At 37.8% G+C, this 72,089-nt stretch overlaps 1 protein-coding gene and 1 long non-coding RNA gene across 2 annotated transcripts; both read left to right on the top strand.

Moving 5' to 3' along the window:
• The first annotated feature begins 47,586 nt into the window (after positions 1–47,586).
• LOC126623408 (glycine-rich RNA-binding protein) lies at positions 47,587–48,722 on the top strand. The gene is made up of 2 exons (XM_050292294.1): positions 47,587–47,785; positions 48,077–48,722. Exons 1-2 carry the CDS (start codon positions 47,672–47,674, stop codon positions 48,479–48,481), a joined length of 519 nt encoding a protein of 172 aa, XP_050148251.1. The 5' UTR covers positions 47,587–47,671; the 3' UTR covers positions 48,482–48,722.
• Positions 48,723–60,172: 11,450 nt separating this feature from the next.
• Positions 60,173–62,397, top strand: LOC126623873 (uncharacterized). The gene is made up of 4 exons (XR_007623918.1): positions 60,173–60,368; positions 60,545–60,682; positions 61,269–61,327; positions 62,216–62,397. It is a non-coding gene; the product is annotated as an uncharacterized LOC126623873 (long non-coding RNA).
• Positions 62,398–72,089: the final 9,692 nt, after the last annotated feature.

Genomic DNA, 72,089 nt, shown 5'->3' with positions numbered 1-72,089 from the left:
ATGGTCCCACAATTGGGTTTTTCCTTACCCGCTGTTCCATCTCTTACCCAATATTGACAAACAAAACATTAATTGGGACTTTAAAGTTAATGAATTTATTGATAATTATTGTTGGGATAGGAGAAAGCTTTCGCAAGTGGTTAGTAATGAAATTGAGAGGAAAATTTGCAATATTACAATTCCCTTGCAGGATTCCAAAGATGTGCTAGTTTGGGGTCCAAATACAAATGGTAAGTTCTCTGTTAAATCAGCTACTTGGATCCAGAAAGGGACATTGACTCATCTACAAAGCATAAGTTAATTAATAAGATGTGGAAACTTAATATTCCTAAAGTTAAGATGTTTGCATGGTTGTTCATTCATGATAGACTTCAAACTAGAAAAAGATTAAGTCATATTGTAATTAATAGTGATAAGATATGTCTTTTTTGTAATTCCGTAGACGAGGACCAAATGCATTTATTTTAATTGTGGCATCACTAAATTGATTTGGGACCTTTGTTCAATTAATCCAGGCAATTTCACCAATGCTAACTTCGACTCAGGAGTAGACTAGCGAAATTCTTTAAAGCATGTTGATAAGGAAGTTCCTAGTGATTTGAGCTTGTGTTTGCTCCTTTGTTGGCAAATTTGGAATGACCATAATAATATGGTGTTCAGAAATATTTTGCCCATCCCAGCAAGATCTAAGTTATTGGCTATATCTATGGGTGAGCGATATCTTAAAGCCAATGGTGAAGGTTTGAGAAGAAATACTGATGACACTTCCACAATTGTTAAATGGCATCCGCCGGATAAGAGTTTTGTTAAGTTGAATTTTGACGGTTCTATGGCTAGGGACAAGGTGGCGGTGGGATTTGTCTTAAGGAATCATAATGGGCAGATTATTGGAGGTGGAGCTTTAAATCTAGATGGTGCCACTATTTCTGAAGTTGAGGCTAGGGCTCTCAAAGAGGGTTTTCTTTTTGCTCAGAGGAAGGGCTATAAAAAGATTATGGTTGAAGGTGACTCTAAGTTGGCCATTCAGTATTAAATATATTTCCATGCCACCAATTTTATTTTTAATTTAACAATTATAATTTGCAGTTACCTATATTTATAAAATTTTAAATAAAACACATAATTTGTGAGATTTAAAATATTAAAGATAAATTAGATACTTTAAAATCATCACCATCTTTAATACCAGCCTCAGAACCCAGAACCTGCAGAAGAAGGCAGGTGAAAAACTTAAAAAGTCAATACAAGATTGAGACAACCGTCCCGAAATAAATCTTTCGATGGTGTGAATTACCTAAAATACCCGTAGACATTTGTGGTGTTGTGTGGTTTAAGTTATGTGTGGACCAATTATTTTCCTTCCTAAGTTTTTGGACCCAACTAGAACTAAAATTTTTCCTAGTTTTGGTTGGTAACAAGCTAGACCACACACTTACACACATACCCAATCCTGTTGACCCTCTCTCTCTTTCCTCCCTCTCGGTTTTTCTCCATTTTCCGTATAATACGTACGGACAAACCTCAAACCAAGGAATTTCATCACTGATCGAGGTTTTTAAAGTCACCTTCGTGTTCCTTGTGAGCTTAGGAACACATCTATACCGTTTTTAGAACGCGAAGACCTCATTTTCCCGAGAACCCAAGAACCCAGTTCGGGGGTACTGTTCATGCACTCATGATTTCAAAGTTTTTAGGAGATTTTAAACTGATAGGAAGCTTTAGGACGTCTTCATGAAGCTCGAAGAAGAAAAATGAAGAGTTTTAGACGTCGGGAAGTTGTGTTTGACAAGTTTCAAGTTTTACCAAAATATCGAGGTTCCTCCAGTGAAATCCCATGGATTTCAAGGCTTGAAAGTGGTAAGGTTTTGTTCTTCTAGTCCTATGCTTCATTTTGGTACAAATTTCATGAGTTTTGGTGGAAAAATGAGCAAGATATTGAAGTTTTAAACTTTCCCAGTTTCCGGCGATCGCAACTGTGACCGGCGCCGGATTCCAGCGAACCAAGGAAGAAGGAGGAGGATATTCCATCAAAGTTGACGGAATATTCTGACACCGTCAAGTAACTTTAACAACATATTCTGATTTTTAATGGAATATTCCCTAACACCGTTAGGGAATCCGTTTGGTGTGCCCTGCACGTGAGCCAGCATCTAGCCATGCCTTGGCCAGCGCGTGACGGCGCATGGGGTCATGAAATTTTTTTCTAAAAATATGGGGATGTTCCTGAGGTTGAGTAGATCATGGTGGTATATTCAAATACCCCATTTGAGCAATGTATGAGAAGTTATTTCCTAGTTTTGTATATGTGCTTTAAATAACGTTTATTCAGTTATTTCACATATAGGTGAGACCGATCCTGAGGACGAGCGCCATCAATCGAGGATTGGGGGCTACGACCCTTTGACACATCAGTAAGTGGGCTTTTGGTTTTCCGTACATACCTATATACTTAAGATTTTCCCAAAAAATGAATTTAAATGATTATACATTTTGAAATGCCATGCAAAGTATCTACCTATTTTATTTATGCATTAGTAGTTGCATATATTTATGATTGGTGCTGCGAACACACAGGTAAGTGTCAGGTAAGTTCATAAATTAAAGATTTAAGGTTACTTCAGTTATGTGAGATTTGATGCGATGTATTGAGAGCTCATAAACCTGCACCCCGTTAGGGCATAATCCTTCACGTGATGTTCACCTCCCACACCATATGCTCACCTTGGATCCAAGTTAGGTGCATAGGCTTGTCGTATTGACCACTTTAAGTGGTTCCGACTCGTAGGTGACCCGCGATTATTCGCACAGCTTTCACGTGATCGTAGCACTAAAGCATATTTATTTTACACCTAGTCTTGTCATCCAGACCACTGTAGGTAGTTCCGACTCGTGTGCAGGATTTGATTTGATATGATTGAGATTGGTTATGAGCTATATACTCAGCCGTGCAAATTGAGTTTGAGGGATTTGACTGATGCGATATTTGACATTGACATATTTTGCCTAGATTACTTATGACATTGCATTGAGATACTTTGGCATGGTATACTTTTATGGATTTTCATCTTAAGTATGATTTCTAATACAACTTATTATTATTATTATTATGATTTTTTGGGAAATTATACAGGTTTAACGGCGAGGGGTTAGAACTTTTGAGAAATGAAATGATTTTGAAAAGATTTGTTTTTGCCCACTCACACTTTCCATTTTGCGCCCCTCTAGGTTTTAGGTTGTAGTGCTTTGGTGGATCACAAGGATTTCGACGGTGGTTCTGACAGAACATCATAAATGTAGAATCACCCTTGAGTGTTGTATAATTAGTACTTGTCCTGCTTGACTGTACTTAGGCTATTTATGCTCTGATTGTGTATTTCACACTTCATCTTGCACTTACACCTTATCTTATCTAGTACTCTAGTTAATTTGGTTTTTGTTTATTCGTAATTCATTATATCTCTATTGCTTCCGTACTGTGTGAATGACTACGTCACCCTCACATGACTGCCAGCATGCCTTGATTTAGGTCGGGGTGTGTCAGTTTGGTATTAAAGTTTACTCAATTAAAGCAAGGGAAGATGATAACAAATGAGTATTATAGGAGATTCACTGATCTGTCTCGCTATCATCCGAAGGTTGCTGCTAATCCGGTTGAAATGCTCCGTCGCTTCAGGTTGGGTACAAAGAAGAAATCGTGTTCTATAGCGACCTCAAATCCCTGTGCTTTTTTAGGATTGAGGACTTAGAGAATATGCCGAGTGAGAGTGAAGATGAAGAAGAAAAGAATGGGAATCAAAGGCGAGATGATAAAGGTAAAGGTCAGTCTTCTCAAGGACCTCGCAAGATTCAGAGCTTTAAGAGAAATGAAACTGGCTCCAGTTCTTCTAGCGAAGGTTTTAGTGCCACTGGTCAGATGAGAGGTGGTAGATTTTCAGGAGGTCCTAAATTCCAAAGGCAGGGAGATGCTGGAAGAAGAAGTGCTCCTTTGTGCCGTAGATTTAATAATAGGCATTTTGGGGAGTGTAGAAGAGGCAGCGATGGATGTTTTACTTGTGGGTAGATGGGACATAGAGCTATAAATTGTCCCCAGAGTCAGCAAAGGCCCCAGCAGCCTTTTATGCCACCACCAGCGCCGATCCAGCAAGTTCCAGGGTCTGGTATTTATGGTCAGTTGGGTCGAGGTGGTGCTTACCATTATCAGGGTGATGCCGCTCCTTATGCTTCAGGGCAATATCAGTATTCGCAGGATCCTTATTACCAGAATAGGTATTCTCAGTATCCTGGAGGGTATACGCCGTATCCTTCCATACCAGCTGGTGGATCTTAGTGGTATCAGGGAGGACAGCCCCAACAAGTAGAGATTGCTTATAGTAGTGCAGGATCTTCAAGGCAATCTGGTCAGCCAAGCCATGGACGAGGTGTGCAGGGGCGAGGTAATCAAGCTAATAGAGGTCGTAAGGGACGACAGCAAGCCCAGGGACGTATTAATAATATCTTTCTGCAAGATGCTTAGAATCATCCGGATTTGATCATGGGTACGTTAAACATTCTTGGTCACGTTGCTAGAGTTTTAATTGATTGTGGTGCTACGCATTCTATTATTTCTCATACATATGCGCAAGTGACACAACCTCATCCTACACCTTTAGGGTATGACTTAGAGTTTGCTATGCCTAGAGGGGGGGAGATGTTATGTTGATTGTGTATATCTAGGATGTCCAGTGGTGGTAGAGGATGTGGTTATGCCAGCTAATCTTATCCTATTAGATATTGTTGATTTTGATGTGATTTTAGGCACATATTGGTTGCTACGGGAAAACAGTTGCTTTCCATCATCCTGGATTACCTGAAGTCAATTTTGTGGGTAAACGTAGTGGGGTGAGGCATGGCGTTATTTCTGTTGTAAGGGCGAAAATGTTGTTATCGAATGGTTTCTAGGCATATTTACCTCATGTAGTGCTGAATGATGTTGCTTCTAGTAGTGTGGACGATGTTCAGGTGGTCAGGCATTTTCCCAATGTATTCCCTGATGATTTACCTGGATTACCGCCAAACCGAGATGTGGAGTTCACTATTGATTTGCTTCTAGGTACGGATCTTGAATCTTTGACTCCGTATAGAATAGCTTCTGCTGAATTGAGGGAATTGAAAGTCCAATTACAGGAATTAGTCAATAAAGGTTTTATTCAGCCTAGTACTTCACCATAGGGAGCTCCAGTTTTGTTTGTAAGGAAGAAAGACGGGACTTTAAGGCTATGTATTGATTATAGGCAATTAAATCGAGTAACAATTAAAAATCATTATCCATTGCCGCGTATAGATGATTTGTTTGATCAGCTTCAAGGTGCCTATGTGTTTTCTAAGATTGATTTGAGGTCTGGTTATTACCAATTGAAGATTAGTAATGAGGATGTCCCTAAGACTGCTTTCAGGACTCGTTATGGTCATTATGAGTTTCTTGTGATGCCATTCGGATTAACGAATGCACCAGCAGCTTTCTTGGATTTGATTAATCGAGTATTCCAGCCATATATAGACAGGTTTGTCATTGTTTTTATTGATGACATTTTGGTATACTCTAAGTCTAAAGCAGAGAATGTTCGACATCTTACTTTGGTTTGAATAAATTAAGGGAACATCAGTTGTATGCTAAGTTTAGCAAATGTCAATTTAGGCTGGATCAAGTAGCATTTTTGGGACATGTCATTTCTGCTCAAGGTATTCAAGTGGATTCTCAAAAAGTGGCAGTTGTGGAGAATTGGGAGCAACCTTGAACCGTCACTGAGGTACGGAGTTTTCTTGACCTAGCAGGCTATTATAGACGGTTTGTTAAGGATTTTTCAGTCATTGTTTTTCCATTAACGAGGTTGACTAGAAAAGAAGTTAAATTTGAATGGGATGATAATTGTGAGCAAAGTTTTCAGCAATTGAAGTATTATCTCACTCATGCACCTGTTTTGGCACTCCCAGATGATAGTGGTAATTTTGAGGTCTACAGTGATGCTTCCTTAAATGGCCTAGGTTGTGTGTTGATGTAACATGGTAGGGTGATTGCTTATGCTTCACGATAATTGAAACCTCATACAAGAATTACCTTACTCATGATCTGGAGTTAGCAGCTATCATCTTTGCTTTGAAGATTTGGAGACATTATCCTTATGGTGAGAAATGTAAGATCTTCACAGATCATAAGAGTCTTCAATATCTTTTTACTCAGAGGGATTTTAATCTTCAGTAGCGAAGGTGGATTAAGCTGCTTAGTGATTATGATTGCACGATTGAGTATCACCCTGGTCGTGCAAATATAGTGGCTGATGCACTTAGTAGGAAGACTCTAGTTAGACTTAATGCCATCTATGATTTTCATGTTCCTCTTCTTGCGAATTTAAGGTCCACTGGAGTGATGTTAGGAGTGAAAGATCGAGAGAAAGCCTTACTTGCTAATTTTCAAGTCAGGCCAATTTCAATTGATCTTGTGCTTGAAGCTCAGATGGATGATGAAGAGACCCAGGAAATAATTCAAGCAAGGAATCGGGGGAAGAAGAAAGACTTCATAATTCGAGAAATTGATGAAGCACATATTTCAGCGTATGCAATGCATCCAGGAGGTAAAAAAATGTATCATACCATTTGACCATTTTATTATTGGCCGGGTATAAAAAGAGAAATTGTTGAATATGTGAATAGGTGTGTCATTTGCCAGCAAGTTAAAGCAGAAAGAAACAAACCTTTTGGATTGATGCAGCCAATTCCCGTTCCACAATGGAAATGGGAAAATATTACTATGGACTTTGTGTACAAGCTTCCTTGTACACAGAATGGTTACGATGGCATTTGGGTGATAGTTGATCGGTTTACTAAGTCAGCACATTTTATTCCTGTAAGGGAGAAATATCCTCTAAGCCGATTAGCTGAACTATTTATATCAAAGATCGTGAAGTACCATGGAGTCCCAGTTAGTATTATCACGGATCGAGATCCTAGATTTACTTCTAAATTTTGGATAGCATTTCAGGAAGCACTTGGTTCGAGATTATTTTATAGTACATCATATCATCCTCAAACAGATGGACAGTCAGAGAAGACCATTCAGACGTTGGAAGATATGTTGAGATTTTCAGTATCTTCAGTATCACCATAGAAAGGTGTTGTACAGTTTGGAAAGAAAGGCAAGCTAAGTCCTAGGTACATTGGACCATATATGATCACCAAGCAAGTCGGTGAGGTTGCTTACAAGCTTAAGTTGTTTCCTGAGTTGTCCAAAGTGCATAATGTTTTTCATGTCATCCCTTTCGATTTTTCTCCATTTTCCGTACAATACGTACGGACAAACCTCAAACTAAGCAATTTCTTCGCGGATCGAGGTTTTTGAAGTCACCTTCGTGTTCCTTGTGAGCTCAGGAACACATCTATATCGTTTTTAGAACGCGAATACCTCATTTTCTCGAGAACTCGAGAACCCAGTTTTGGGGTACTGTTCATGCACTCATGATTTCGAAGTTTTTAGGAGATTTTAAGCTACTAGGAAGCTTTAGGACGTCTTCATGAAGCTCAGAGAAGAAAAAACAAAGTGTTTTGGACGTCGGGAAATTGAGTTTGACATGTTTCAAGTTTGGCCTGAAAATCGAAGTTCCTCCGCGAAATCCCACGGATTTCAAGGCATGAAAGTGGTAAGGTTTTGTTCTTCTAGTCCTAAGCTTCATTTTGGTACAAATTTCATGAGTTTTGGTTGAAAAATGAGCGAGATATTGAAGTTTTAAACTTTCCCAGTTTTCGACGATCATAGTGGTGACCGGCGCCGAACTCCGGTGAACCAAGGAAGAAGGAGAAGGATATTCCGTCAAAGTTGACGGAATATTCTGACACCTTCAGGTAACTTTAACGGCATATTCTGATTTTTAAAGAATATTCCCTAGCACCGTTAGGGAATTCGTTTGGTGTGCCAGAAACATGCCTATGTGTGAGCCGCGCATCTGGCCATGCCTTGGCTGGCGCATGAGGGTGCGTGGGGTCATGAAAATTTTTTCTAAAAATATAGGGATGTTCCTGAGGTTAAGTAGATCATGGTGGTATATTCAAATACCCCATTTGAGCAATGTATGAGAAGTTATTTCCTAGTTTTGTATATGTGCTTTAAATAACGTTTATTCAGTTATTTCGCATATAGGTGAGACCTATCCTGAGGACAAGCGCCATCAATCTAGGCTTGGGGGCTATGACCCTTCGACATATCAGTAAGTGGGCTTTGGTTTTCCATATATACCTGTATACTTGAGATTTTTCCCAGAAAATGAATTTTAAATGATTATACGTTTTGAAATGCCATGCAAAGTATCTACCTATTTTATTTATGCATTAGTAGTTGCATATATTTATGATTGGTGCTGCGGACGCACATGTAAGTGCCAGGTAAGTTCATAAATTAAAGATTTAAGGTTACTTCAGTTATGTGAGATATGATGCGATGTATTAAGAGCTCATAAACCTACATCCCGGCGTTAGTGCTCCCGCCCAGAGTTAGGGCACAATCCTTCATGTGATGTTCACCTCCCGCATCATATGCTCACTTTGGATCCAAGTTAGGTGCACAGGCTTGTCGTACTGACCACTTTAGGTGGTTCCGACTCATAGGTAACCCACGATTATTCGCACAACCTTCATGTGATCGTAGCACTAGCGCATATTTATTTTACTCCTAGTCTTGTCATACAAACCACTTTAGTTGGTTCTGACTCGTGTGCAGGATTTGATTTGATATGATTGAGATTGGTTATGAGCTATATACTCAGCCGTGCAGATTGAGTTAGAGGGATTTAGCTGATGCGATATTTGACATTGACATATTTTGCCTGGATTACTTATGACATTGCATTGAGATACTTTGACATGGTATACTTCTATGGATTTTCATCTTGAGTATGATTTCTGATACAGCTTATTATTATTATTATTTTCTGGGAAATTATACAAGTTTAACGGCGAGGGGTTAGAACTTTTGAGAAATGAAATGATTTTGAAAAGCTTTGTTTTTGCTCACTCACACTTTCTATTTTGCACCCCTCCAGGTTTTACGTAGAGTGCTTTGGTGGATCACGAGGATTTCGACGATGGTTTTGACAGAACATCATAAATGTAGGATCACCCTTGGGTGTTGTATAATTAGTACTTGTCCTACTTGACTGCACTTAGGCTATTTATGCTCTGATTGTGTATTTCACACTTCATCTTGCACTTACACCTTATCTTATCTAGTACTCTAGTTGATTTGGTTTTTGTTTATTCGTAATTCCTTATATCTCTATTGCTTCCGCACAGTGCACATGGCTATGTCACCCTCACATGACGGCCAGCATGCCCTAATTTAGGTCGGGGTGTGTCAAGATCATGGTCTACCAAATTATGTACATATAAAAATAAGAAAAATAATGTATACATATATATATATATATATATAATAATAGTGCGTACATTCAACAAATCAAAGAAAAAATAATGTACTACAAAACATTGATAGAGTCTTCAAACCAAAAAACATAGATACTTCAAAAAGAAAAAAAGAACAAACCTAATAACAAACTCCACACAAATACATTCTCAAATCAACGAAAAAGAGTATACCCATATACATTCCAACAATATATTACCCATGAAAGTATGTGTAAGCTACCTATAATCCTCATGAAAGATGGATAAAAATGTACCAAAAGTGATCTACTAACAAATAGGTACATTTTACAACGAAATACAGTATACATATATTGATATGTAGGCATATGGGTACATAGAATGCAACAACCAAATCAAATTGTTCCTATATTATTATGTGCACCCATAGAAATATGTACAATGAAATTTAACCAATAAAACAAGATTGCATCCAAAGAAATAATGTATAGAGAAACTGAATTTTACCCATAGTATATAAGTAAGACAACCACATATTAAACAATAAGTATTAATATTGGTTTTGAAAAATTGATGACTGAAATGGGTGGAGGTGTTGCAAAGAGGAGTTGGAAATATGAAGAAGACAAGGACACAATAATAAATGAGATGTTTCAGAAGAAATGTAAAAAATAGAATGTAAAATTTAATAATATAATAAATTTAGAATAATAATTAATTGTCTTAAATCTCTATATATATAAAACTAGAAGGTAAAAATGGTGAAACATTCATTATACCAAAAAATACCCAGTCTTACCTTCAGTATTGACACAAGGCAGAGTAATGAAGAAGGGGCAAAATAGTAAAATAATTTGAAATGAAAAAAAAAAACAAAAGAAACCACCCCGTAGAGAAGTAGCTACCGACTACATTTTTGTTGTTCGCACTTGCTTTTGGCGATAATCGAACTTAAGGCCTGTCACTTACAAGTAAAAAAGAGTATCACTAGACCGTAGCACTAAGTGATAAATAATATAAAATGTTGAGTTGGCAAGTTAAATGGTAATGTGGACAAAATCAAAGGACTTTAATAAAGTTTCAGTCAAAGAATAAAGTTTCAGTCAACGAATAAAGTTGGGAAGGGATCCTAATTTTTCCTTTAATAAATCATAAGCACTACAAATATATGCATACTAAGTGCAAATAGGAATTGATTTGTGCCCATAATTTTGAAGTCCGAGCTTACTTACCCAATCTGTCATATATATATATATATATATTTTTTCTTTTTGTCAAACCATCTGATAAGATAACATTCATGTATGTATACAAAGTCATTAAGATACAGATGATTCATTCGAGCACACATCTGCTCTGTTTGCCTACCAAGTCACTGTATCGAAGTTGTGCATGCATTTCTAGCACCACCTTTGCTATTTAAACATACAAAATAAACTTGTTTTGCAACAATTTGGAGTGTAGTGTGTTTGTCAAGAGAAATCAACATCAATATGTAACGACAAAAGATGCATGCAAACATATGTTATTTATTTGTAGGGTTTCAGGTAGTGCTGATATGGCACCCAACCCATATTGGTCCCCTTTCTTCTCCGAGTAAAAAAACAAAATAAAGTCCCTTCTAGGAGGAAAAGGATCCTCACCGGATTTTTTTTCTGAGAATCATAATAATTTCGTAATCGTGATCGTTTATCATATATCGTGCGGTAAAAAATTATTTCAAAATTTAAAATTTAAAATTAAATATAAATGGTACCTAACAAAAACTGATCGCAGAATATACGATGAACGGTCACGATCACGGAATCCTTAAAATTCCTACAAAAAAGATCCCGCGAGGATCATTTTTAAAGAGAAAAGAATTATCCATTTCTTATTAAAAAATAATAAGATTACAAAGTGTATATATACACAAAGCTTGCTGTACACACTTGTACAAAGTAGATTCTAACAACTAACCAACTATTAACAGTTGTTGATAGGAGCATATTTATGCGATTTAGTTAGCTTGTTTTCTTACATTTTTGTAGTTAGTTTGTGTTTATTATATTGATTTAAACTATTTTCGTGTGTTTTTAGATCCAAATGACAAAGTTGGCAAGAAAGTGCATTTTGGAGCATTTTGGAGCAGTTTTGGGCACTAATTGGATAGCACATGTATGGGCCAAGGTGGATGGAAGTTTTTGGAGTTCAAAAGGCTACGAATATGATAAGGAGATGAAGAAAATAAATTCAAGATAAAGAAGATAAGGAATCAGCTCAAAAGAGGAAACATTATCCAAAACCTTATCCAACCTTATCTTATCCAAACTAACCTTATCTTATCTTATCCTTCCCTAATCTAGCTTATCCTATCTTATCTTATCCAAATCAGTTTGTGCCTTAATTCCAGCCATTTATAAGGCATAATTATGCATTTAAAATACATATTTCAGATTCTAGAAAGCTTTATCTCATCTCCCTATAAAAGTGGCACCTATTCCCTTCTAGAAGGCTTTGTGCCTTGCCTTGCAAGCCACTCATTTTCCCTCCAATCTGTGCCACACCCTTCCTTACCCAATTCCCTTTGGATTCTGATTTAATTATCCTTTTCCTTGTGGATTTGGGTTCTGCAAATCCTTTTCAGAAATTAATTGGGCTAAACCCTTCTTGGTGGATTTAAACCCTTGTGCCGCACCTTTAGGCCCTAATCCTTAATTTCTGCTAAGTTCTAACCCTAATTTGATTAACCCTAGCCCTTGCCGTGCCTATATATATGTGTTTTTCAGCTAAAATTCGTCACCACCCCCTACCATTCAGAAACATAACCTGCCGCACCATATTCACCATTCTACAATTCTTTGCTGCACTTTTGGAGAAAAAGGACCCTTGCTGTGCATTCCATTGATAAATGAGGACTTTGTGCACTGAAGGAAGATTTGTGAAAAACATGTTCATTTAAGCAACATCTATAAGCATGCAATTAACAATTAAAGGCGGAATCATGCTTGCATGCACTTAAAAACAAAACATTAACCATGAAATTCAAAGCCTAGTAGATTGGTGAACCAAGACTCAACTCAAATCAAAGTGAGTTGAGAAATTATACCTTTGTAGATTCCTCTTTGCATAAGCAAAGGCTAATCACCCAAAGAGAGGGCCTTCATTCCTTGCATCTTAGATCTATGGATTTGGATGGATGAAATGGTTCTCCAAGTTCCCAAAATTGAGAACCTCTAAGTCTCCACACCAAGGTAAGATTGATGAAGAAATGAGTGACCTTGGAGGAGAAAGATTACTAGCTAATCCCTCCAAGGGGGCCAGCCTCTTTAGAGAGAAAGGGAGAGACATGTTCTCTCCAATTTTCTCCAAAAGAAAACCCCCTAATGAATTTTGGCTATAAAGTTCTTTATATAGTCACTTCTTTAAGTGACCTAAAGAACCAAAAAACCCTAATTCATATCAAATGGCCGGCCACAAAAGGGATTTGGGCTTTTGGGCCCTTGTGAATCTTTATTCATTAAATTGTCATACAACTTAAGTCAATAGGCTTGACGTTCGAAGCCCATTGGGCCTTAAGGTCCAAAACTATCCCGAGGTCTTTAACGAACTTATTCGTTTGATTAATTAACATATTAATTAATCCTTGCCATAAATAAATAATTAAACCATTTAATCATTCTTACTTATCTCCATTGTTTCTTCAATCTCCACCTTACACGGTGTACGATCCATTAGGTTCCTTTTAGCGAGGCAGTGGGCGATTAAAACCATTTCAAATCGATTGTGAATTGAAACTTACTTTCAATTCTCCCTTTTGTGATTATACACGTTTAGGGCTTCCACAAACCATGAGTGACACCTAGCAGCATATCATGGTTACCCAAGCTAATCAGAAGAGGTGGAGAACCTATTCAGTTTAGGATTACAAATGCAATACGTTCTTTCTCTAATACAATATTCTTGACCACATTGTTTGGTTTGATAGTTTATTCATGTCTACTATCCAATGTGATTTGTGTGCTTATATGATTACCTTGAATGTGATTTGGAACGACTTCCTAAATCTCATTCATACTCTGGCCAGAGATTCTTAATCATATCATAGAGTATTCTCCCTCAAACGGTTTGAAGGTTAGAGATCCCTTGTTGCGCATTCACTTGCCTCCATGGCTAAGTGGCTTAACCCCAACGATGTCGTGGACACCAGCGAATGGGGTGACTTTGACATAATCAAAGATCAAGTACCTAACCACAAGACAACTATGATGCCTCAAGTCAAATGACTACTTTGCATTATCCCAACCATGAGTTCTCATGTGACATGAATATGAGAACTCTTCGTTGATCGTGTTTAGTGAACTCATTCTCTATTGAGCACCTACGTACTTGTCTTGATGTCACACACACCAATGACTAGAGACTAGTCACTCTCCCTGAGAGAAGACACAGCACGTACTGATCTTAACGGACTGTCAATGCCCAATTGGCAATCCTATGATCAGGAACGTTCAGGATGTGTCTACGAAAGAATGGTCTCATGAATCTAACTTCTTTAGATTGCATTCTCCCAATCACATATTCCTTGGACTTATCGTTTAAGCATATAACATTTATATAAGACGGCTTAAAACAATAATCTTTGCCCTTTATATTTAAACTACATTAGTTTAACTTGTGAAATGTCCGTAAAGTATCATCATATGATTGGTTTTAGGGCACATTTCCAACAATCTCCCACTTGCACTAGAGCCAATCAGCTTGGTCATCAGTGATGATACATCTTCTGTAGTCATTTCATAAATGGCTGAGTAGTAGGCCTAGACAATGGATATCTATATGTTATCCATAGAAGCAACCTTGAGAATAACGACGTCACCATTATACAAGATTCTCAATCATGTGGTTCAGTCTCTCATATGAGTTCGGATCTTGATGAGACCTTGATTCCCTGGCTTGAGCTATCGCCCCATTAGTGTCGTAGTGTCAATACACTAGAGACACTTTCTGGTTGGAACCGTATAGAGAGTTCATGAATGAACTTTCCCATCCAAACAACATTGTTGTAAGCTTCTATTTGGCAATATATTTTGCATTCATAATGGAACACACTAAAGTCATTACTTTAATGTTTCCATCCAAATATCTCTTTAGTCATAATAAAAAGATATCTGTTTATCTCTTCATTCATAATGAAGAAACTTCCAATGATGGATTAGATTCACAATCTAATACATTTACGCTTCGATTACGTTACTCTAATTCTTCCTCATTCTTTGAGGAATCTATCCTTTAGTATTTCTTATTTACTTAAGGACTCACTTGACAGTTGCCATGGTTCTGATCCTGGGCTTTCACTGATATCGTCTTGTATCGTTCTAGGTACAACTCATATCAATGTTTTTCATACAATATGATATACGTAAATCACCTTTCTACGTATGCATAAAGGATTCTATTTACGCATTATTTCTTTGGGAGTCAAAGAGTACGTTCTCTTTGAGAAGAGCAACTTCTTAATCTCACTAGAGTTGTCCATTTGATTGAAGTTCATCATCATATGAGAAACTTCCTATCATCTTTTGTCTATATTTAGGGCTTGATATAATCCAATTATATCCTAAAATCTATCATTATAGATTTACATCCCATATATATAGACTATGTCTCCCATGTACATTCTATCTTCATATAATGTTTTAAAGTCATAACTTTAACGAAGAAGTATTATTTTCATTTCCAAAATTAATATATCATATATATTTAAATTTTAGGAACATGATTAACTCCCACTAATCTTTTGTAAACCTAGTAAACAAAAGATTCATTTACATCTTTATGAGAAATCAAACGATTTGATCCTTTTCTCATAAGATGCTTATAGCTCCCACTAGCTTGCTAAGATTCATGATGGATGGATCTCTACAACTTACATGTCTTGTGATTTATAGTTTTAGACATATATTATCAAGACTATCTTAATAATGGTTTCGGAAACCCATATTATGTCCAAACATTGAATCACCATTTAGTTGTAGCTAGCTATCCTTGAATTAATTGAAACCAAGACTACGTCAAAGATGGTTTCTTCAAAGTCAACCATTCTTTTTATTGTAGTTACCTTAAGCTACCAATTAGCTTATGAAGGTTTCATTATTTCGGGTCAAATGGTACTTTACCATTTCCTTGAGTATATATCATATATACACTCAATGTAGTTATAAGGATTTTCATTCTTATTTCTTCGAATTAAGAGGTGCAACTCTATGACATAGTCATAAAGTTCAAACCATTCAACTGAGACGGTTTATAAATCCTTCTTGACTACCTTGGAGCTTGTGGTATAGGAACTAGGTTGTTATATTTGTTGATTATCATCTTGTCTCTCAAAGAACCCATTATTTGAGTTCTATCTCTTTTTCATTTGCTCTTAGGCAAATCACATTGTAGGATTACAATGAACTACCCAACAAAACAACATTTGTTAGTTGGTTTATAGAAGCGATATCCAAAAGTTAATTTAAGGATATCCTACAAGATTGTTATCAAACAAATATTGCTTATTAGCACACAACCCCAAATCTTAATATGCTTGAGATTTGTCTTTCTTTCCAACTACATCTTATGGAGTCATGAAAATTTTGGAAGGATCTTCTAATTTACAATCATATTGTTTTAGAAGTATATATCCTATATATGGGTAATAGATAACATCCAACGAACTAAATCTTATTCGAGTTCGTTCTTCTCCTAATGGAGAAATTCATTATCTTATGATCCTTCTTTCCTTGATATCTTTCAAGGAAACTCATCTAAAGTGTTACTTTTCCTTGGATCAAATCTAAGGAGGTAAATACTTTAGACGTCTTACTCATCAACTTACATTTCTTGAATTCTTTGAAACCTTTTGCAAAGTATTCGGACTTGTGTTTATTCAAAATAAACTATAGTCCAACCTAGAGTGATCTTCGGTGAATGTCATATAACATGAGTAGTATTATGTTGTGGACAAGTGCCACTAACATCTAAGTGAATTAACCTCAACAACTTTGTGATTCTTTCTTCTTTCCAAAAGAATAAAGATTCGAACATTTCGCCTCTATACAATTTTAACAAGAAGGTATTGGATCCGGATCTAACAATCCAAAGCATCCATCTTTCACCAACTCATAACTTATGTTTTTAGAGGTATCACAACTTAGTTGGGATTAGTCACTACCTTGCAACCTTTTGGGTTTTAAGCATCATTATATTCTAAACAGTTAACACTACCATATCATCTCTACTATAGAGACAATCAATTAGATTATTATAATCCAATCATTGATTAATAAAGAACAATGTTTTGTCAAACAAAACATTCATCCATCTCTACTATAGTGACGGAATTAAGTTCCTTAAAATTGGAATGTAAAGACAATCTTTGGTTTTTCCAATTTCTTTGGTAGTTCATATGAGGAAGTAAGTACTATCTGCTTTCGCAGATATCTATATTTCATTCACGTTCCAAATGTGAAGCACCTTTTCCTTCTCTCATATATCTTCTACTTCTTATTAGTCACACTTTTACAACGATTGTAAAACATAGTTACTAATACGGAATCAAGCATTCAAGTAGAAGAACCAACTGTTTTGAACTATTCAAGAACAATTTACAACACCTTCGAAAGGTGTGTTCTTGACACTTGCAAGACATTTCTTGCAAATACCCCTTCCAATGTCCATCCTTTCATAAAGAAAGTTTGTTCCCTTGGAGTTAATTTTATCTTCTTTATTTGACTTCTCCTTTGACTACAATAGTCATGGTCCCTAAACTCCCACTATCTCTCTTGAAACTTATTTCAATTGTGTTATACATATCAAACATTTTGGAGAGCATGTGTTTATTGTTCACTACATAGTTTACAATAAACTTAGTGAACCATTAGGATAGGGACATAAAGGTGAAGTCCTAGCCTAGTTTCCGTCTCGTTAAGTGGTTTATCACTTCAACACTCAATGATTCAAAATCATCATAAGTGCATGTTGATGGACTATTTTTGTCAAACAACCATTATGTTCTAAACATAATTACAAACTTTCAAGAGTTGTTCAAGGCAACTCTCATTTCTTCATACAACAATTTGTAAGTGAAGAATCATGGCACATTAAGTGTCCATGCCCTTGTGCTTTCTTCTAAAGTTCCTTGTTCATGTAACAAAGAAACAAGCACTAATGTTTGCATTGATTAAGGGTTGTTCAAAGCAACTCTTATTTCTTCATACAACGATTTGTAAGTGAAGAATTATGACATTAAAAGTGTTGTCCTCTTTATAATAGACTTTATCTAACATGTTCTTCCAATGATACATTATCAATAGGAAGATTGTGAGGATGAGACTACTTAGGTACATTTACAAGCCATTAAAGACAATCTATGGTTTTGTAGTACCAAGTCCGGAAACTAAAGCTTTTGGCCTTTCTTTGTCAAGTGTTGGATAGCGTTTGCAAATATATTGGTAAATAAATACATAACGAATATAAATCGATTGATTTTAAGCCATTTGATCCGGGTCTTTAAATCAAATAGCACCACCCACTATTTTTGGCAAATTTCATATCCCTCATTGGAATTCGAGAGTTTTGGAGGAAACTCTTAGTAGGGTATGGGAGACTCACTATTACCAAGCCCACCTCACAATGATATGATGTTGGCTAGCATTAATAATAATGAGAGAGTACACTTACTCATTTGCATCTCTTGCAAGTACCCATCTTATTTGGCCTCTAGAGAATGTTACCTCACAATGATATGATATTGGCTCCATTGCACTTAGTTAAGTCATTCCCACCATGCCTTGTTAGTATAGGGGTTCAAGAACAACCTCACAATGATATGATGTTGGCTATTCTCGCTGCCTACCTTCACAACATCAAGTATGCATATAGACTCCTCCTGAGTGTAAGCACGCACTTTGTACTCCCCCATGATAGGGTGAAGCCGGTGTACGAGTCACAAACAATCGGAGCCTACCACGGTGGAAGACCACGAAAGAGTGTTCAAAGCACTCTCACGCTTGTCAACTTAATAATGGTTTGGTTGAGGGTTTTAGGTTTCATCATATATAAACATACATTTTAATCTTTATTAAAACAATTTTGGTCCTATTACAACTATTGGTCCGTATGATTGTTTTTAGTTGTATATAATACTCCCACTATGCTTATAAAACGGTTTTTAAAGCAAAAGTTTATGATACTACTAACATAAACTTTGCATTCATTTGATGGACTATATAGTTGCCTTAGGGCCTTAGGATGACTATGAACCTTTGTTTAGATTCAACACGAGCCTAGTGTTGAATCTCGGTCTAGGGATGGTGATTGATTTTAGTTACGTGTTTAATCACATTAAGGCGTGTTGTCTTAGGGGCGTTGGACCCAACTACTCCAATTTCATGCATATCAAATAAAACAAGAAAATGAGTACTTTAAAGTAAAGAAGAGCTTATGCTCTTTTACAACAATTGATCAAAATAAATTACTTTAAAGTAAAGAAGAGCTTATGCCCTTTTACAACATTTGATCAAATCAAATTAGAACCAAAATCTAATCTACACATTCCTATGGTTCAAACAAATTTGAAACGGCCTTTCACATAGCTCAATTATCGTAGGCTTAGGTTCATAATCACCCTTTAATTAATTAACACTTTAACTAATTAAATTGAATGCAACATTTTCATTTGGTTTTTGTATCCATAAAATTGATTTAAATGGAGCTAAATGAAATGAAAATCCAATTCTCATTTAAAGAGACAAAACAATTTTGTTCTCTACCTAATTTGGGCCATCATGCAATAACCACAACTTTTTGGCCTATATTGCGAAAACACAAACTTTTGGGGTCACTTTGTAAAAACACAAAAGTCCACTACTTCATGTAATTACAACTAGAACCCAAAATTTAAACAATGCAAAAACTTCATTAAAGGAGCAAAACAATTTCTCCTTTAGCGTTTTTGGACCTAAACGTAAAAACGTAAACTTTTGGGCCAAAGTGCAAATACACAAAAGTATCAAAACTTTATATAATTGCATAAAAGCCCCAAAAGTACTCCCTTTGAGGGAGTGGCCAGTTTTGGAGAGGGAAAGGAGTGATGTGTGTGTTGATTTGTGAGTTTTGACATAAAGCAAGCAAGTGGTGTAAGTGGTGTATGTGAAAGGGAATTAATCCTTTCACACCCACCATTATTTCTACCACCATTGAAACAAATATCTAACACATTAAATCATTTGAAAAACATAAAACATAAACTTTATGAAATAAATCAAAACTTTGAATCAAAACACAAAACTTTTTGTTCTTGGCAAAAATGTCAAGAACAATGAAGAACACTCATGAAAAACTCAAAAAAATTCTATGAACATTTTTCACCCAAAAACATCCCAAAACCATTCAAACTTAAGGGAAATAACATATAACCAAACTAGGGTACATAGTGGTTCCAAAAGTTACTTGAAAACACTTTTAACAAGTCAAACAAGAACCCAAAAATCCACCCTTTTGATTTGGCCGAAAATTCCCAAAAACATGGCACCAAATTTTAGCTCCAATATTCATGCTCATATGAACTACATCTACAACATTTGAGATGGCAAATTTTCCAACAAAATTTACATTCAAAGAAACAAGAATAAAGCTTGTAACATATTACAACATTTAAATCAAAAACTATGAACTACAAAACCCAAAAGGATTCACCAACTACTAGACCTAGGCTCTGATACCACTTGAAGGATTATTTTGTGAAAACATGTTTATTTAAGCAACATCTATAAGCATGCAATTAACAATTAAAGGCGGAATCATGCGTGCATGCACTTAAAAACAAAACATTAACCATGAAATTCAAAGCCTAGTAGAATGGTGAACCAAGACTCAACTCAAATCAAAGTGAGTTGAGAAATTATACCTTTGTAGATTCCTCTTTGCATAAGCAAAGGCTAATCACCCAAAGAGAGGGTCTTCTCTCCAATTTTCTCCAAAAGAAAACCCCCTAATGAATTTTGGCTATAAAGTTCTTTATATAGTCACTTCTTTAAGTGACCTAAAGAACCAAAAAACCCTAATTCATATCAAATGGCCGGCCACAAAAGGGATTTGGGCTTTTGGGCCCTTGTGAATCTTTATTCATTAAATTGTCATACAACTTAAGTCAATGGGCTTGACGTTCGAAGCCCATTGGGCCTTAAGGTCCAAAACTATCCTGAGGTCTTTAACGAACTTATTCGTTTGATTAATTAACATATTAATTAATCCTTCCCATAAATAAATAATTAAACCATTTAATCATTCTTACTCATCTCCATTGTTTCTTCAATCTCCACCTTACACGGTGTACGATCCATTAGGTTCCTTTTAGCGAGGCAGTGGGCGATTAAAACCATTTCAAATCGATTGTGAATTGAAACTTACTTTCAATTCTCCCTTTTGTGATTATACACGTTTAGGGCTTCCACAAACCATGAGTGACACCTAGCAGCATATCATGGTTACCCAAGCTAATCAGAAGAGGTGGAGAACCTATTCAGTTTAGGATTACAAATGCAATACGGTCTTTCTCTAATACAATACTCTTGACCACATTGTTTGGTTTGATAGTTTATTCATGTCTACTATCCAATGTGATTCGTGTGCTTATATGATTACCTTGAATGTGATTTGGAACGACTTCCTAAATCTCATTCATACTCTGGCCAGAGATTCTTAATCATATCATAGAGTATTCTCCCTCAAACTGTTTGAAGGTTAGAGATCCCTTGTTGCGCATTCACTTGCCTCCATGGCTAAGTGGCTTAACCCCAACGATGCCGTGGACACCCGCGAATGGGGTCACTTTGACATAATCAAAGATCAAGTACCTAACCACAAGACAACTATGAAGCCTCAGGTCAAAGGACTACTTTGCATTATCCCAACCATGAGTTCTCATGTGACATGAATATGAGAACTCTTCGTTGATCGTGTTCAGTGAACTCATTCTCTATTGAGCACCTACGTACTTGTCTTGATGTCACACACACCAATGACTAGAGACTAGTCACTCTCCCTGAGAGAAGACACAACACGTACTTGAAGGATGATTTTGTGAAAACATGTTCATTTGAGCAACATCATATAGCATGCAATTAACAATTAAAGGCGGAATCATGCTTGCATGCACTCAAAAACAAAACATTACCCATGAAATTCAAAGCCTAGTAGATTGGTGAACCAAAACTCAACTCAAAACAAGGTGAGTTGAAATTATACCTTTATAGATTCCTCTTTGCATAAGCAAAGGCTAATCACCCAAAGAGAGGGCCTTCATTCCTTGCATCTAAAATCTATGGATTTGGGTGGATGAAAAGGTTTCTCCAAGTTCCCAAAATTGAGAACCTCTAAGTATCCACACCAAGGTTAGATTGGAGAAGAAAATGAGTGACCTTGGAGGAGTAGTATGGCTAGATACACCCTCCAAGGGGGCCGGCCTCCTAGAGAGAAAAGGAGAGACAAGTTCTCACCAATTTTCTCCAAAAGAAACCCTTAATGAATTTTAGGCTATAAAGTTCTTTATATAGTCACTTTTTTAAATGACTTAAGAACCAAAAACCCTAATTCAACACACATGGCCGGCCACATAAGGGATTTGGGCTTTTGGGCCTTTGTGAATCTTTATTCATTAAATTGTCATACAACTTAAGTCAATGGGCTTGACGTTCTAAGCCCATTGGGCCTTAAGGTCCAAAACTATCCCGAGGTCTTTAACGAACTTATTCGTTTGATTAATTAACATATTAATTAATCCTTGCCATAAATAATTAAACCATTTAATTATTCTTACTCATCTCCATTGTTTCTTCAATCTCCACCTTACACGGTGTACGATCCATTAGGTTCCTTTTAGCAAGGCAGTGGGCGATTAAAACTCTTTCAAATCGATTGTGAATTGAAACTTACTTTCAATTCTCCCTTTGGTGTTTATACACGTTTAGGGCTTCCACAAACCAAGAGTGACACCTAACAGCATATCATGGTTACCCAAGCTAATCAGAAGAGGTGGAGAACCTATTTAGTTTAGGATTACAAATGCAATACGGTCTTTCTCTAATACAATACTCTTGACCACATTGTTTGGTTTGATAGTTTATTCATGTCTACTATCCACTGTGATTCGTGTGCTTATATGATTACCTTGAATGTGATTTGGAACGACTTCCTAAATCTCATTCATACTCTGGCCAGAGATTCTTAATCATATCATAGAGTATTCTCCCTCAAACGGTTTGAAGGTTAGAGATCCCTTGTTGCGCATTCACTTGCCTCCATAGCTAAGTGGCTTAACCCCAACTATGCCGTGGACACCCTCCTGATGGAATGACTTGGACATAATCAAAGATCAAGGACTTAACCACAAGACAACTATGATGCCTCAGGTCAAAGGACTACTTTGCATTATCCCAACCATGAGTTCTCATGTGACATGAATATGAGAACTCTTCGTTGATCGTGTTCAGTGAACTCATTCTCTATTGAGCACCTACGTACTTGTCTTGATGTCACACACACCAATGACTCGAGACTAGTCACTCTCCCTGAGAGAAGACACAGCACGTACTGATCTTAACGGACTGTCAATGCCCAATTGGCAATCCTATGATCAGGAACGTTCAGGATGTGTCTACGAAAGAATGGTCTCATGAATCTAACTTCTTTAGATTGCATTCTCCCAATCACATATTCCTTGGACTTATCGTTTAAGCATATAACATTTATATGAGACGGCTCAAACAATAATGTTTGCCCTTTATATTTAAACTAGATTAGTTTAACATGTGAAATGTCCGTAAAGTATCATCATATGATTGGCTTTAGGGCACATTTCCAACAGTACTGATCTTAACGGACTGTCAATACCCAATTGGCAATCCTATGATCAGGAACATTCAGGATGTGTCTACGAAAGAATGGTCTCATGAATCTAACTTCTTTAGATTGCATTCTCCCAATCACATATTCCTTGGACTTATCGTTTAAGCATATAACATTTATATGAGACGGCTTAAAACAATAATCTTTGCCCTTTATATTTAAACTACATTAGTTTAACTTGTGAAATGTCCGTAAAGTATCATCATATGATTGGTTTTAAGGCACATTTCCAACATGCACATGCCACCTGCATCTTTGGGAGTTCTAAGAATTCTTTCTTCCCTTGTTTTAGTTTCAATGTTTATTTCAATTTGCTTTTCAATTGCTGTGAACATGTGTAACTAAGCTTTTCTTAGTTAGAGGTGAATTCAAAACCATGGACATATGCTTAATATGAATTGATTCCTTTCAATTATTGTTTTGTAAAACATGAATGTGATTTACTTATCTATTTGATTGATAACTTATTCTTGTGTGTTGTTTAAGGATGCATACATAGTTTGCATACATGAATCTGATGCTAAATTATAGGGGACTGTCACCTAATAGTTTGCATACATGAATCTGATGCTAAATTATAGGGGACTTTCACCTAATCGTTAGGAACTTATAATTACAAGTAGTGGAGATTGTTAGTCACAATCGTGTTAAGTAAATTCTTGGCAAGAGTATCATGCAGTTCATAGTTATAATTGCCTTGTCAATGCTTATGATTTCCATGGAACTTAATGATCTTTGAATGTATCTCTATCATGTTGTTCATATAGGGAACTTGAGAAGAATAATTTGGTTGCGATGCATTATCCATTCAATTCAATGAACTTAGGGAAATCTGAGAGTTAATTTGTGCATTCACGATTAATTTAAGTAGATTAGCAGCCCTAGTTAAGTTAGTTTTGCTAATTTGAGTGTTTTAGGTTAGTTTAGAGTCTATAGAGTCTAGTTTTGTGTTTTTAAGTCTAGTTTAGTGTTTTAGAGTTTAATTTAAGTAGATTAGCAGCCCTAGTTAATCCCCGGTTTAGAACAATCCCTACTTACTTAATACTACAATTACATATTCAATAGGGTTTAATTTGAGTGTTAGTTAAATTTCACATCAGTTGTAACTAATCTAACCAATTACACAGCAAACTAAGATGTATCTTTGACTATTTTATTCTTAATATGCCCTCTCAAACTGAATTGAGGGACCCAAAGAGAAAGTTTGCTTTTGAGAAAAAGAAATCGAGACTTTGACAAGGATTCAGTACAAACATCAGCAATTTGATCCTAAGAGCAGATAAAGTGCACAGAAAGAGCTTTGGAAATGACCTGTTCACGAATATAATGATAGTCAATTGCAACATGCTTTGTTCGTGCATGAAACACTGGATTTTTAGCTAAGGAAATTGCAGAGATGTTGCAACACCATAGTTGGGGAGGTGCTGGAAGTTTGAGACCAATATCAACTAACAGCTTACAAATCCAAGTGAGTTATGCAGCTGTGTTAGCCAAGGATCTATACTCTGCTTCTGTAGAAGATCGGGCCATTGTTGGTTACTTTTTAGCACTCCAACTGATGAGAGAATCACCCAAATAAATGTAAAAACCACCAGTACTTATCCTGTCAATAGAACACCCTGGCCAGTCAACATCAGAATAAGCATGAATACTGAGAGTTTTAGCACATTTGGGAAACCAGATACCTAAATCAAGAGAACCCTTGAGATATTGCAAGATCCTTTTAACTGCTTGAAAATGTGAGTGTCTTGGACTATGCATAAATTGACACACAAGGTTGACTGCAAATGATAGATCAAGCCGACTCCAAGTCAAGTATTGCAAGCCACCAACTAAAGCTCGATACTCAGTGGGATCAAAGAGGAAGGGAGATAAGTGATCTAATTTGGAGGTGCTTAAAGGTGTGGCAGAGGCCTTAGCACCATCCATCTTAGCTTTCTACAATAGATCAAAGATATATTTTGTTTGAGACAAAAAAATCCCTTTGGAAGACCGCTTAACTTCAAGTCCAAAGAAATAATGCAAGGGACCAAGATCCTTGATAGGAAACAAGGAACCCAGATAAGTAATAGTGGCTTGACAAGCTTGAAGAAGGCCATGTCACCAATATATTAATAACATACACCAACACAAATACCAAGACAAGATCTCTTTTAATAAACAGTGAGTGATCATTTTAAAAACCAATAAAACCGATAGAGGATAGAGCACTGTGTAGTTTGTCATACCAAGCTCTCGGAGCTTGTTTCAACCCATTTAAAGACTTTTGTAAGTGACATACATGAGTAGGTTTAGTGGGATCTTCAAAACCTGAAGGCTGCTTCATGAAAACATCTTCAAATAGAGTACTATGGAGAAAGGCATTACTAACATCAAGTTGGTTTAAAAACCAGTCAAATTGAACTGCCACGGTCAACAAAAGCCTAATGGTAACATGTTTTGCAACTGGACTAAAGGTGTCTGTGTAATCCAAACCTTCCTGTTGATGAAACCCCTTAGCCACCAACCGATCTTTATAATGATCTATTAAACTATCAGCCTTCCTTTTTATTCGAAATACCCATTTACAGCCCATAATATTTTGAGATGGATGAGAAGGAACCAATTTCCAAGTACCAGTCTGAAGAAGAGCATTGAATTCTTCTTGCATAGCTTGTCTCTACTGTGGGAATTTGGAAGCTTGCAGATAGGTAGAAGGCAAGTAATATGGAGATAGATGTGGAGGTAGATGATGTTTAATGGAAAGAAGGGCTTTGGGTGGAGGGTTGGAGATAAGAGGTTGAGGAATTGAGGGAGGGATACAAGTATCTGATGGGCAAGGAGAAGGACATTAAGAAGGCACGGGTGAAGGTATAGAAGACTTAGAAGGAAGGGAAGTGGAGGGTAGAGAATGAGAAACATGTAATTGAGGAAAAGTGAGGGTAGTAGGAATAATGGGTGGAGATAATGGTGGATAACAATGATGAGATGGTGAATATGGAACCTTAGAATGAAAGGGAAATGTAGACTCATCAACCTGAACATGTCTAGAGATGTAAACTTTCTTAAAATGCAAGTCAAGACATCTATAGCCTTTATGATTAAGACTGTAACCAATGAAAACACAAGCTTTACTTTTAAGTTCCAATTTAGATAAGGTATATGGTTTTAACCAGGGAAAACAACTGCAACTAAAGACTCTCAGTGAAGTATAATCTGGGGGCATGTGAAACAATAATTCCCAAGGTGAAGAGTGATGCACAATGGGCAATCGATTGATGAGATAAATGGCTATGGAGAAAGCCTCAACCCAATAAACATGTGGAACCAAGGAAGCAGCTAAAAAGGTTCTGGCAGTTTCAACTAAATGCCTATGTTTGCGCTCAGCACACCTATTTTGTTCGGGGGTGTGAGGGCAACTCAATTGATGATGAATACCATTATCCTTGAGATACGAGATAAACACAGAACTGAGATATTCTCCACCAGAGTCAAATCTAAGTGTAACAATTTTATTTCCCAACAAGTTTTCAACAAGAAACTTGAAATGTACAAATGTAGAAAACACTTCAGATTTACACTTGAGAGGAAAGAACCAAGTGTACTTAGTGAAATCATCAACAAAGATGATGTAATACCTATAGCCTATAACAGAAGGAACCGGGGAAGGTCCCCATACATCTGTATGCAACAATTCCAAGGGTTTACAAGTGGTACTAGTTACAGACTCAAAAGAGAGTTTATAACTCTTGCCTAGAGCACAATTGGAACAAAAAGACTTGGTTATACTAGTAGAGACAGGAATACTAGATGTTGAAGACAACTTATTAAACACTTTGACAGAGGGATGTCCCAAGCGTTGGTGACAAACATCCTGAGATGCAGTTATAGAAGCAACAAACACATTTTGATTTCCAGTAAGAGGGAGAGATGCAGTGAAAGGATAAAAACCATTCCGTACAGGACCTTTAAAAAGCATCATCTCCGAAGAAAGTGAAGCAAAAATTTTGTCCTAGCTAAGAACATATGAGAATATTTGAACACATAGGCAAACTATTAACATATTAAAGTAGGCATGCATTAAAAAACAATTCTAAAACCCATGACTTTCAAAGCCTAGTGAATGGTGAACCATGAGACTCTTCAACAACATTAAAGAGAACAAAGGATTTAGAGATTCATTACCCTTGAAGCTCATCCTTGTTTACACAAGGGATTCACCCAAGTGGAGGGCCTTCAAGTCATCTCCTAGCTCCTTGGATCTTCCTTGTGATTTTCTTCCTTTTGATGCTCCTTTGCTCCTTGAGGATGTGAGGAAATGATCTCCAAACACACCAAAGATTTGGTGTCTCTAAGTCTCCACACCAAGGATAAGGTGTGGAGATGAAATGGATGACTTAGAGAAGAAAAGATTGCTAGCTATCTCTTCCCTAAGTGGCCGGCCTCTTTTAGAGAAAAAGAGAGAAAGTGTTTCTCATCTTTGTCTCAAGAAAACCCTAATGAGGTAAAAGCTATAAAGATGCTTTTATATCATTTTCTTAGGTGAGTGGCAAACTTGCAATTAAGCAAAACTTCCCACTACCCTTGCTATGGCCGGCCATCTTAAGTGATTGGGCTATTTGCCCATATTTGTTTTAGTTGTCATACAACTTAAACATAATGAGCCTAGTGGACCAAACCCTTTTGGACCCCGAAGCCCAAAACTAACTTAAAAGCCCAATACGAACCTTTCGTAAAATTAATTAACTAATTATTTAATCTTGACCATTCTCAATTAAACCATTTAATTGCTTATCCATCTCATTTATATTTCTTCACTTTCATTCTTACTTAGTGTACGATCCATTAGGTTCCAATTAGTGAGGCAGTGGGCGATTGTTACTCTTAACGATCGATTGTGAATTGAAACAACATTTCAATTCTCCCTTTGTTGAAGACTAGTGTTTGCTAATCTTCAGGGCTTCCACAAACCATGAGTGACACCTAGCAGTATGTCATGGCTACCCAAGCTAAGTAGAAGTGGTTGGAGAACCTATCCAGTTACAATTACAATGCAATACGGTCATTCTCTAATACAATACTCTTAATCACATTGTTTGAGTGATAGTTTGTTTCATGTCTACTATCCAATGTGATACTTCTTTATATGATTCAATTGAATATGATTTGGAACATACTTCCTAAGTCATACTCGTATGCTTTGGCCAAAGACTCCCGAATCATATCTTAGAGTATTCTCCTTCCACCATGGAAGGTTAGATATCCCTTGTTGTGCATTCATATGCCTACATGACTAGATAGCTTAACCCCAACAATGCTGTGGACACTCTTGATGGAATGCCTTTGACATGATCAAAGATCAAGGACCTAACCATTAGACATCTATGATGTCTCAGGTCAAAGGACTACTTTGCATATTGCAACTAACGAGTTCTTACATGACATGTATGTTCGAACTCTCTTTTGATCATTGTTCAGTGTACTCAATTACTCTTTCGAGCACCTATGTGTTTGTCTTAGTGTCCAACACTAAATGACTTGAGACTAGTCATACTCATGCTTGAGTTGACATAACACATATTAACCTTAGCGGATTGTCAATGCCCAATTGACAATCCTATGGCTAGGAACGTTTTAGGAATGAACATAAGAGAAATGTCTCGTTAATCTAACTTACTTAAATCACTTATCTCTTAGATCAAATACATTCTTTGGATTCCCTTATTGCTTAAACACATGATACAATAAATAGTGATTAACAATAAGCTTTGCCCTTTATTAAACATATAATTGTTTAATACAATAAGTTTTCCAAAAGCTATTACATCAAATGAGTGGCTTTGTGGGCATACTTCCAACAATCTCCCACTTGCACTCAAAGCCACATTCCCATGTATCTAATACCCATCTTTTCCATATGGTGGTCAAGTTGGATTTGAGACATTGGCTTTGTCAGTGGATCTGCTACGTTATCGGCTGAGTCAACCTTGAGGATGTTGACTTTCTCCTCGGCAGCATATCTTCTAATGATATTGAAGCGCCTGTCAAAATGCTTGTTCTTTTGATGAGCCCTGGGTTCCTTGGCTTGAGCTATCGCCCCACTATTATCACAGTACAAAGTTACTGGTGATGTAATGGTTGGAACCACTCTAAGTTCAGTAATGAACTTCTTCATCCAGAATGCTTCTTTGCCGGCTTCAGCTGCAGCGACATATTCTGCCTCCGTCTTGGAATTAGCAATTACATCTTGTTTCTTTCTTTTCCAGCTAACAACCCCACCATTTAGAGTGAATACATATCCAGAGTTGGAACTTCTATCATCGACGTCAGATTGGAAATCTGCGTCTGTATAGGCTTCCACTCGCAACTTTGTTGCTCCTCCATAAACGAGGAACATGTCCTTAGTTCTTCTTAAGTACTTAAGGACTGTCTTGACAGCTGCCCAGTGTTCTGATCCTGGGTTAGATTGATATCGACTAGTAATGCTCACAGCATATGCGATATCAGGCCTTGTGCATATCATGGCATACATGAGACTTCCTATGGCGGAAGCATAAAGAATAGCACTCATCTGCTGTATCTCTTTAAGAGTCTTAGGTCTCATGGACTTAGAAAGGTGAATTCCATGTCTCACAGGAAGAAGACCTTTCTTAGATTGTTCCATCTAGAACCTACTTAGCACCTTATCTATGTATATAGATTGGGATAATCCAATTAATTTTCTGGATCTATCACGATAGAGCCTTATCCAAAGTACATAAGATGCATCTCCTAAATCTTTCATGTGGAAGGTTTTGGACAACCACACTTTTACAGAAGAAAGTACTGCAGTGTCATTCTCGAATAGTAATATGTCATCTACATATAACACTAGGAATACAACTGCATCCCCAACGACCTTTTGATAAACACAATTGTCGTCTTCGTTTTGAGAAAAACCAAACGATTTGATTTCAATATCAAAACGAATGTTCCAGCTCCTGGAGGCTTGCTTAAGTCCATAAATGGACCTCTGAAGCTTGCATACCTTAGTCCTTTCAGACTTGGACATGAAACCTTCGGGTTGAGTCATATAGATGATGTGAGAAATAAGTTAACACATAAAATTAAACCCTCTTTTTATCAATTGTAGCAAAGTATGTAAATAGGGATCGTCCTAGACCGGGGATTAGGAGGGATTGCTAAACACTTGAAAACTGACTTAGAAATGTAAAAACAAAGTTTAAAGCACTAGATTAGACTCAAAGAATGCAAAACTCACGTTAAAATACTAAAACGAACCAAAAGAATCAAAAGATTCAAAACTGCCTTAAAAACACTTTCTGGGCAGTTTTGAACACAAAGCATCAAATTGGACGAATTTGGGTTTTAACTTGTACCAAAACACTTAAAAACATAAACCAACACACTTTCCAATTAATCTAGGAATTCAAAATAATTGGGGATTTGATTTGGACGAAAATAAACTTATATGGCAGATTGTAAGAGAAACAGATTGTAATACAAAGTTATGAAGAATCAATGGATGATGGAATGGCTAAGGGGTTCTTCTCCACACATGAAATATATGCAACGTAAATCAATTTCCAGTTATCAATTCAATAAGTTATGAACCTCGACACTCCAAGTTAATTAGGTCCGCTTAAATTAACCTTCAGATTTCCCTAGGATGATTGAATTGGATGAATATGCATCGCAAACAAATTATTCCTAACAAGTTCTCTATATGAACAGCATGATAAAGACACAAGTTAGAATCATTACGTTCTTTGGAAATCATAAGCATCGATAAGGCATTTGTAACTATGAAAAGCATGATACTTTTGCCAGGAATCTACTTAACACGATCGTGACTAGCGACCTTCACTACTTGCGAATATAAATTCATAACGATTAGGTGAAACAAATTTGTATCCTAGCACCAAATTCAAACATGCAAATCAAGCGTGCACTCTCAATCAACATGCAAGAATAAGTTCTAAATCCAACGGTTAAGCAAATTGTATTCACAACTTATGCAACGATAATTGGAAGTAATCAACTTATTTCACATATATAATCATGGTTTTGAATACACCCTTAGCCAAAACAAAATTAGCCAATCATACTTAAAGCAAAACAAAGATTACATGAATTAGACATTAAAATCCAAAGAAAGAAAACACCTAGAATGCTCCAACTTGGCAGCAAGTGCATCCAAGATTCCTCCTTTCCCTTGCTTGCAGCAGATTGGGATATGGACAGGTTTTGGGTAGTTTTATGGTGTAGAATGGATGGGGAATGGTATGGAAAGGTTTAGGGTGAGTGTGGAGGAGTGTTTGATGGTTGGAGGGTGGTGGAGAACTCGGCAAAGAGGGTGGAAGAAGGTGGAGTGGCTGTTATGTTTTCTGGGCACTAGAATGGTGTTTTTGGGGTGTTTTGCTGCCTAGGGTGAGTATGGACGAATTTTCTGCATGAATGATGAATATGGAAGGTTCAACCCTTTGCCAAAGGTTGTAAACATGTATATATAGGCCCCAAAAACCCTAGAGAATCAGATTAGGCAGTGGGGAAATGCACAGCAAGGAGGGTGAATTTGTGGTGTGCAATGGTCTAAGGATGAAAATGGAGCAATGATGCAAAGTATGGAGGGTAAAATGGAGTGGTATTTCAGCTAGGGAGCATGAATGATTGTGTTCATTGCATGGAAATAAAAAGGGGAGGTGAAATGTTTCAGAAATTAGTTAAAGGTGCAGCAACATGTGTTGCACAAGGCATTGGATCCCAAATGTGGATGATGGAGCATCAATTGGTGCATGGAATGGTTGTGAAATCTGATGGGTGAAGGGAACAAAAGGTATGCAGCAATTGAGTGTGATAATTGAGTGTATTGAGGCATGAAATCAGAAATATTTTAGGGGACAAGGATGATTAAGCATGCATGGGAATCCAAAGGGAATGCTATGTGGATTGCACGGCAAGGATGTGTGTCCTTTTGTGGCTGAGTTCTTGATCCTTTGTACACTAATTCTTCACATTCTTAGCCTCTTTAAGTCTTCAATTTCGTCCAAACCTTGGTTCCAAATATGTGACATGCATTCCAAGCTCCATTTTGCTCCAAAATGCATCTTCTTGCCTACTTTGTCCTTAAAATCTGAAAACACACGAAAATGACTTTAAACATTAAAATAACTAAGGAAACATGACATAAATGCACAAGAACAAGCCAACTAAGTCGCATAAATATGCTCCTATCAATAGAGCTCTTCCTTTAGGTAGCCGTTCAGAAAGGCCGTCTTCACGTCCATTTGCCATATCTCATAATCATGGTACGCAGCTATAGCAAGCAAAATCTCAATTGACTTAATCATGGCTACATGAGAGAAGGTTTCTTCATAGTCAATCCCTTCTCGTTGCCTATAACCCTTGGCTACTAGTCTAGCCTTATAAGTCTCCACGTTCCCATCAATGCCTAGCTTCCTTTTGAAGATCCATTTGTTTCCAACAGGTACTATACCTTCTGGAGGGTCTACAAGAGTCCAGACCTGATTTTGATACATGGAATCCATCTCAGATTTCATGGCCTCTTGCCATCTCTTTGAGTCAATGTCGGACATTGCTTCAGTGTAGTCCCTAGGGTCCTCCTTTGTGTCATTGTCACCTAGAAGGTGCAATTCCCCAAAGTCATTATCTAAGCCATACCTCTTAGGTGGCTTGCTAACCCTTTCAGATCTACGTAGAGCTAGGGGTTCAGGAACAGGGTTGTCAACTTGTCGAGTGCTTGTTTGTGGTTCATCATTAATCTCATTAATTTCCATCATTTTACTTATAGTTCCTTTGAGAACAAATTCCTCCTCTAGAAACTTAGCAGTTCTGGCAACAAAGACTTTTTGGTCGTCAGGATGGTAGAACTCATATCCCATAGTTTCTCTAGGATATCCCACAAAATAGCACCTAACTGATCTCGCTTCAAGCTTCTTGACATATGCTTCACAACCCCAAATCTTAATGTGATTAAGACTTGGCTTTCTTCCATGCCATATCTCATAGGGCGTCTGTGAAACTGACTTGGAAAGTACTGTATTAAGCAAGTAAGCTGCTGTATATAGAGCGTATCCCTATAATGTTACTGGTAGATCGGCGGAACTCATCATAGAATGAACCATGTTCATCAAGGTTCGATTTCTCCTTTCAGAAACTCCATTAAGTTGTGGAGTTCCCGGTGGAGTCCACTGTGATATTATTCCACACTCTTTGAGATAATCTAGGAACTCACTACTTAGATACTCTCTATCTCGATCTGATCTTAGGATCTTTATATGTTTCCCAGTCTGCTTCTCAACTTCATTCTTGAATTCTTTGAACCTTTCAAAGGATTCTGACTTGTACTTCATAAGATACACATAGCCAAACCGAGAGTGATCATCGATGAATGTGATATAGTAGGAAAAGCCTCCTCTCGATGTAGTAGACATAGGTCCACATACGTCAGTGTGGATTAACCCTAGAATTTTAGTGGCACGCTCTCCTTTCCTAGTGAATGGAGATTTGGTCATCTTCCCTTTTAAGCAACATTCACAAGTACCCATTTGGTCATTACCTAACGGGCGGAAATATCCATCTTTCGACATCTTGCGAATCTTATCAAGGTTCACATGTCCAAGTTTAAGATGCCACATCTTTTCTTGGTTAACTTCTTCTCTAGCCCTTTTGGGTTTTGAGGTATTCTCGCTTTCAATACAGTGCATCCCACTACTTGTCTCTAGGAGAAAAAGTCCCTCTATCATATTACCATGAGAGATAATACGACCGTTCAAGTATAAAGTGCAACTCATTTTGTCAAACAATATTGAGTGCCCATCTCGTAAAAACTTAGAGATAGAAATCAAATTCTTTATACATGAAGGAAAATATAAACAATTTTTAAGTTCTGGGACTGCCCCAGAGGGTAGTTTAAGCATGTAGGTGCCTATTGCTTTTGCAGAGATCTTAGTACCATTCCCAACTCGCACAATCATCTCCCCATTGCGCAATGTCCTACTCCATGTTAGTCCCTGCAACGAATTGCAGATATGTTGACTAACGCCTGAATCAAATATCCAGGAATTGGAGCTCACTGTAAAAGCACTCTCTATGACAGAAATAGTCCTTTCTAAAGTTTGTGTCATAAGGCTCGCAATGCACACCCTGTATTTCTTCTTCCAACGTTCATCCTTTCCACAATGAAAGCATGCTCCTTTGGATTTTATTGCCTTCTTCTTATGTAACCTTTTCCTTGTGATTGCATTCTCACTCCCACTGTCCTTTTTGAAACCTTGTTCAAACTTACAGCACATGTTAATCATCTCGGTAAAAGTATGATCGAATCTATTCAATTTATAGTTTACAATAAACTTAGTGAAATCATCCGAGAGAGATGCAAGGAAAAAGTCTTGGGCCATTTTCCCATCGATGGAAGTTCCTAAACTCTCAAGATCTTGAAAGATCCTTTCCATCTTTTGTCCATGTTTATGAACCGATGTCCCCTTTGCCATTTTGGCATTCAATAGACTACAAACATTTGAGAATCGTACATTACTAGTCTCAATGTCATGCATCTTATGCAAACTTTCAACCATGGCACAAGAAGTGTCCATGTGCTTATGTAGCTTCAAAAGCTCCTTACTAAGTGAAGTGAGGATTAAGCATTTGGCTTGTTAGTCATCCTCATAGTGTCTATCATAATTTTGACACTCCTCCTTTGAAGCTAGTTTCGTAGGAGGTACATGAGGAGGGGATTGCGTAAGCACATACAATATGTCTTTCACCTTTGAGACATTCTCAATGTGGTGATACCAAGCAAGGAAACGTTGGCCCCTAAGGCCCATTTTGTCAAGTATAATGGTGGGTGTAATTTTAGGCATGTCGTTAACTACATAACGTAACAGAAATCGTATTAGATTGTTGATTTTAAAAACTACTTGATTGGGTCTTAAATCAAATAGTACCACCCACTATTTTTGGCAAATTCCACATCCCTCAATGGAATTCGAGAGTTATGTTGAACTCTTAGTGGGGTATGGGAGGCTCACCATTACCAAGCCCACCTCACGATGATACGATGTTGGTTAGCAAAAATAATGATGAGAGAATAATGCTTTAATCATTTACAACTCTTGTAATTACCCATCTAATTTGGCCTCTAGAGAATGATGCCTCACAATGATATGATGTTGGCACCATTGCACTTAGTTAAGTTATTCCCACCATCCTAGTTCGTGTAGGGGTTCAAGAATAGCCTTACAATGATATGATGTCGGCCATCCTCGTTGCCTACCTCACCACATCATGTATGTACATATGGACTCCTCCTGAATGTAAGCACATACTTTGAACTTCCCCATGATAGGGTGAAGCCGGTGTAGGAGTCACAAACGATTGGAGCCCACCATGGTGGAAGGCCTACTAAGAGATGTTCAAAGCATCTCTCGCTTATCAACTTAATATTCGTTTTGTTGAGGGAGTAGTGTTAGGCTACATCAATTTTATTTTAATCTTATTAAAAGAACTTGGGCCTATCACAACCATTGGTCCAAGTTAATATGAATTAGTAGTATATAATACTCCCACTATTTCGATGAAACAAGCGAGACTATATGGAACTATTAACGAATGCATTGCATCCTCATATGGACTATATAGTCATATTAGGTCTTAGGATGATTATGAACCATTTGATTTGATCCGACACGAGCCTTGTGTTGGACCTTGGGTCTAAGTTAGGTAGTTGTTGATTTTAGTTACGCGTTTAATCTAATTAAACCGTTATTTCCTATTGGGCGTTGGACCCAACTATTCCAATTTGCATACAAATAAACAAATAGGAATACTTGAAATAAAGAGAAGGGCTTATGCCCTTTTACAACACATTAGATGGACTTATGTCCATTTACAACAAATTTGAACTAATCAAATTACATTCAAATCTAAACTACTTAACCCAAACATTCATAATGTAAAGCGGCCAATCACATAGCTCAATTATCAAGGCCTTTGGTTCATAATCACCCTTTTCTTAATCAATCAAATTAACTAAGAAAGCAACTTAAACAATTGGTTTTCGGATTCATAGAATTGATTTAAATGGAACTAAATGAAATGAAAATCCAATTCTCATTCAAGAGACAAAACCATTTTGTTCTCATCATCTTTTGAGCCGAAAAACAATGACCACAACTATTGGGCCATAAATTTAAAACATAAACTTTTGGGGTCACTTTGTAAAAACACAAGAGTCCACAACTTCATGTAATTACAAATAGAACCCAAAAATTTCAACAATAATAAAAACTTCATTAAGGGTGCGTTTGGTACGCAGACGGGACGGGACGGTATGGAACGGGACGGGACGGGACGGGACGGGACGGAACGAAGGTGTAATTTTTGAAAAAGACATGGGGTATATTTGTCTTAAAATGGTAAAACATTGTGTTCCACAGACGTGGAACAAACCCGTTCCAGGGGGGGAGGTGGAACGCAAAAACACCCAAAATCTGTCCCGTGGAACAGCCCGTTCCACCCATTTTTGGCGCACCAAACGCGGGACGGAACGCCTCGTCCCGTTCCGTCCCATCCCGTCCCACGTACCAAACGCACCCTAAAGGAACAAAACAATTTGTCCTTTAGCATTTTTAGGCCTTAACGTAAAAACACAAACTTTTGGGTCAAAGTGCAAATACACAAAAGTATCAAAACTTTATGTAATTGCATGAAAGCCCCAAAAGTACCCCCACTAAGGGGTGGCCGGTTTTGGTAGTGAAAAAGGAGGGGGGGAAAGGTTTTTGGTGAAAATTTCAAAATTTGAAAGTGTTTTGTGCAAGTGGATAGGTAGGTGAGGAAAAGTTGATTGGGATGGGTTGTAAGAAAAATGTTTTGTCAAACAATAAAAGCATAAATCATCCATCACCAATCATCCATCATCTATCAATAATAAACCAAAACTTTATTCAAAGCAACAAACATATTGAATCAAAACACCAAAACATTTTTTTCTTGGTAAGAACATCAAGAACATTGAAGAACACACATGAAAACTCATAAGAGCTCCATGAGTGTTTTCACTCAATAAAACTCAAATTTTCACTACACAAAAGAGGGTTAACATCCTAGGGTACTTAGGGGTTCCAAAAGTCACTTTAAAACTCTTTTAACAAGACAAACATGAACCCAAAAATCCACCCTTTGGATTTGGCCGAATCTCCCCACATACATGGCACCAATTTTAGTTCCATATTCATGCTTATATGAACTACATCTACAACATTTGAGATAGTAAATTTTCAAGCAAAATTTATATTCAAAAGCAAGAACAAAGCTTGTAACATTTACAACATTTAAATCACAAACCATGAAAAACACAAAATTCCAAAAGGATTCACCATAAACTAGACCTAGGCTCTGATACCACTTGAAGGAAAACTTTTGTCCTAGCTAAGAACATGTGAGAATATTTGAACACATAGGCAAACTATTAACATATTAAAGTAGGCATGCATTCAAAAATAATTCTAAAACCCATGACTTTCAAAGCCTAGTGAATGGTGAACCATGAGACTCTTCAACAACATTAAAGAGAACGAAGGATTTAGAGATTCATTACCCTTGAAGCTCATCCTTGTTTACACAAAGGATTCACCCAAGTGGAGGGCCTTCAAGTCACCTCCTAGCTCCTTGGATCTTCCTTGTGATTTTCTTCCTTTTGATGCTCCTTTGATCCTTGAGGATGTGAGGAAAGGATCTCCAAAAACACCAAAGATTTGGTGTCTCTAAGTCTCCACACCAAGGATGAGGTGTGGAGATGAAATGGATGACTTAGAGAAGAAAAGATTGCTAGCTATCTCTTCCCTAAGTGACCGGCCTCTTTTAGAGAAAAAGAGAGAAAGTGTTTCTCATCTTTGTCTAAAAAAAAACCCTAATGAGGTAAAAGCTATAAAGATGCTTTTATATCTCTTTTCTTAGGTAAGTGGCAAACTTGCAATTAAGCAAAACTTCCCACTACCCTTGCTATGGCCGGCCATCTTAAGTGATTGGGCTATTTGCCCATATTTGTATTAGTTGTCATACAACTTAAACATAATGGGCCTAGTGGACCAAACCCTTTTGGACCTCGAAGCCCAAAACTAACTTAAAAGCCCAATACGAACCTTTCGTAAAATTAATTAACTAATTATTTAACCTTGACCATTCTCAATTAAACCATTTAATTGCTTATCCATCTCATTTATATTTCTTCACTTTCATCCTTACTCGGTGTACGATCCATTAGGTTCCAATTAGCGAGGCAGTGGGCGATTGTTACTCTTAACGATCGATTGTGAATTGAAACAACATTTCAATTCTCCCTTTGTTGAAGATTAGTGTTTGCTAATCTTCAGGGCTTCCACAAACCATGAGTGACACCTAGCAGTATGTCATGGCTACCCAAGCTAAGTAGAAGTGGTTGGAGAACCTATCCAGTTACAATTACAATGCAATACAGTCATTCTCTAATACAATACTCTTAATCACATTGTTTGAGTGATAGTTTGTTTCATGTCTACTATCCAATGTGATACTTCTTTATATGATTCAATTGAATATGATTTGGAACATACTTCCTAAGTCATATTCGTATGCTTTGGCGAAAGACTCTCGAATCATATCTTAGAGTATTCTCCTTCCACCATGGAAGGTTAAAGATCCCTTATTGTGCATTCATATGCCTACATGACTAGATATCTTGACCCCAACAATGCCGTGGACACTCTGATGGAATGCCTTTGACATGATCAAAGATCAAAGACCTAACCATTAGACATCTATGATGTCTCAAGTCAAAGGACTACTTTGCATATTGCAACTAACGAGTTCTTACATGACATGTATGTTCGAACTCTCTTTTGATTGTTGTTCAGTGTACTCGATTACTCTTTCGAACACCTATATGTTTGTCTTAGTGTCCAATACTAAATGACTTGAGACTAGTCATACTCACGCTTGAGTTGACATAACACATACTAACCTTAGCGGATTGTCAATGCCTAATTGGCAATCCTATGGCTAGGAACGTTTTAGGAATGAACATAAGAGAAAGGTCTCATTAATCTAACTTACTTAAATCACTTATCTCTTAGATCAAATACATTCCTTGGATTCCCTTATTGCTTAAACACATGATACAATAAATAGTGATTAACAATAAGCTTTGCCCTTTATTAAACATCTAATAGTTTAATACAATAAGTATTCCAAAAGCTATTACATCAAATGAGTGGCTTTGTGGGCATACTTCCAACAGAAAGATCCTTCACAGTAAAGTGAAAGGGATAAAGATGAATAGAACACCAATTATCAATTGTAAACTGATTTGCAAAGAGTAAATCTTGTTTCAAATCAGGAACATGCAATACATTATTGAGAGTAAATGTATGAGCATATGAATTTGTCATGTGAGAACTAGCACTTGAATCAAGAAACCAAGTAGGAGTAGCAGGTTGAGAAGATTTGACACTGGCGCACATAGTAGACTGAGAAGATTTGATGCCAAAATAAGGATTCATGCGCTGAGGACATTGAATGGCTTCATGATCATATTCTCGACAAAGTTGACAGTAAATTCTTCGACCAGAACGGTCGCCACGATTCTAGGTTTTGTGAATTAGTTAGGCGAGTGTAATTCTGGCGCTGATTTGTAGATCGATAATTGGAGAAATGTCGATCCATTCCACGAGATTGAGACTGCCTAGGGTTGGAAGAAGCACGATCCATGCCATGCTCTTGATGTGAGTGGACAATGTTGAAATTCTGAGCAACAAACGCCTAAGAATTAGGGTTTCACAATGGCGTAGGTAGAAAACTAGGAGAAGATGATCTAGAAGCTAAATGAAATGCCTGAAATGAAGAAGAAGACATTGATGGCTTTCGATTAGCCAATTGGATTTCTTTACTCAGCAACAATCCATGAAGCTCATCAAGAGTGGTGGATCCAAGACGAAATTGAATCGCATCGATGAAGGAATCAAATTTAGGAGAAAGACCGTGAAGAGTCACCGAAATCAATTTAGAATCCTCAACCGAAGCACCGGCATTCGCAAGAGCATCAACAATAGCTTCAATTTGGTAATATTACAAAGTCGAGAGCGAAGTTCATGAATGTGCGATTGAGAAGTTGAGGCAAGACACGATTCAAGTTTAAACCAGAGATCACGAGCAAATGTGACTCCCACCGTATACGGGATCAGGACTCAGAAATAGTAGAATTGATCTAAGTGAGAATGTTTTGATCATTCTCAAACCAAGCGACATATGCTGGATTCAGTGTAGGTGTGAGATTTCCAGCAGAATCACAAATAAACTTTGGTGGAGCAGCCATGGATCCATCAATAATACTAGTAAGATTGTACCAGCGAAAGATCGGAGCAAAAAGAGCACTCCAGGTGAGGTAATTTGTTGTAGTAAGCTTGATCGGAACAAGCGATCCAATATTCTGAATCGTGATCGAATGGATCGAAGAATTAAGGCACGAAACCTCAGTAGGAAGGGGATGAACTGGAAAGCTGAATCAGAGGACGGAGAAGGTTGAGCCGCCATTGCTAGGGTTTTGAGAAGAAAATCAGAGGAAGCGAGAAAGAAAAAGAGGATCAGGAGAAGGTCGTTAGACAGAGGCGGTTGATACCATAAAGAGAAAAGAATTATCCATTTCTTATTAAAAAATAATAAGATTACAGAGTGTATATATACACAAAGCTTGCTATACACACTTGTACAAAGTAGATTCTAACAACTAACCAACTATTAACAGTTGTAACTAATCTAACCAATTACACAGGAAACTAAGATGTATCTTTGACTATTTTATCCTTAATAATTTTCCCCTCTAGAATTTATGATGGAGGGTTGAAAGTAATGTGTAGATAGTGGTGAAAACTTGGAAAGCAAGTATATAATTTCAGACAAGAATTCTCTCTTTTCTTTTTCTTATGCCGTTAGAAATCATTTCAAAATTTAAAATTTAAATTAAATATGAATAGTACCTAACGAAAAATGACCGCGCGATGTACAATAAACAGATGAGATCACGGGATCCCTAGGAAAAAGATCCAACGAGGATTTTTTTCCCATAAAAAACCATGAGAAAAAGGGAGTGAAAAAGGGAGGGGAGAGTATCCCCATCCTATAATTCCAGTTGGTGCACATGAAAGTATTAACTGGGGAGTTCTCCCCTTTGGATTTAGATTTCATCTGGATCCTCACATTCTATCTATTCATCGTATACTGTGTGGTCATAAATTATTATAAATTTTTTTGTATTTAAAACTAAAAATAACAGTACCTAATAAAAACTGACCGCACAATATATGATAAACAGATAGAATATGAAATAGAGAATCCGAAGAGAATCCTCATCCGGCTCATCCCTCCCCTTCATCAAAAATAGACTGAAAGATTTATATTTGGTAACTATGTTCGTTGGTCTGACAAAATTAAGAAAATAAACAGATCATTTTCTGGGTACATGTATAAGAGAAATCCATAATGATTGGTTAGTTTTGAAGAATGATAACTGGCTTTCAAACTTGGCCCAAAGGCCCAAACTCACTATCATTCCCCCAACTTAACAGCCTAAGTAGGTGGGGTTAAATGGTTAGCATTAAACTTTCAACTGAACCACTTTGACATATTTGAGGTGAAATACAAAATATATTTTATTATCGCTCTCTAAATGTAGGAAGAAAAAAAAATGCTAGTTATATCATATTTATAAATCACAATTCATAAATCACATAATGTAGCAATAAAGTAAAACTTCATGATTTAGTCGTCCTAAATTGTATTAAGTTGTGGACTCTACTCTCATTAAGAAATGTTTTCTTTTTCATCACGAATGATTCTTAAGATTGACAGAAGCTATCAAAATTGTTCCCAACTTTCAAAATTGATTAATGTAGTCCTGAGATTTGGTTTTTGCAATCGAACACTTGGGATGTTACTAACAATGGGATCATGCTTTTGAATTAGGTCCTTTTCCAATTTGCTATGTGTTTGAACATAGGTGCCAATTGAATATTTATCAAAGTGTTAACGGGAATTTTATTTTAAAGTAAAATATTGTTGATGGGATCTCATTTTTTTCATCAAAAGTTTACCAAACAATCATTAAATTGGCTGGAAGATTTTTTAATGAGAAAAGGTTTGCCGCCAATTTCAACGAGAAAGGGGAAACAGTGGAGGGAAATGGTGTGGTAAGTAGGGATAGGCTTGAAAAATCGATAATAATAATATTAAAAAAACCGAACTGTTGATCAAATTGAAATGAAAGAAATCGAATTGAACCCAAACCGAATCAAAATTAAAAAAATTGAACCGAACCATAAGCTATTGATTTGGTTTCAATTTCAAAGGTTCAAAAATTGAACCAAACCAAACCGAATTAAATATACATAAATTTTTTTTTTTATCTAGGATGAGTATTTATATTCCAAGCCCAATCTTAATTTCAACACAAGACTATATAAGCCCAACTTGAGGCCCAAAAATCTAAATGTCTTATTCTTAGGGAAACGGAAACCCTAGCCTATCATATTCTTCATTTTTACTTGATTTTGGTTCAAATTACTTTACTTGATTTTTTTGAATTTTTACTTCATTTTTACTTGAATTTTTTTTTAGTTCAATTTGGTTCAAATTACTTTACTTGATTTTGGATAAAAATTGATTTTCTTTAGCCTAGTGTGAATATTTCAATCAGTTTTTTGAGTTAGGTGGTTTTTTGCCAACACTAAGAAAATTCATTTGTGAAAATTAACTTGTCATAAAAGATTAATTGAATTTCCACAGGCCAAGCAAAGAAGAAAATTGGGGGATGAGGTATAATTTCCTCTAGTTATCTCTCTTCCTTATTTGCAAGAAAACTGCTCTCTATGTTTATTTGATCTCATACTTAAGGTAGAGTTAAATAAATTATGTTGATGCACAAAATCCAGAGGATCTTGGACCAACGTAAATCCGACCGTGAATCACACAAACGCCCAAGAACACAAAGATGTATCGTGGTTCACCCCAATGTTTGGGCTACGTCCACACTAATGTTGATTCCCTTTCACTGTATGTATGTAAGGATTACAATAGATCGGCAAGGGAGCTCTCTATGGATACAGCCCTTGCCATTTTGCTCTTTATTTGGCTGAGAGGGTATTGCCCTCCATTGTTGTGAGAGATGGATCTAAGACCCTTTCGTTTTCCTTTGAATGTGAGGCTTTCTTCATGAGGGTAAGGGAGAGTTCCTTTTATAGAATAAGGGCTCTCTCCCCTTTTACATTTGTCATGGGCTTAGGGATGAGGCCCAAAGACGAGGCCCAAAGACAAGGCCTAATATATGGTACCAACAGGAGTCCCCAAGTCTTTAGTCAAGAGAGTCTTTTGGCTGGAGACTTCAAATCCAATCCATGTACGGGCCGAAGTGACTAGATGTCGTCCAGAACTAGTACTCAACACAAGGCAATGCTCAACATAAAGCAATACTCAGCTAGAGGTATCACACGTTACGAGACTGCTCGGCTGAAGGCGATGCTCGTTGCGAGGCTGCTCGGCTAGAGGCTATGCTCGCGGCGAGGAGGTTGCTCAGCTAGAGGCGATGCTCATTGTGAGGCTGCTCGACTAGAGGCTATACTCACTGCGAGGCGGCTCGGCTCGTGGTATTCATCATTGCATTCAAATGACAGTATAAGTATAAGTATGACCGTATAATAAATAAATCAAATTGACAAAGTTTGTCAAGGCAGAATATTGTACCATGTGCCTCTTATAAATAAATAATTTATTCTGTTGTGTGATAAATGACATGTTGCATAAATCAACAATATATTAGGTATTGCCTAAATGTGTGTGTATATATTTATAATCATGAATAAATGATTTATTCATATATTAGCCCCAAATGGGGATATAAAATGGCAAGCAGTTTCATTAGATGCCATAATCATCACATATTGTATTCGTCTGTTACTGGCATGTCATGTGACACCACCCACCATCACTCTTTGCATGTACTTATATATATATATATATATATATATATATATATATATATATATATATATATATATATATATATTAGCACGACAGACAAGGTGTGGTAGAAATATTTAAAGTGGAAGCTAATAATAAAAGTGTTAGGAAAAGTGTTCTTATCTATGAGTTTTTTTTCTTTTTCCTTTATGAGAGTGGTTGACACCCAAAGCAAAAGCAAAGGCACCTTATATTTCTTTTGAATTTGGTGGTCTGTAGCTTTTGGTAAAGCTTCCTGCACTCAACACAAGTCTTTTTTCTTTTTCTGCTGCATTGTTGTCCATATCGTCCACCAAATCATCAACAAATTAGTCTCTTCAACTTTGACCATCAAGGTTGCCCTGCCCACTGCTTCCTCCATTCTCGTACAACCCATCATCCGCCGCAGTCTGCCACACCGACTGCCACGCCTGCGATGGAGGCTACACGCTGTAAATCCCAGTGTGGTTTACCGCAGGCCTCCCTATCATCATCCCCCCGAAGAAGAAAATAACGTCGTGCCGGAGAGGAAGTACAGATTGATGAAAGGCTCTGCGTATGCACAGGTCGGTGAAAAACTATGCCAATTTGAGAGCAAGTGATTTGGGCGGAAGATGAAGGTTCGGTCCATGAGTTGCGGGTCGATGATGACCTTTGTTTCTTTTATTGTTGCTTTCCCGACATGTGAGTAGATCCGTCTTACATGGCACCACATCGTTGTTGAGCTTCATAAACCTAAAGAAGAAGCAAAAGCAGAGCCAAGAAAGTAGAAACACAAGCGTGGCCTCCAAGAAGACGGCTTGGGATTGCGTGAACTTTTTTATGGAGTCAAAGGAGAAGATGGTCTCTGCGAATCTTATGGAGTAGCTGTCGACGCCATTGTTGGTGGAGATGGTGGAACTGGCGGCAAACAGGACGCAGTTGGTGGTGGTCTGGCTGCCATTGTAGCTGATGCTGTTTGGCGGACATGGCATTCTTTTTCTTGTTTTTCGGAGAGAGAAAGACTGGATTTGTTTAGAGAGAGAGAACTGGTCTTGATCTTGAAGAGGTTACCGAAGATGTTGTACTGGATGTAATGGCCGTCGTGGGACGGAGCCATCGGGAAATCGCCGTTAGTGGGAGTGAGGTCCACCATTTTGAAATATTGTTCAAGTCCGAGATGCGACTTGCTCTCTCTAGGAGTCTTCAGTTTTCTCTCTTGAAATTTGCTGCAGATGTGTTGAGTCGGTGGTGGTGTTTGGAGATTTGAAACGGGTTTTGCAGATTCACGGTGGTGAGATGAAAAAAATGAAAGAGAACCAACATAGTTTTTCGTGTCGTTTCCCACAAACGGCGCCAAATGTTGATGCACAAAATCCGGAGGATCTTGGACCAATGTAAATCCGACCGTGAATCACACAAACGCCCAACAACACAAAGATGTATCGTGGTTCACCCCAATGTTTGGGCTATGTCCACACTGATGTTGATTCCATTTCACTGTATGTATGTATGGATTACAATAAATCGGCAATTGAGCTCTCTGTGGATGCAGCCCTTGCCATTTTACTCTCTGTTTGGCTGAGAGGGTGTTGCCCTCCATTGTTGTGAGAGATGGATCTGAGACCCTTTCGTTTTCCTCTGAATGTGAGGCTCTCCTTATGAGGGTGAGGGAGAGTCCCTTTTATAGAATAAGGGCTCCCTCCCCTTTTACATTTGTCATGGGCTTAGGGATGAGGCCTAAAGACGAGGCCCAAAGACAAGGCCCAATATACGGTATCAACAAATTCTATAAGCTGTTGGACTCCATATCCCAAAAGACTTTTACTACAAGTCAGAGCTCATAATCCAATACAGCTGAATAACCCATTTTTGGCGGACCTGCTCAACTTATACTTCTACACCTCATGCACCTCATACATACAACACATAAAGTGTGGGGACATTTGTGGAGCAGAAAATAATATAGATTTTTTGAGCTGACATGCAAACTTTTTTCCACAAGTGACGAGAATGCCCACATTAAATTGGCAAGGCCCACATCCACTCCATGCGTAGTTCAACTCTCTTGATTACCTGAGAAACTGACTACAACCTCATCAAACTCTCCTGCCTATGGTAAGAAGAAAAGTCAAAGGTATTAAAGATATGATTAATTACTAGATCTTATCTTTATACCTATCTAATTGAAGGTCTACTCCTTCAAGTAAGGAATCACAATCATATTTAATCAATGATATTACAAGATAATCTCATTCTCCATCAAGTAAGGACATTCTCGTCACTTAGTGGTAGTTCTTTCCCCACCCACCCAACATATGACTCACTTGGCCAATCAAATGATGATACATGTCAGGGCAAACCCCACACTTGTGGTTAGACCTAACTTTATAAATACGCCATTCTCCACCAAATTCTAATAAGCGAAAATAAGCTATAAACTATTTCGTTTTAGAGAAAATGATTTAGGCATTAGAGTTCCATTAGACAAGCCCTCCCCCACCTTGTAGGTGAGTGTGCTCTTGGTCATAGATCAAACATGTTTATTTGACAAATACAATAATTCTTCAGTAGCCTCACTAACCCAAAATAAATTTTGGGCTAAATTTTGCCCCAAAAATAAGTTTGGTTAAAACTCATATTTGACTTAAAAGTTAAGTTGAGGTGAATTTAAAATCTAGAATTGAACTTTTACTCCAAGAATTGAAATACATCTTAGAAAAAAAGAGCATTTTTAATATATTGAAAACTTCCCTATAGAATGCCGACTCTATATATAAATTCTCAAAAATATCAATTAGCACAAAAAGATTGTTCCTCCAACGGAAGGACAACGAATGATGTGAGCAAAATATTGTACAGGCGTTCACGGTGAGGGGCAACGCCGTATTTCCACCAACAAGATATTTTTCGCATCACTAAAATATCTAAACTAATAGTCTAATACCGTGACGAGCGGACCCACACCCAACCCGTCTCACTCCCTTCAATCAGGGTTCCGCAACGCACCAAAAGCCACCTCTCTATCCGCTCCCCGTTTGGTGACGGTGATAACTTTCCCCGCCATACAAAAGATTAAAAATATCAAAACAAACCAACCGACGACGTGTCAAAAATTCAGGGATAGGGAAATTGTAAAACGCGTAACCAAACTCCGTGGGCTTGGACCTCGAATCCGAGTAACCAAACAGCAGGGAAATCGTAACCCTAGGCAAAGGGGCTCTCGAGACCCTATATAATGAGGTTTCGGGGGTAGCCGTCCTTCGTGCTCTCTCGTTCTTTTCTACCATTCTCCTAAAATTACATATTCTTTGTTTTTCTGTTTCTGGTAGCCATGGCCTCTGCGGAGATCGAGTACCGTTGCTTCGTCGGAGGGCTTGCGTGGGCCACCGACAATGACGCGCTGGAGAGGGCCTTTTCTCAGTATGGTGAGATCATCGAATCGAAGGTCCGTTTGACGGAGAGATCGGATCTGACCCGATTCGGCCTCGGCCATCTGGCGTTATGTTCTTCTCTCTGATCTGATTCTGTTTCTCTATGTGTTACTTGATCTATGATTCTCTGTTACTGTCTATGATTCTTATTATTACTCTCACAAGATCGGGTACGTTCATCTCAATCTTTCTCTCCCAAAGATTGAAGATCGATCGGTTCCTTTTTTTTGTTATTGCCTTTTAATTTTTGTTGTAATTACTGCGTGGATTTGTGGCTCTAATGCGATCCTGGTCTGTGTTTTCAGATCATTAACGACCGTGAGACTGGGAGGTCCAGGGGCTTCGGCTTCGTCACCTTCGGCAACGAGCAGGCTATGAGGGATGCAATCGAAGCCATGAACGGCCAGAACCTCGACGGCCGCAACATCACCGTCAATGAGGCTCAGTCTCGCGGATCTGGAGGAGGCGGTGGCGGAGGAGGCTACAGCCGCGGAGGAGGCGGTGGTGGATACGGAGGCAGTGGCGGGTACGGAGGCGGTGGTCGTCGTGAAGGCGGCGGAGGTGGCTACAGCCGTGGAGGTGGCGGTGGTGGATATGGCGGTGGCGGTGGTGGATATGGCGGTGGTCGTCGTGAGGGAGGATACGGAGGTGGTGAGGGTGGCTATTCCAGGGGTGGCGGTGGAGCTGAGGGCGGCAGCTGGAGAAGTTAAATTAGGGTTAAGAGAGTATTTGGGGCTCTGGAATGTGTGATCTCTCTGGTTATGTGTTAGGGTTAGGGTTTGGATCAGGTAGTTGGTTTGTCTGTCTGCGATGGTGGTGGTGTCGGTGTCTCTTTCTGTTGTCGATAATTTTGATCGATGAAGGTGGTTCTATGTTACTTTCCGATGTATTTGCGGTTCCCAAAAGAGAAATATGGTGTTTGAGAAATGAAGTATCTCTGTTTTACTTTAATTTTCGTTAATCTGCGGCAATTAATTTTAAGTTGTGATAATATTGGTAAAAACGGATTATACCAACCTATTGTAATTAAGCATATTCTCATGGACTCGTTAATATGTCAATTAACCAAGTCAAATCCCACAAGAACAGTAATGCGTTGTAAATTAATAATATGGCAATTAACCAATGCAAGTCTTATCCCACAAGAACAGTAATGACGTTGTAAACTAATTTGAGTAATTCTGTTGGTCTGCTAGTAAGTTCACAACTAAAAATTTCTCACTACAACTATAAATTTCACACTACCAAGGAATACTTGACCCCTAGGAAGACGGTACTCTAGAATCCAAGGCGGACGAGGATGTTGTGTACTTATAATGCCCAGTATTGATTCTGCGGTTATTTGCAATTTACTCCATTTAAACCCAACCATGAACCGGTTATTGAGCGGAAGTGAATCATGGAGTGGAACAAAGTAAAATCATCGAACCTGAGCTCGACAAACTAAAGAACGCTAACTTTATTATCAAAGTTCATCACCCATAATGCTTGGCTAATGTAGTCTTTGTGCAAAATAAAAATGGCAAGTAGAGGGTCTGTGTGGACTTCATAGACTTGAACAAAGTATGCCCCAAGGCTCCTGATTCACTACCTTGGATAGACTTGTTAGTCAATTCCACAACTACCACTAAATACTACGAATGAGTTGTATTTCTCTTCACTTGTAAGTGAAAAAAAAAAAAATCCACATCAGGGCACGTACTGCTAAGTTTCTTGGATGCATGCTTCGGTTACAACTAGATTAAGATGTACGAACCAAACAAGAAAAAAACATCTTTCGTCATTTATAGAGGTACTTACTGTTATCGCGTATGCCTTTCAGACTTAAAAATGTAGGCGTAACCTATCAAAGACTAGTTAAGTGTATTTTCAAAGAAGAAATTGGGAAGACAATGGAGGTGTACGTTGTCGACATAGTAGTTAAGAGCAAAGAAAAGAAGGATCATCTGACCCACCTCCAAGAATCCTTGGACCTACTCTGAAATTACAACATCAAGCTCAATACAGAAAAGTGCACCTTCAGGGTGGCGTTAGGGAAATTCTTAAGTTATCTGGTCACAAAGCGTGGAATTGAAGCCAATCTGGGCCAGATAAGAGCCATCATGGAAATGAAATCGCCTCGGACAGTGAAAGAAATCCAAAGTCTAACCGAAAGAGTAGTCGCTCTTAGTCGATTCCTCACACGGTCCATTAACAAGCGCAGGCCGTTCTTCACCGAGATCAAGAAAGACAAGGGTCGACTTTGGACCGATGAATGCGAAGAGGCCTTTACAAAACTGAAGGAGTATCTGTAAAATTCGCCACTCCCGCCCAAACCTGTCGATGAAGATGACCTGTATTTGTACTTGGCAGTGTCAAAATGTGCAATCAGTGCAGATTTGGTATCAACAGCTAGAAAACTCTGGCCCTACTTTCAATCATTCTAAATCATTTACATGACAGAGTACTTGCTTCGATCTATCCTACATAACATCGTCCAGATTGACCAAGTGGGTCATCGAAATAGGATAATACGAATTCATCTATCGGTGCAAGATTTCAATTAAAGCCCAAGCACTTGCCGACTCAGTCACCGAATTTACTCCAGCTAGACAAGATGTCTCATCCTTCGCAGATCCACAAAAAAAAAACACTCGAGAATCCTCGTTGCTAGAAAATCCATGTGGATGGATCATCAAATGTGAACAAAGCAGGGGCATAAGGCATTAACAACTAAAGATACTACTCGTCCACCATGAGGCAAGATACTTTGGATTGCGCACAAAGTATGACTTGTCACTTCTCCACATCAGATCAGGTTGTACTACAACAAAGGGGTCAAATCTCAAAGCTTTCAAGTTTCAGATCTTATCCTAGGACAAGTCTTCGAGAACACCAAGGTGCCAAGATAGGGCAAGTTTGGGACAAATTAGGAAAGGTTGTACAAAGTCGTCGGGATAGGAGGTTATGGAACATACAACCTTGCACACATGAATGGAGTTCCGATCACCAAAAGATGGAGTATCCCCAAGCTCCGGTGGAATTATTAAAAATCGGATTGCTATTCGTCTACTTGTAAATTTGGAGAAACATCTCCAAAGCCTGCCTAAGTTAAAGCACCTTTGTCAAAGATGAACCCCGATGTAAAACACGTTGTTTCATCTTTCATTAGAACTACACTAGTGATTTGATTCTCTTTTCCAGAGATATGTCTGGATTCAATCAAACCTTCATAAAACCCCTTCTTTTAAAATAAGAATTTAGTTTGATCATCACGCGACTTTTGTTTATCCAATCTTGATTTTCTTTTTTGGTGGTATAAGCAATCCCCCAATATCCCAAATATCACTCAGCTTTGAAACTCTGCAAAAGTGCAAATACGAAAAATTCAAAAGTATTAGTGTTAGAGGAGTCTCATATAGCCCATTCTGTGGGATCCCGATTAGCAGCTTATGAGGCTCGAGCCATATTAAGCACTAGTACAATAGGCAGACTACAGACATAGGGACATGACCCCCATGAAGTTTCTATTGCACATCTGGCCTCTAGAAAGTTTATGCAACCTAAGGATTGTGGGTTATAAACTTCAAAATTGGGCTCTGCCCATTCGAGAGAATAATCGAAAGGGCGATTTGGAAATCATCTGAGTGGTGACTCTGAACACCGACCTTGAGTACGATTACTTCTCTTCTTGACCATTGTACTAAGTCAAGTATGCTCTATTAGGGCTGGGCACAGGCCGGGGCGGGCCGGGCCCAACCTAAGTTTGTAGGAACCGGAGCTTAAACGAAACGGGCTGGGACGGGGCGGGGATTGGATTTTCTAGTATAGGAACCGCACATTACCCGGCCCGGTTGAAACGGGCCGATTCGGGCCGGGTCCACGGGTACCCTTTTTTTTTTTTTTTTTTTTTTTTTAACAGCACGGATTGCAAACTGCTCAGATTGCAATTTGCAACTGCACAATTACAGTGACACTGCATTTGTGCAGATTTTGCACAAATTCACCATATGGGTATCTCACTAACAGTTTACTTTACCTGCACTTCACTATGAATTATATTTCTCTCCCGAAAAGACTTTAATTTCGAAAACCCAAAAAACCAACCCATGTGGTTTTCTCACAACTTAGAGGAAACGGAAAGGGCAAAGAAATACAAAGCAATTGGTTTCTTGCCATAAATATGATAACAATAAGATTTCCAATTGTATGCTTTGCTCCCTAAATTAAAATTTTGCAATTTAATCCACTAGAGAAATTTCAGAAAAGGAATTTAACTTGCGAGCTCCAGAAATGTTAAATATTTTCCTTGATTTTCTCGGGAAACAAACAAACCGCGAAACTACAAAATCGGAAAATTTATTACTGAAAAAAAAAACTAACAATTAACATTATAGCTAAACCAACTAAAAGATGTGACAATCCAATTAAGTAAGTAATAGAATCAAATTCGATCCTCGGCAACGGCGCCAGAAACTTGTTTGCGAAAATTAGATAACCGAAATTAGTCTCATATAAGCACGGATATCGTCCCACAGAGATCAAATTGATTCTAAAATATTACTAACTAAATTGAAACAAATCATAGTGGAGAAGCTTTAATGGAAAATATATAAAACTTTGAAATTAAAATAAAATAAAGCTTGAAAATTAAATGCATGTAAATTATAAATTGAAAACATAAGAAAAGAAGACCTAGGGCATCTAAATTCACCGTAACCAATTCTACTCAATTCCCTTAATATGTTATACTCAAGTAGTTCCCCAATATTGACGATCGATTTCCCCTAAATTATTCAACGGCCATGGCATCTGGTTGCATCAAAAGTATCCTTACATGTTAACCCTCTATGACATCTAGATGGATTTAAACAAATAAGAACCCATTAAGATCTATGGAAATCGTTGGAAAATCACACAAACCCTAATTGCATGGCATCTACAAATAGATTATGGTATCAATTGCAAGAAGCTAAACCGAAGTTAAGTATGGCATCTACTCTAACTTGCATCAAATCAACTTAATTTAAACCTAGATGGTGATCAAGCATCTAAATAAAAATCAAGCGCATTACAATTAGCAAAAGATACTCAATAAAGATACAAAAAAAACTTGATAATAACAATGCCACAAGGCAATTAAGTATTCATGATTAGGCTACATCGTAGCCCAGCAAAGAAGAACTCCAAAGTAGCTCTCCTCTTTGCCGCAACTTTGTCACAGGCCCAAATTTTGAAATGGATTTTGTTTGGTGGATTGGTGGCTTAGTCTTCACAAGGAGAATAGATCTCCTTAATATAAAACCCATGGCAAGGGTATTCAAGGCTAATTGAAATCCAATTAAAACCCCACTAAACTCCTAAACATAATGGACTTTAAAACCTTATTAAGGAAAATTAAAAATAAATGGAAATAATAAAAACTAGAAATTAACTTCTCTCCTAAAGTCCATTGAATAGCATTCCCATGTCTATTTGATTCCAAAACTGCTCGGTTTCATCTTCTTGTTTTGGTTCAGTTAATTAGCCTCTTGCTCCAATGGAATTACTCTAGACAACTGAAAAACTTGTTTTTCACTCCTTTTTTGCATAAATTCAGTATTGAATGCCTATAAATTAAAACAATATAATTAGTGCTTTTAACCCATTCATATAGACAAAATCCAAAGGAAATATATGATAAGAATATATGAAAATATGCACCTATCAGCGGCTGGCCGACGCCGTGTGGGCTGAGACCCCACCTAACCTTCCTAGGCTAATTTGGATGCCCCAATTCCATATTTGACATCCAATTAACAAAATTCTATTGTTTGGGTATAATTTCGCTAAGGTCCGCCACTTGAACTTTATAGCAATCAATGATCTGACTGTTGGATTGACACCAAACTTTAATACATTATAGTATGTAATATTTGGGGACCATAGAAACTTACGGATATGGAATCTAAAGGGATCCTCCCAAATTGGATTTGTAAGTTCGTAAAATAAAACACTGACCACCACTTGAATTGTGATTGGCGGAGATCCGACCGTCAGATCGTGGTAAGATTCTAGTATGTTGTTTTAGAAGCATAATGTGGATCTTTGGAAGTTACAGATAAAAAAATCCAAGGTACGGATGTTCTAGATCGTGTTACGTAGTGTTGTAGACTTTACCGTTGACCTTTGACTGACAATTGACTTTTAGTCAATGGGTTTCAAATCATTCTAGAACATTTTTGGGGATGTGTTTAATGTAAGTTACGTGTTTTATCGATAAGAATTCAAAGACGTGATTTGATATTTGTTCTAGGCGACGATCATTCGTGACGCCTCGATATTCGTGCTAGGAGTTGTTGTGCGGACTTCAGGTGAGTAGGTCTTTTCTTTTACATAACATATATATATATATATATATATATAATTATTAGTTTCCATTTATACATTTTATAAGGAGTTTTCCACAATATGCCTAGATTAGCGTGGTGCTTATAAGATTAGCTCATTGATAGAAATTATGAAGTTATGCTACATCCTACGGGATGTACAGGTATGAGTACTATTATTGATGCCATAATTATATGTATATCTATGAATGATATTATGCTAATTAGAACTATCGAATCATTATGGCATGACTATATTTGTGTTATCTACTCATTGATTGCTGCACCTGGTGTTAGTGCTCACCCAGGGCCAGGGCCAGTCTTTCACGTGTATGTTCCCATCCGCATCGCATGCTCGCCATGGATCCAAGTAGGTGCCAGTCCTATCGTACAGGTTACAATGGGCAACTCCGACTTGTATGTGACCACGAATAGCACCAGTCTTCATGTGGTTGTAGCACTAGAGCGTATATTATGATTACAACCAGTCCTATTCATGTCAGAAATCCTCTGCATGAACTCGTGTGTCAACATAAATTGATGAGCACCTAATTTTATTATTCTATTGTTGTGATATTGTGATTTGGCGTATTTATGGATTTATTGTTGATTTACATTTGATTTCATACTTATACGTAGTATGATTTTTTGGAAACTATACAGGTTTTACAGTGAGGGATTAGTATGTTTAGAAAATAAATGTGTTTTATAAACTTTATTTTTTGGCCCACTTATCCTTGTTTTTCGCCGATCCAGGTTATAGTAGTAGTTGAGCTTTCATATCGATTAGGACTCTTGGCAAATCTCAATATAAGTGGTTATCTCCAACGGTATAGTTCTCAATTCACTCCACTGTACTTATTTATACTCTGACGTCACGTGTGAAATGGGTTCATTCCCGCTCACCAACGCACTCTTATATTTAGGCACTTTTAGGTTTAAATTTATTCACATTTTCCACATCACTACACTATATGGCTTCGTCACCTTCCAAGTGTCGGCCAACACAACTCGATTCGGAGTCCTAGTGGACATTCTCGGTGGAGGTGTGTCAACCGTGTTGACAAAAAAAGTTAACATAGGTTCAAGAACCGGACCAAACAGTTCATACCGGTTTTGGTTTTCATGTTGGCGGGACGATTAGAAATGGAACCATGAATGTATATAATTAATTGAGTTTTGAAAATTTTGTAAATTTGAACTGTTTGATCATGTTTCTTAATAAGAGTGCTTCAGTATTTTATTTCTAGATTGTTAAATTAATAACCATAATGGGTTTGGTAAGCTAAATTTGTGAGTTATGTGTTTGTCTTTGGTGCCATTAAATTTTTAAATCTTCTTCTATTGTAGTTCATCATTTTTTATGACTGGTCATGCATGTTCTTTGTTGTGTGATCCAATTACTATCTTTTACTAAAAAATCCTTTGCCTTTTTTATGTGCTCTAAATATATGTTTGCAAGATTCAAATGATTTATTTTTCGAAACTGTGAATTGGCATGAACCGAACCGAAACCGTCGTGAACTGAACCGTATGGTTTTAGAAATAAATTTAGGCAGAGCCACTTCGAACCGAATCATTAATATATCCTGTTCCAGTTCCGATTTGAGGGTGGAACTGAACCGTGTCCACCCCTACTTTCAGATACATAGTTAGCTGCAATTGTTAGACCATGATTTTCCAGGGCCAGAGTTAGACAATCAAAATACATATACCTCAAAAGTCTGGTGATGGACTTAACAGCTTTGGACCTATCAAGCTGCACAAATGGACCAATGATGCCACCATCATCCTGTATTCAGAAAGGTAGGAGAAGTTTGTTGACTTTGCGGAGATTGACTGTTCTTATTCCGCAACATACAAAGACTTGCTGTGATTAGGGATCAAATAAGTTTCTTATATTCTTGGAGATTCCTACAATCTATGGATTCTAATCACACTCTTAAGACGATGCAACATCTACTCCTACATATCCTGATGGATTCTCCTGGTTGAATACGAATTTTATATCCTAAAAAGACTTTCTCTCGACTAGTATATATACACCTTTTAGGGTTCATCTCAAGTAACTTATTTATTGCATACTCTATTTCTTGCCCACTACTTGAGTCTCATAAATTTCTTACTAATTTGACTGTGAGAGAGGCCTTTGGCCGGTACCCCACCAATGCCAAGGTGAGCTTATAATCGTTTCCTCTTTTACAAACAGTTGAGTTTGTGCTTCTCTGCACACAATAGTGTGTGTATTTAGTTCCAACAACTAATCTCAGTTTTTAACACCGTTTTAAAGAGCCCTCCATCCAAATCAATCGATTCATCCATAAAAAGCCACAGAGCCACGACCATTGCTCTATGCTTTCACCGATACTCAACACTAATAAACATTAACTCGTTAAAGTTTGAAAATTGTGGCTCGTAAGGAGCAATGTTTGGCTTGAGCAAAAGACTTGCGATTAATGAATTTCGGCGCAAGCAACCAACACTTGCGTTTGGGCTGGAGTGAACTAGGCTGTAGTCCAATACAAGACTTTGGCCCAAAGGATCTAGTCAGCTCTTGTTAAATCAATAAGCCCAAAAGCAACCTAATATAAATCATCTTCAAGTACAACTAAGCCCATTACCTCTTTTCTGATTTATCTTTCAAGTTTGTGTTGTTGCTTCCATTATTAAATTGGTGGCTGCTGATCTGCATTATTTTTTTTTTTTTTGGAACAACGATATTATATTTACTAAAGGGTGAGAGTGGACTAAACCTCATGATGGGTTAGCAAATTTGGTTCAAATTCGTTTTTGGCAAGAATTGAATCTAAAACTTCCTACTTATAAGTAAGAGGAATACTACTAAACCGTAATATTAAATGATGTATTTTGCTTTCTTTTTGTTACTTCAGATTAGCCCATTCTTTTGGGAATTCCTAATTTTGCTTACACATGCATTATGGACAAATATTATATCAATGGCATACAGTGGTTTACACGTGTATGTATCATCCGATTTCACATAAAAAATGTTTCCAATCCGTAAACATAGTACAAATCGTTTACTTTATAATTAGTAACATGTATGAACGGACATTAAATAGCTCACAATCGTGTATGCATGCATGTGTATCATTCAAGCTCACATGTGGCTAACCTTATTTGAAATGTTTAATTTTTTTGTAGTCTCTTGAACATTTTAACTATTTATCCTTGCAAGGGTCATTTGATAATCTTATTTTTAAAAATTGAAATTTTGTTTGGTAACTATTCTTAGTTTTAAATTTTTAAGAAAATGAAAACTAAAAACTACTTTCTTGAATTTTTAAAATTTGGCCTTAAGTTTTCACTTTTTAGTTTTTAATTTTCATTTTTTTTAAACTAAAAGTAATTACCAAACAAAATTTCAGATTTTAGCAATGTTCTAAAAAAGGGCTTAGGCGGCCGCCTAGGCACTAGGTGGTGGTGAGCCGATGCGTTTTCTTGCAAATCAGTTGGAAAAATCGGATGGGCTCTAGGTGGCTAGGCGGGGCTAGGAGGTTTTTTTTAATGAAATTAAAAAATAAAAAAAATAAAAAATCCTATCTAAGTCTAAGTGGTTTAAAATTGTGAACTTGTTGTACATGTGTCATCCTACAATACTCCTTAATATGGTTATTTGGCATATATGCTTAATGTGTTTTTAAATTTTGGACTTGTTGGATACTCTTTTTACATTTTTTTTTTTCATTTTTTTATTATCTTATCCATAGATTTCATACAAGTATAATTTTTTGTAAGTGTCAATATGCACTTATTTACAAGATATACAAGAAATTTACCTAAATCTGCCTAGGCCGCCTAGGTACCCGCCTAGACCCTACCCAGCAGCCTAAGCGCTAGGCGCCAGCCCGCCACCCGACTAGCGCCTAGCGTATTTTAGAACTTTGATTTTTAGTTTAAGAAAAAATGAAACAAAAAAACTGAAATAAAATAGTTATCAAACGTCCCTAAGTCAACTGATTTGTGATGGGCTTATTGCATCTGCAAATACAGATGCCATCTTTAATAGATTCAGTCATGCATCATCATACAAATGAAGTTGTTGCTAAGCCTGGAAATAATTTAGTAGGGAGTAATGCTAGGTAAATTAAGTTTGTGAACTAAATTTGCACATTAAAAAATATGTCACTGTATAAATAAGCACGTTAATTAGTTGTCATGCCCTGATCCTGACATACGTTCAGGATCGACACGTGACAACAGCAAATACCCGTATCTCTGACATACCCCGCCTCCAGGATATGTACAAAGCCTAATTCAAGATCCAAATCACATAGAAATTTTTGTATACTTTATGGCTGCATCTAATCTCCTCGTTAAATTGCCTACGTACCCTCAATAGGGATCAAGTCATTCGTAGTTCACTAAGCCAACAAACACACCATCATCATGTGTTACATTTCCCTCTAAACTATAGCAAATCACCAAACAACCAACAACATAAATTCAAAAACTAAAATCAAATTAATCCATACTTAATCATAATTTAGCATGGATCTATGAAGCACTCATCTTTTGTACACTTCATTGAATGTGCCACCACATAGCTGCTTCATAAACATCCATCTTGAAAACTAAATGACTAACCCAAGATGCTGGATAACTTAATAAATAATGGTACAAATGTAATGGAAAAGGAACCATTAGAAAGAGCCTACCTTGTGAAATCATATCCGAAGATTTCATTTCATATGTTATATATATTTATATATATATATATATATATATATATATATGTAGAGAGAGAGAGAGAGAGAGAGAGAGAGAGAGAGAGAGAGAGAGCATATATACTTCTAATGGAATGCTTTTGGTTAATTATACTTTAGCACAGTGCCATACCCTACAGCCGATCCTCTCAATCTCGGAGGAAACTACCTCTGCTACATCTTTCTCAAACCATTTAATCAAGTGTATGTCATGAACAGATTATCACATTGATCCAAAAGGAACTATAAATGGGTATCAAATAATATGAACCAATAGTCATTTCAACTTTTATACCGAAGCAGCCCATTCAGCTTTTGTATAGATGACAAATAAAAACAAGCAATTGCATAATACTAGTCATGAAAAACAGGGCTAATATATGACATTTAATTGACTACACCCAATAATTGATGTCATACAAAATATCACTTTTAGGTATTATATCAACTAGGGTTTAGGTATTGGCACATACAGCAACTGCATAGAAGACTAATTTCCCATAGTAGCATCCAAATAAATGACCATATAAGGAATCAAGAGTATCAGAGAATAATTACCAAGGCTTTCCACCCATTCGATAACAACATACAAAACCATGTTTATTTCATGATTCAGACCCACCTTCTTTGACCCTCTTCTTCCTTTTCTCATCCTTGCCTTCTCTGTCACCCTTTCTCCCTCCTTCAGTTCTAGTTGTCTTGTGTCTCCACTTACGCAACTGGATTGAAGCTGGGGTGTAGAGTCGATCTATACCATAGGAAGATGAGGTTGGAAGGTGGAGGAAAGCAAGATGTGATAGTGATCGACGATGAGATGAATTTGGGAGAGGTGGTGGAAAGTGACAACTTCTTTCCCTACACAACCCCCAACCAAAAATGAGATAGAGAGGGAAGAAAGAGTTCTCCCGAGTTCTCTTTGTGACAGTCCGTCCCTGATTTTAAAATTTTTTAAAGTTTTAATAAAGGATTTTACAAAAATGCCCCTTGAGGCACGCGCATTATTCGAGGTTAATCATTATGTCGTGCCATCTAAGATTTGTTTTCTTGACATATCCTCGTAATACTTGTCGCTACGGACGCGTGGATGCAGACGGTTCGTTATTTGGAGTTATAACGAAAAAGATTTTAAAGTTTGAAGTTTGGGCATTTTATAAATTTTATTATTAAAATTTGGATGGCCCAGATTTAATGAAGAATTAAATGGATGTCTTGGATGTAAGGAAAACAAAAATAAATAAATATAAGTGAAAGAAGGTTTTTGTGTGTGTGTGCGCGTGAGAGGAAGAAACAGAGGAAGGAGATTGGGCATAAATGCCCAATCGGGACAAGAAAGAAGAAGACATCAAGAGGGATTGAGAGAGGGAGAAGCCGACCAATCGGAACAGAGGAAAGGAGGAAAGGAGAGAGGGCGAGAAGCGGAGGAGAGAAGATCAGAAAACGGGTTTTCCCCCAACCCGTTTACCCGCGACACCCACACCCAAATTCCGGCAATTTTCACCGGATTTCTCACAAATTGGATCAAGGTACCACTTCCAATCAACACCTAGGCCTTCCCTCTTCATGTTTCACCCCAAAAATCATGAACTTTCGTGGTGATTTCACGAAGAACACCCACACGGGTGCCGCGACCTTCTTGTCCAGATTCTTCAAATCTTGAAATCTTTTCTTTCAATTACTAACACCATTAGTATTCCATTAGGACCTGGAACAAAGCCCAAGCTTTGATTTGGACGGTGGAGTTGATTTGAAGGTCGAATTGGAACTCACCCAATTCTAGGGTCCGCACGGAATTTGATGAATTTGAAGTGTTTCCAGGCCAAATTGGCCTTGGCCACAGGTATGAAAGTTTCTTTACTCATTGAGATCTTCGATTCTGTATTTTTTGAGAATTTTTGGAAATAGTTGAATTTTCCGGCGAGCCGGGGCGGCCCGTGGCCAATGGGCCGCCAATGTCATTCTTAGCATTTTTTTAAGGTTCTAGGTTCAGTTTTGATAATTGATGGACGTAAATTGAGTAATTGAACCTAAGTTCGTTTCGATTCGTGGTTAGGTGAAAATGTGAATTTACGATCCAACCGTCGGATCGTCGCCAAACTTTGATACGTTGTAATACGTAATATTTGAGGATTATAGGAACTTACGGATCGGGAATCCGATTTACGGATCCTTCGGAATTAGAGTTGTAAGTTCATAAAATAGAATGTTAACCGTCACTTGGTTTTGACAATTGACGGAGATCCGACCGTTGGATGGTAATGAAATTTTAGGATGATGTCCTAGAGGTATATTGTGGACCTCTAGAAGTTATGGATTTGAAATCTGAGTTGCAGATCTTCCGGATCGAACTACGTAGTGACGTGTCTTATATAAGTTATATATTCTATCGATATGAATTCTGAGGTTGGATTTGATTATCGTTCTAGGCGCTGATCATCATGACGCCTTGATGTGTGGTGCTAGGGAGTTGTTGGGCGAACTTCAGGTGAGTGGGCAATTTTTGTTTTTTGTATTACCTATATACTATTAATTGTCCCAGAAATTGAATTTATATGAAAGTATGTTTTCAATTGCCATGATGCATATTATAAATTATATGAATTGATATTGATGCATATATATATGTGAATTGGTGCTGTGGACGCACATGTGAGTATCAGGTGAGTTTATATGGTTTATATGAATGAATGATGATGTGAATTATGTTGAGAGCTCGTAACCTGCACCCCTGGTGTTAGTGCTTATGTTATTCACCCTGCATCACACGCTCACCTTGGATCCAAGTAGATGCTAGTCGTACAGACCACTAGAGGTGGTTCCGACATGCCAGTCGTACAGACCATTAGAGGGGTTCCGACTGGTAGGTGACCTTAGATTATGTGCACAGATGATTACTGAGAGAAGCACTAGAGCGTATTATTTCACCATCTTAGTCGTACAGACTACTATAGGTAGTTCCAACTTATGTGCAATGTAGTGCCGTACAGGTCACAGTTGGTGACTCCGGCAGGGCCGTACAGGTCACAGTTGGTGACTCTGGCTGGATGGGATATTGAGCTATAGAATCAGCCGTACAGGACCACTGTACGGTCTCCGGTTGATTTATTATTTCACCTGAATTATATTGATGCATTCACATTATATTTTGGCATATGGCTTGGCATGGCATATTCTTTCTGAAAAGCGTTGAAGGATTATAATTTGAGCTTTTGATGATATATATATATATATATATATATATATATATATATATGTTTATATATTATTATGTTATTTTCTGGGAAAGTATACGGGTTTTACAGCGAGGGGCTAGAAATGTTTTCGAAAAACTTTGTTGTACTGACCCACTCAATTTTGTTTTGCACCCCTCCAGGTTCTAGTTAGCAAAGCTTTGGTGGCTATGAGGAATCCAGTGGTGTTCTGACAAAAGTCACAAAAGTAGGACCCCCCCTCGGGTGTTTCATCATAGTAATTGTATTTTTTAAGCTTCCAAACTGTGTAAATGGTTACGTCACACTCACGTGACGGCCAGCACGCCCTCTTTCGGGACGGGGTGTGTCACTCTCCCCTTCCTCAGAGAGAAACGTAGGAAAAAGAAAAGGCGTGGGTCCCTGGGCGTGGCCAAACATCCAAAATATCTTGGGCTAAACTAAATTTACAAAAGTACTCGTAAACTTGTTTATAAATTTCTCCTTCGTTAAAATCTCGTTTCACGGGCGGTTTTCACCCCACTTGCTCGTGAGATCGGACTTATCTAAAAATATTTAGTGTCGCCCTGTCTATGGATTTTAAATAACCAATTTCCAAACTTAACTCTTCGTAACTAGTTTAATTAAAATCTAAATTCAAATAAATTGCTATAAATTCCCCAAAAATAATATAAAATCTCAATAATATCAATATGTATTTTATAACAGTGAAATCCAGGAACGGGATTTCACATTGACAATTGAGTAATAATCCAGTCATCAACTTTCATGTTATTTAGCTTCCAAGATTTTGACTACCAATTTAGTTTCCCTAATATTACCCTTTAGAGCAGTTCATGCGTTGATAGCCTTCTCTGGGCTATAGGCAACCCAATCCCCTTAGTGAACAGTAACTGCCCAGGTGCATATCCACCTCTAGCCTAGGCAATTCGTATTAAAATATTAGTATTTTTTATTTTATAAAATAATAAAAAATAATTTTATTTTAATTTGGGATAATAATAAAAAGATTGGTTAAAAGTATTTGAAAATATTGAAATATGGTGTAAGGTTTATTTTTATTTTTAAATTAAGTTTTTATAATTTTTTGTATTTTTAATTAGTTTTTTTAATAGAGCTGATGTCACAATGACTTTAGCCTTGCGCCATTGCCCCTAGAGGATGGGCCTATCAATTTTTGCTTGGGTGACCAACTAGGCTCCCCTAGAGCCCAATGGATTGAATTGAGTTGGGAGTTTTTTTTTTTTTTTTTTTTTTTGGGAGGGGATTTCACAGCCTATCTCCTAGGGGATTATTTTTTATTTTTTGTTAAATGATAAATTTGTTATATTAGATGTTAGATTAAGGAGTTTTTTTTTTTGTCAAATGATAAATTTGTTAAATTAGATGTTAGATTAAGGAAATAGGGGAGCCGATGTTTGAACTCACGCCATGGTACAAGAGCAACACTCCTCTACATCACTATGATAGAGGGCCACTTGCTATCCCCGAAGGAATTTGAACACATTGGAAGTCCTCTTAGTAGGTCAAAAGGTCAAAATCATGTCTATTTAGACTTCATCAAAAGATGGAGAGACGTGAACTGCTTAGGAAATGATTGACTTGAAAGGAGAGGAGGTCAACAAAAATTGATTGTCTTTGACATTTATAGTTGTTCTAACAATTGCATCCTACAATTTTTTTTTTTGTCACACGATAGATTTTGTTAGATTAGCCATCAACGGGATTCGAACTTACGCTGTCATGCAATGGCTCAACTCTTTTCCACCACTGTAATAAAGGGCAACTTGCACATCCTACAAATATTTAAGTATATAAAATAATGCTACAAAAATCTACAACTAACAGTTTATACTTTGTAATAATAACGTTGAGTTTTAGAAAAACAAAATTAACTCATCTTGGTGATGTGTCTCTAGATGCACTACAATGTAGGTGTCTATCTATCTACAACATTGCCCTAAACCAAAGAAAGAAATGAAAAGGAGCATCAATCCACCAGAAACAATTGCGTTGCCAAACTAAATCGTTTCTAATATATTTACAGCATACGCATCTCCGAAGCTCAATTCGTTGGTAGAAGCATTGAAATATATTTACAGACCCATTAAATCTATAGATAGTGCACAAGATTACAAAAACAAAATCATTGAGAATTCTTGTAAACGTAAGAAATCGGTCAAGCGTACCTAGGCATGACACTCAGATTCTCAATATTCCCCAACCCCCTCCCATTATGTCATAGCAGCTGCTATTCCTAAAGCAGAACTGCATGTGCTTAACCTAATTGCAAAAACAAAATGATAGATTCAGTAGACGTTAATGTGATGACCCGTCCCTAATTTTCCATGTAATTTTCTCCCTGAGTGTGTAAAATGACGTTTATGCCCTTGTTGGCAAAGTGACGTGGACATAGTTATTCGGTTTTAAATTATTTTTCTAGTTATCGTAATTAAATAGTACTCATTGTTACGAGTGCGTGAGCACCAGTTAGACACGAATCAGACTTGTAATGAAAAAGTTACATTTAGTTAAAGTGCATTAACAATGGGTAGATTTGTTCACGTGCATGTTAATTATTCAGTGTTGGAAACTACTATTTTTGATAAGTCATGTTAGATTACGTGGGATTTCAAATTGTACAAAATCTTATCCCTTTCTTTCTTTAAATCTGTCCCGTGCCCTACTCTACCTCACCACCAATCATTTCATTTCCCATATTTTCTTCCCTAATCAGACCACTCTCCTCTTTTTGACCAATCAGAAGACTCTCTCTCTCTCTCTCTCTCTCTCCTCTCTGCAACAACCAAGACTCATCATCAAACTTCACAGATCGAACCTAAAATCACCACCTTCATGTTCCTCTTATCCTCACGAGTCTATCCGTACAAAGCAATCTTAAAGTAATCAAGTTTTGAGTGTCCAACTCAGAGCAACTCAGAGCTCTAACTCAAGTGTACATTCCTCCATGCCTTTTCTGTTCGAGTTGCACGGTTTTGGAAGGTTTGGAGACATCTAGGTAACTCCCCGTGGCCACTAGCCTAGGTTTGAAGTGGAGCCAACGTGAGAACACATGAGTTTGAGACAACAAAAATAGGGCCAAGAGTTTCAAGGCTTTTTCAGTCTATTTTTGTCCGCATTTTGGACTTTTGAGAGGTACAAACTTGTTCTCCTCTTCATGAGCTTCATTTCCATATAAAGTACGTCAAAAATGGTTGAGAAATGAAGAAGTTATGAAGTTTTAATTTTTTTTCCAGAAACTGGCGAACCAGATGATTGCGGCGAAAGTGGAGGACAACTGGAGAAGAAGGAGAATATTTCGTTAAAGTTAACGGAATATTCCGTCAAATCTGACGGAATATTCACTAGGGTTTCTGTCAATTTGTTAGGTGTTTGGCTTGCACATAGGCGCACGTGTGGCCGTGACCTAGCAGCTCGTGAGGGCGCGTTCGGCCTCCGGGCGGCGCATGCTTGACGTGTATGGGTCCGTGACATCAAGTTGAATGCTTTCGTATACTTAAACCCTCCATTTAAGCAAACTATAGGGAATTTTCCTAACCTTTTAGTGTATGTCCTAATTAATTAATTAGTAAAGTTATTTCACATATAGGTGAGACTTACCCCGAGAAGGTATGTGGACAAACAAGGCTAGGAGGCTACGATCCATCGACGTATCAGTGAGTGGGCATTTGTTTTTATATATTATATATAAAGTTTTATAGTTTCCACATGTGCTTTTGGATTGATTTCACGCCTATCATGCCATGCTTTATTTAATTTTAAAAATGCCATATGATTGTTGAGATTTTTATATATGATCATGGCATGTTCTTATACATATTACTTACTCATCATGCATGCTTGTACCGGTGTAGTACTCGCCCCGATCAGGGCTAGGCTTCACGTGTATGTTCATATCGCATCGCACGCTCACCTTGAATCCATTGTAGGTGCCAATCCTATCATACAAATTGCAATAGGCAACTCTGACTCATATATTATGATTACACCTGGTCTTGTTCATGTCAAATTCCCCCTGCATGAACTCGTGTGTTAGCATAGATTATTGAGCACCTGATTTTACTTATGCTACTGTTGAGATATTATGATTGGCGTACGTATTTATGGATTTATTGTTGATTTACAATTGATTTCATATTTATATGTAGTATGATTTTCTGGAAACTATACATGTTTTACGACGAGGGGTTAGTATGTTCAGAAATAAATGTGTTTTATAAACCTTTGTTTTTGCCCACTCACCCTTCTATTTTTCGCCCCTCCAAGACTTAGATAGTTGAATTCTCTGTGGTAGACGAGGAATCTCCGGCGGTTCTGACTTATCCCTAAATAAATGAAGGAACTTTTTCTAGGTTGAGTAATAAGTACTTAAACTAGTTTCGACTGCACTACTTATGCTATACTGTCATCTATGCTTTGAACAGTTGTATTTTTATGGGTTCTTCGCACTACTACGCACTCTCTACTTTAGTTTAAATTAAATAAATGTTAATTTTGGTTTAAATTTATGCATATTTTTATGCTTCCCTTTTCCTTTTTGGTTACGTCACCGTCGGATGTCGGCCAACATGCCTCGACTTCGGTTGGGGTGTGTCATTAATCTATTTACTTAACAAGTCAATCGAAATGCAAATTAGATTTAAATACCGAAAAAAATTCTTTGAATGTAAAATTCTACATTTATCTTTTGGTTATTCACTTATTGCTGTAAGTCTTCAAGTAAATAAATATCAAACTGTACTTCAATTGAATAGGTACAATTCTACAGTAGCCAAACGCTGCATAACCTCATAAGCAAGATAAAAAATACTAACCCCATGAATTAGTGAGCTTAATGACAAGATTAAAAAAATACTAAACGGAATCTTACCATCCACATTTTAATTCGATCACGACATAAAATGTATGCTGATGTGAAATAATCCAACACTCAAATTAAACTCTCTTGTTGTCAAATTGTAGTAAAGATGCAAGTAGGGATCGTTCTGGACCGGGGATTAGGAGGGCTTGCTAATAACCTCTAAACTGACTCAAAAACATAAAATAAAAAAAAAAGAAAAGATTTTAAACATTTGAAACAAGAAAGTAAACCGGGGGGGGGGGGAGTTTTGGTTTTGAAGAATTTGAAACAAACAAATTGTAAAACTAAACAGATTGTAAAACGAATTTTGGGAAATAAGACGGTTGATGGATTAGCTAGAGGTCCATTCTTCACACATGACACACTTGTACATGAATCGATTTCCAATTGCTTTTCAATAAATTATGATGCTCAACACCCCAGATTAACCGTGATGTACTAATTAACCCTCAGATTTTCCTTTATTCATTGAATTGGATGAATGCATGCGACAACCCAAATCATTTTCCAAAGGTCACCTACATGAATGCATAATAGAGATACAATCAGAGATCATTACGTTCCATGAAAATCATAAGTGTTAACGAGACATTTGTAACCATGAATGCATGATACGTTTGCCAAGAATTCAATTAATGCGACTGTGACTAGCAACCTTCACTACTCATGAATATAAATTTGTAACAATTAGGTGAAACTCATTTATATTCTAGCATCAAATTCATGCATGAAAACTAAGTATGCATCCTTAATCAACATACAAGAATTAGTTTTGAAGAAAACAGCTAATTGAATTGCATTCACAACTTATCAAATCACAATTGGAAGAAATCAATTCATATCTCAAGGATGTTCATGGCTTCGAACTTCCCTCTAGCTAAGTAGGGGTTTAGCCGCTCATAGTTACAGCAAAATCAGAGAATAATAAAGTAGACATTGAAAACAAGAACAAAGTACACCTAAAACGCTCTAATCTTCAAGCTTGAAACGTCAAAAGTCCTTCTTCTTCCCCACCTTGCTGCGGCACAAGTGACTATGGATGTTTATGGCTAAATGAAGGGGTTAGAGATGTGTTAAGGTTGAATGGGGCTGCGGCAAGGAAATGAGAATGGCTGGAATTGTGAATGGGAGTGAATGGATATGTAGAATGGTGAATGAATGGTCTAAGGGTCGCGACAGGTTATGTAGAGAGGGTTTGGGGTGTGTAGAGAATCTGTGGTGATGGGTGATAGAGGATGGATAGGTAGATAGATGGATGGAATGGCTGAGGAGAAGAGAAGAGAGCCCTAAAGAGTGTGACAATATGTTATTTATATAGCAAAGTAAGTCAAAGCCGTAAGGAATTAAAGCTAGGGTGCAACAGACAATAAAGGAAAAAGGAAATAAAGTTTTCATTATTTTAGAGGGATTTTAACTCTAAATCCACAAGGAAAAGGCTAAGTAAAATCAGAAATCAAGAGAGAAAGGGAAACGAAAGTTGTGGCAAGGACAAAGGGAAAGTGAAAAGGGAAAAAGGGAAAGAGGAAAGGGGAAGTTGCGGCAAGGGTTGAAAAGGAAAAGGAAAGATGTAATTAAGTGTCTTAACATATATAGGACACTCCTTTGCAGCTGGAACCTTGATAAATTAGGATTAGGAAATGTCAAAACCAAAGTAGGAAATCTTGGCTAACATTCCTTCTTTGAGTAGGAATCCTTATTCTTCTAGGAATCCTCATTCTTCTAGGAATCCTTCTTCAATTAGGAATCCTAGCATCTTTACATCTTCAATTTCATCCATACCCTTTGCTCCAAGCCTATGCTATCCATTCCATGCCCAAAACTGCTCCAAAAGGCTCCAAAATGCACTTCTTTGCCACATTAACCCTTTGGACCTACAAACACACGAAAACTTAAAATACTAAAATAACTAAGAACTAACAACATAAATGCAAGAAAACAAGCTAACTAGGTCACATAAATATGCTCCTATCACATGCCTGGCTAGCTTTGCTTAAGACAAAATCACGTCAAATGAGGTTTCTCTATCGATACTATTCATCTCATGAGATAATTATTAATTAAAAAAATATATTAACTAATTTGTCGCCGAATTTTGTAGCATGATCTTATAACTAAACATGTCATTAAAATGATTGGTTGTATGAAGAACTAAGTCAAGTGGGTGAGAAATTCATTATCATCTCATGTCGAGGTTGTGGAGCCTAAAATAATCCCAAATATTCTAGAGGCTACACGTGGACTTTTATTCAAGAAAGACAAGATTGCCCCCAATAAATGGGTAGGCTTCTCAGATGTTCCCACGCACAGCTCACACCCCTGGAGGTCTCAACAGCTGAATACTACCCACAGCTCACCTGCCCTTGGCAATGAATTAAAGATAAGGATTAATTACCCAAATCCTATCTTTAATACATTCTAATTTAAATCAATTAGGGATAATTACACCATCATCTCAAGATATTATTTCCTTTGTAATATCTTGGAAATATTTAGAGAATATCTCTCCAATAAAGACTATATGGCTGGCCCTAGCCCTATAAATACCCCATATTCTACCAATTTTGGAGGGCTTTTGCAACCCTAAAAAAGCCCTAAACACTTTACTCTCTCAAAGAAACTAACTTAGGCATCGGAGATCCGTTGACCTACCCTTCCCACCTCGTTGGCGTTTGAGGCTTAGGTCTTTGATCAAAGGTGTTGATTGTTTACAGGTGCATTTTCATCAAGACTGAAGACGACAGAAATTTGCATCGACAAATTGGTGCTTTCATTGAGAGAGCTAATTCAAAACACTCGAAGAAGGCTCTCGCATTTGTTTCTTGAATTTTCTATTATGTTGAATTTCTCACACGTCGTATTAATTAATTTTTCCTAGAAAAGTTTCTTGATCAATCCCTCGAGAAAGGATACAATGGTAGGAAATTCAGAAACTATGACGAACGGAACCCCGTACGTGCAAGGATTTGGACCGGAGAGTGGAGACGAGGACATAGCCCTACGACGGAGTTCCTCAAGGCTCAACACGGCGGCAGGAGGAGCCCTACCGTCATAGAGCCATGCCACCACTATCACCACCGTGACCCAACAGCCATGACAAGGCCATTAGGCCACGACGTCACTCCCACCACCGTTGCCCCTGTAGCACCTCACCCTACCAAACCCTAGGCAGGAGCCCCAGGTCTATTTCCAAGCCCACGGGCAAGAGGCCCAGCCCAATGCAGCAGTAGGCCTTGTTGCACAGTAGGCCCAGACCCAAGCCTATAATGCGACAACTACTGCAAGGCAGCTCAACATGCCCAAGCCCAAGCCACTTAGCCAGCAGGCCATGATGTGGTAGCCCAATAGCCAAGAGGGCATACGACCATATAGGCCAAAGACGAGCAGACGCCAAGCCAACGCGCCCCACAACCGTCTCCGACGATTCGGCTTGCGGCCCAATCCATTCCAAGGCTACCTCCATCGATCCAGATTCTGACCACAGGTCCCGCGATTGATTCAGGGTTACCTACACCCCACTTTTTTGCAGGAATGCTCATTTTGGGCTCAAACTTTGTACCTGCAGTCCACTATACTTCCACCATACATGGAGATGCCTATTATCCAGACTCTTCCAATCCAAATGGCGAGCACCACCTGTCCCAGCAGGTCACTAATTTGACGAACGCCCTTGCGCAACAAACCACCTTGGTGAAACAACTTTTCGAGTGCATCGAGATGTAGCGCGCCCTAGACGAGGTGTTCCAAAACAGGACAAGGTTGGAAGAACGTGACTCATTCCAGCGACGTCCTAGCAAAGAGCCGCTCAGCACACTATGAACTGTGCGTTCGGGTAGTGTGCACTTTCTTTTGAGCCCTCGGGGAAACGTATTCTCCTACCTAAATGCATAGAGAAGTGTTCATTCTCGACTCGGCTCACGAGTCAATCTGCATTCGAGGTTTGGTCCGTACTCTGATAAGCACTCAGGACATTCCAGGCAAAGCGTCCACACGAGGCTAAGCCCACCAGGAGATCTTCCAACGAGGCAATGAAGTAGGTGGCCATATGATGCCCAGAGAAGAGCACAAGAGCAGTCCAGCTCAAGTTCCACTGGTAGCCCTACCAAAAACGACGATAAGCAGAACAGGGCGAACCACGCACACCGCAACCACTGCACAGATGAGTAGGACATGCCAAAGAGCAACATAGACTAGCAGGTCAACACCAGAAAGTAGCTGGAGGCTCCACTGCCTACCAGGTATAAATCCAGGAGAAAGTACAAAGGCTCGCAGCAGAGTAGCTGCACGATTTCCAACATATTGACATTATCGACAATACCCTTCGAAGAGACATGGCTAACCTAAACAGGTCACCCTTTGTAGACGAGATTGAGCAGACGGAGCCACCGTGGAAGTTCCGCCTGCCATATTTTACCTTTTTCAAAGGAAATAAAGATCCGGATAGACACTTGATGCACTACCGAAGTGCCATGAACCTCTACGCCAACAATGACGCTCTCATGTGCAAGATTTTTACCACGACGCTCCATGGCAAAGACTAAGACTGGCTTCACACCCTGCCGCCATGTTTAATCCGAAACTTCAGCGAACTTTCCTTGGTTTTCACTAAGGAATATTCGTCCTACTGCTCGATCAAGAAAAAGTCTGACCGCCTCTTCAACATGAAGAAGGACCCAAATGAGTCACTCCGTACTTATGTTAAAAGATTAAAGGCGAAGTAGGTGAAGATTGTTGGATGCGATGACAGTATTGCATGCCCAGTTTTCTAAAAATGGCTCCTAGCAGATCACCCGCATTTCATAAAATTGATCATGGACGAGAACATGACTTTGGTAGACTCTTATGCTTTGGCAGAAAAGCACTCCCTTTGGGATGAGGCCAAGCATTTCTAGAGGCTGCCTGAGTAGCCATGCAAAGACGCAGAGACATAAACAATAAACCGCTTAACAACAAAAACAAGCCAGGAGACAAATGCAGAGACCGATCCTTAGCAAAGGAAGGCACGACACCTAAGTCGTACATCAAGTTCTCAAGGAGTTGAAGAAAAAGTCTTTCGCCCCAGCAGTAGTAGCTGAAGTGCAGAAAGATGATTACAATCATAGCAAATAGGTCGGGAAGATGGCGTCAAGGTCGATAATGCCCTAGCAGATGAATTAGGA

This window comes from Malus sylvestris, chromosome 5 (genome assembly GCF_916048215.2).
Source record: "Malus sylvestris chromosome 5, drMalSylv7.2, whole genome shotgun sequence".
Lineage (NCBI taxonomy): Eukaryota > Viridiplantae > Streptophyta > Magnoliopsida > Rosales > Rosaceae > Malus > Malus sylvestris.
The sequence above is the reverse complement of the archived record's forward strand: the minus strand, read 5'-3'. Positions and strand labels throughout refer to the sequence as shown.

What these genes read in the sequence shown, in the direction of transcription:
- LOC126623408 (XM_050292294.1), top strand. Translation starts at nt 47,672, where the DNA reads ATGGCCTCTGCGGAGATCGAGTACCGTTGCTTCGTCGGAGGGCTTGCG. An exon ending in GTGAGATCATCGAATCGAAG is followed by an intron (nt 47,786 to 48,076) that starts GTCCGTTTGACG and finishes CTGTGTTTTCAG; the next exon opens with ATCATTAACGACCGTGAGAC.